We start from the raw sequence: 72,089 nt of genomic DNA, 5'->3' as shown, positions 1-72,089 counted from the left end.
ACTTAGGCATGAAAGGGGGTGAGCCTTTGAGAGGCACGACCAGGGGGTCAAGCAAAAAAGGTGGTTACCTTCAAAAGACAAAAACAGCTCCCAGTTCAAAGTGACTAGACGCTGATTCTATGAAACCAGAAAGAATGTTCTGCCCACATGTGCAGTTGTCAGCAGTGGAACCACAAGAAAGGAAATCTTGGAGGTAAACACTGGGAATGCTCATCAAGGTCTGCCTGGGAAAGAGAGAAATCTGGGCGGTGGGCTCCCAGTCTGGTTCTCCTGTCAGTGGCCTGTCCCTGAGAGGACAGAGGCCATGAGCGCCCCTTTCTCCTGTCTCAATTCTGCTCTGTGTTCACGGATCTCACTTCCTTCCAAGGAGGATTTTGCTCCCACGCCAGGGGGCCCCATCGGGAGATAATGTGCATGCAGGGTTGGAAGCTGGTTTAGTCCTCAGAGCAGAGCAGCAAACCCAGATGCTGGGAGGAGAGATCGGGAAACCGCTGGGTGGGAACAGCCTCAGAGGGACGCCCCAGGTCACAGAAAACAGCATGCCATGCCTGTTCCTCTGCACCCTGGGCCTCCCTGAGCAACTAAGCAAACACCTCTGATTCATCAGGCAATGCCTTAGGAGGTCACAAGCAGTTTTAGAGAATTACTATTTCCAACCATAAGGAACATTTGCATGGTCAGACATTCTCAAAAACAAGAGCCCATAAATTCAGCAGAGTCCTCAAGAATGGCCATCTGAGGGCTGCAAAAGACTGAGTCCCCATGGTAACCTCAGCCTGGAAACCAAGCTGTTTTCAAAGAAGTGGTGCTCGGGGCACCGTTAGGCAAATTAAAATTGTGGTAGCCATTCTTCTTGGTGTTTTAACACCTCTGATATTTAGATCAAGTACAAGGTCATGCAAAATGGCAAAATTCACCAGGGCGTCTTTGGTCATTATCATTTAGTGTGGCCATGCTTCCCAAAATTATTTCCCCATAATTGTCTGTCTCTACAGGAACAGAACAGTGCTTAGCAGTATGTCAAGTGTAGTTTCTGAGAAACCTGAAATTTCCCAAAGCCTGTTTTCTTTTTTGGAGGACAAGCTATGAAAGATTTGTCTTCTAATATTCCATCTTGAACCTGCAGGCTTCCACATGAGTGTGAATACCAAAGTAATGCAATGAATTATTTTCTGTTTCTAATACCAAAAAAAAAAAAAAAAAAAAAAGTTCCTCTCAAAATAGTTGCTACACTAGAGACAACTCCCACTAGGGAGGAGTGTGATAGGAGTTTGATACGAGAGCATTTGCAGAAGACAAGAATATGAATTCTCCCTATGAAGAAATCCCAAGACATTTTGGACTGGATTTGTTCTATCCACTTAGCTTTGTGAGTACTGACTTCTGTTCAGATCTGTGTAAAGGGTCATTGAAACCTACCTTTGCTATAAAGGTTAGTTAATGTAACAGTGGATTTTAAACTAACTGTGTGATCTCCATGGATTTGGAGAGAAGGAAGGCTTCAAAGAGATCACAAGACAAAAGTCAAGGGAACCAGGCAGATGATGGCCCAGGAGGAGAAGGAATAAGCCAACAAGAAGTAGAAAATCTAGGGAAGGGGAACAGGATTGCATTTGAGGTAGACTGAGGAAGGCAGTGACACGCCCTGTGGCTGCTCTTTATTTCCCAAATGAGTAGATGGCCTTGAAGATTTAGTCTCCTGGTTTTATGGGCATTCCCAGAATCAAGAATTATTATGCAAAGCTCTTTACAGGCATGGGTTCCTGCTTCTCTTCTTAATACGCTATAACCCGAGGACTTAAGAGAAATGCAGCTATTCAGAAGTTCACTTGTATAGATTTCTATTTTTGTTTAATTAAAATATTTAAAATATGGAGCTGGCACACCAATTGGCAGGTACGTTAAACTGTCAAGCATGGCAAAACGGTTGTGCAATGTTCTGTCTTTTTATGTGGCACAAACACCACCTGACAAATGGAGTGATAAAGAAACATGGAGTGCCTGTTTATTTAATAGGCTGGAAAGATGAAAAAGAACTCTCCTCAGTGTGCCAAGTGCAACATAATTGCTAACAGAATAGTAGCCACAGGAACAATAAGGTAGAAAAGTCAGGTCTTATGAAAAAGTGACTGAAAGCTTGCCTATTGGTAACCCAGCAGTCTTTTATTTGTTTTTATTCCACAAAGAGAACATAAATGGAGATCATGCTGGCTTTTTAAATAGTTCAGATCCCTCCCTACCTCCCTCATTTATTCCTTCCTTCCTCCCTCCCTCCCCCAGCCCTCAGTCCCTCCTTTCTTCCTCTCCCCTCCCTTCCCCTTCCCCTCCCCCTCCTTCCCTCCTTCCTTCCCAAACCACACTCAGTACTCTGTGTTAACCTAGCCTTGTAAACAAGTGCACACATTCACAAACAACATTATGACATACTTTTGTCATCGTTTATTAGTATTATTTACAGAAATGCAGTGTTAATACATTTCTGCAGTTAGATTTTCTCAATGATACTTCATAGAAATCCTAACGGAGTCAACTGATTTTGCTATAATTCATTCTTTTTAATGGCTGCATAATGTTTTATGATATTTAAAAATTTTTATTTTAAAGATTGATTCAACCATTCCTCTCTTTATGGGAATTCATCTTGTTTCAGAATTTTAACTGTATGAATAATGCTGTCATAAACATGATACACCATTCTTGTGAAATTATATTATTACGGTATGTATTTTTATTTCTTCAGAATAGCTGCCTAGGAATGAGATTGGTAGATCAAAGTGCATGTGAATTTTTATTTTTAGAAGATATTGCCAAACTTTAGTTTAAAAATGACTGTAACAGGGGGCGCCTGGGTGGCTCAGTTAAGCATCTGACTCTTGGTTGCTGCTCAGACCAAGATCTCACTATTTATGAGATCAAAGTCCTGCTGTGAGCCCAGAGCCTGCTTGGGATTTTCTGTCTCCTCTCTCCCCGCCCCTCCCCTGCTCATGGGCGTGTGCCCTCTCTCTCAAGATAAATAAATAAATAAACACTAAAAAAATAAAAAGGACTGTAACAATTCACATTTCAGTTTGCAAAGTGCAACAGTACCTTTTCCTCTGCATCCTTACCTCCAAAGAGAGTAACAGTGTTACCATTCTATTGTCTTTGTTAATTACGTGGCTGTAAAGGGTTATTGTGTTGTTACTTTAATTTGCATTTCTTTGATTACAGATGATTTTATTTTCTTAATGTTTATTTATTTATTTTGAGAGAGAGAGAGAGCGTGAGCGAGGGAAAGGCACAAAAAGAGAGGAGATAGAATCCCAAGCAGGCTCCAAGCTGACAGCACAGAGCCTGATGCAGGGCTCCATCCCATGAACCATAAGATCATGACCTGAGCCAAAATCAAGAGTCTGACGCTTTACTAACTGAGCTACCCAGGTGCTCCGATTACAGATGATTTTAAATATCCATACCTCATGGCCACTATGCCCACTTTGGGCTAAATTATCCATTCATATTTATTTTTATTTTCTGTTGCCTATTAGTGAAACTCTCGGCATTTTAAAGATACTAACTTTTTATCTGTCATCTGTGATGCAAATATATGTTGACCTCTACAATTCCTCACTGACCTTGTTTAAATCTTTTCTAGCTGTTGGTTTCTTGTCTTGGGTGAGAACATTCTCCACAAATCCTAAACTGTATATGGAGGCTCCTACATGTTCTTTTATAATTTAGATAATTCGTTTATCTCCTCGATTTTTTTTATCTAGTTCTTTACACTGAAGTCTTCAATTATCTGGGATTTATTTATTTAAATGCTGAGAGAAAATAGAAAATACATTTCTATTTTCTTCCAGATGAATAGCCAGTTGAATGTGTACCTTTCTTCTCACACTGAAATGAAATGTAAACTTCATGATAGATTAAAATAGTGTGTATTTTGGAATCTAGATTTTCCATTCAATTATTCTACCATATGTATTTCAAAACCCAATGCCCTATTTATTTGATTATAGTGGCTGTATGGTATGTTTTAATATCTGCACTCACTACGGCTTTCTTTATACATCTTATTATTGGACTTTTAATTTTTTTCAAATAAGCTTTAAGAACATTTTATATTATTTTTAAGTGTTGTGATTCTAACTGGAATTGTAGTATATATCATAATTAATGTATTATAAATATTATATATACATGTGTATAGTGAATTTGGGGAGATCTAACATTTTAATTACATTCAGTCTATAAATCTAAGAATTTAGGATATATCTAAGAACATAGAACGATTTTCCATTAGGTTGAATCTTGTTGTTAGGATTTTATACTTTTCTTCACACAGTATTGCCTTACATTTTATTGCAACCACAAATTAATTTTTCCCATGTTCACATTTAGGTGATTTCTGCTATTCATTGTTGTATGTCATTTTTCTATCTCTGTCTCTTACCATCTCAAGTGCTTTTTTCTTACGTCTCTTGTATTTTCCAAGAATATAATATTACCAACAAAAAATGGAAGTTTTATCCTTTCCTTTCCAATGTTTTTAAATGATTTTAAATGTGTTTAAAATGATTTTACTATCTTTTCTTACTATCTTTGCTAGAACCTCTAAGACAATGCTGAATAATAATGACAAGAGCCAGCAATCTTATCTAGTTCCTGATTACAATTAAAATGATTCGGGTGTTTTTCTAGTTAGGATAATGTTTACTGGTGTTTTGTAGTCTATATCATATTTACAAGGGTTCCTCATGTACATATATTCTTAAAGTTATTATTAAGAATAACTCCTAAGGCTCCTGGATGACTCATTTGGTTAAATGCCAGCTCCTGGTTTTGGCTCAGGTCATGATCTCACGGCTTCCTGGGTCCGAGCCCTATGTCAGGCTCTGTGCTGACAGCATGGAGCCTGCTTGGGATTCTTCCTCTCTCCCTCTCTCTCTGCCCCTTCCCCACCTCTGCTGTCTCTGTCTCTCTCAAAATAAATAAACTTAAAAATAAAAAAAGGAAAGAACTCCTGAATGTTTCTCAAAATGGCTTTGCAGCATCTTTTGGCATGTTCATTTATTTTTTGGCTTTAATGTGTTGATTTAATGAATTACATTGCTTGATTTCCTGATACCTACATTGCATTCCTGCAAGTAACTCTACTGGCCATAGTTTCTTAGTCTGTTTACATATTTCTGGATTATTGTAGCTAATATCACATTTAAAATATTTTGCATCTAATTAGAATGACATCAACCTTTTTGCAGTATTTTTATTAGGTTGTAGTAACAGGATTGCTTTCACAAAGACAATGAGAATTGTCTTCTTCTAGGGTCTTAAATGGTTCAGAATGGCTTGCCTGTTGAGCTTAGTGATCAGCTATGAAATCATCAAATCCTGTTAACTTTTTTCAGCAATGCATTTTTAATCACCTTTATCATTTCTTCTATGGTGCTTGGTCTAATTCAAGGTTTGTACTTCTACTTCAATTTTAATAATTTATGTTTTCCTAGGAGATCATCAGTGTTTTTTAGGTTTCTGAATCACCTTTTTGAGATAAAGGTTTTCTGTGTGGTCAAGTACATGGCCAACTATTTTTGTAAGTAATGCATGGATGTTAAAAAAAAAAAACAAAAAACCCTGCATGTTCTTCAGGAGTCAGTAAATAAATAGATTCATATTTAATAAATAAAAAAATTGTGACTGCACCTTAAAGTAGACACTAGCTATAGGCTTAGGATAAATAGGTCCACTTTCCACCTCTCTCCCTCTGCCCACCTCCAAACTTTTCCGCAGTAGTGTTCACCACACCTGTCCCCAGTGCCTAGGGAACTCCTATCTACACTTAGGTCTCACCTTCAGTCACTTCCTCCAGGAAGTCCTCCCTCATACCCTAAACTAAGTTGGGGAAACAGTCTCACAGTCCTTTTGTCCTTTGCACTTTTCTTATTTGTAATTACATAGTTGTTTGCATAAATAGCACAGTAATGTCTTTCTCTCCCACTAAGCTAAAAACCAAACCAGATTCTCTTAGTTTTTTTTATCAAATGTCTGTTCTCTGTCCAGGATACCACATTTCATGTAATTGTCATGTTCCTCAGGCTTCTCCTGCTGTGAGTGTTTCTCAGACTTCTCTCTTTTTCCTTTTTTGACCTCATGGTGCTTTTTGTGCTTTATTTTATCCCTTCCATTTTATGCTTACTTTGTATTCAGCTTGCTTTACTTTGCTGTCTCCTTTTCCTTTTGCTATTTTTTGCTGGTTTTCATAAACTTCCTTTCATTGTCTTTTTCATTGTGTTAATACTGTTGTTCTGCTGGAAGTTTCTATTCCATAAATGTTTGCTTCCTCTCTCTCGGGGCTCATAACAAAACACACATTTCTGTAATTTTCTTTAAAAAAACACAAAAGATATAATTTATTCCTTCGCCAAGACAGCCTGTACTAATGAGATCAGTCTCCTAAGAATATTTTCATTCCTATTCTCAACTCTGCCCTTATCCAGACCACGATTAAATCTTCATAATGCTTTGCTTCATTGCTTTTCTCCTCCTTCACCCCTAGCTCTTAGATTTCCCTTAAATAGTTCAGCACTTTTAGTTCCAGATTATTCTTAGAATTACCCTTGCATAGTTCCTTTCTATTTTAAGAATTCTTATCTGGGGTTGCTAGTATTCAATCCTGGTCTCTTGCTGTCCATCTGGGCACACATTGCTCACCACTGCTTCTCTTCCTCCCGTGCTCTGGTACCTTCGGTGGTGGTACAGGCAGTGGGTGGAGGTCTGCCTGCTCTATCCTCCCCTAGTAGTTTCTTCCAGAGTCCCAGGTGCACAACTGATACGCTGTCTGGATCACAGCACACTTGCTTTTACCTCCATCCTGAAAGGTGACTGACACGCTCAGAGAAGAAAGGGTCTTTGTGGCAATTCATTTCTCTCAGTGGTCAGATACCCGCCATCTTATGCTTAAGGTGTTGCATTTGAGAGGTGCCTGGGTGGCTCAGTCGGTTAAGTGTCCGACTTCGGCTCAGGTCATGATCTTGTGGTTCGTGGGTTCAAGCCCCGTGTTGGGCTCTGTGCTGACATCTCGGAGCCTGGAGCCTGCTTTGGATTCTGTGTCTCCCTGTCTCTCTGCCCCTCCCCTGTTCACACTGTCTCTCTCTCTCTCTCTGAAAAGTAAATGAACATTAAAAAAAAAATTAAGGTGTTGCATATGAAACATTGAATGGCATTGATTCTTTAAGCAATCAGTTATTTCTGTCTAGAAGTTGGTAATGGTTTCTCTCCATTCTTGGAGTTTAAGAATTTTCCAGACTAGCTTTGGGGACATTTTTGTCTCATTCCTTCTGCTTGGAACTCTGTGAATAGTTTCAGTTTGCACATTCAGGTCTTTCTTAATCTTGAGGACATTTTCTTCTTCCATTAGTTTAATTATTGCCTCTTCTCCATCTGTTCCTTTTCTCTTCTCTAAATCTTCTTTTACTCACATGTTAATTCTTCCAGATACAGCTGCCAACAATCCAGTTTTTTTCTCCTGATTATCTTGTCCTCGTTCGTTTGCTCTGTTTTAAGATATTACTTCCAGGTGAATTTCCAGGTCACTAACAGTCTCAGTAGTGACCACTGCTGCCCTCCAATTCATTTGCTAGCAGTTTTAGTTCAAAAAGCATGCAGAAAGTCTTTACGAAGCATAATTGACTACGTTGACATACTTCGTTTTGGTTCAAACTTTAATCTTTCACGTAGGGACTTGTCCTGTGTGTTCTGCTGGGTTTTCCTCTCTCGGGCTCCTGGGTCTCCTCTGAACACTGGGGCTTCTGTCATCTTCAAACGATGCCACAGAACAGTGGTTCTCGAAGTGTGGTCCACAGAACCCTGCAGGTCCCCAAGACCCGTTCGGGGCACGTACATGACCAAGCACTGTTGTAATAATCCTATACCGTGTTTTTGCCTTTCTCCCGCTGTTGACATTTGCTCTGATGACACAAAAGCAACGAGTCAAAGCAGTGTCACTAATATGCATCAGCTGTCACTGCATCCTTCACCAATGAAGAAGTAAAGACTTGAGTAGCTTCTAAAGGTCTCAGCAAAGGGCAAAGCCAGGCCCACATCCAGCTCTCCAGCCCAGCACAACAGACACCAGACTGCTCGGCCATCTCCCTCTCCCCTTGGAAGCAGCGCTAATTCTGGGGAGAAGGAAAAGAAGATGAGAATAAAAATACACATAAAACATACAGTGCTTTGTACTAGAGGAGTGACTAAGGAAAGACACAATCCCTTCTTCTCGGATTGTCTCTGCCTGGAATGCCGTCCAGCACCTAATGTGCTACTCTGGCAACCAGAGAAAGCACGCTGCCTCCAAAGCGAGACTCGCCCTGGCCAGACGCCAGAAGGTAGCACCTGGCTCAGCACTCACTCAACCCCAGCCCTGAGCTGACCACTCCCTCTGCTTGGAGCTATATATCTCATCAGGGTAAAAATGAAACTTGGACGCTTGGTAAGGAACCTCATCCTCTTTGTCTCTTCTATAGTATCATCTCCTTCTGCTGGGAGCAGGGCCAGATACCTAACGTAAAGGACCCCATGCAAAATGAAAATGAAAGCTCCGGTTGAAAGAGCAGGGAAAAGTGCTACTGAAGATACTAAAATATAAAAAGTTCTCCTTCAAAAGTTTTGTGTTACCTACAAAAGAGTAACAGGAGTAATAGCGATGCACGAGGAACAACACAAACTTGCAAATTTGCAGAATGGTATTTTGGTGTCATCATTTTATATAATGTCATAATGATTATGCTTTGTTAAAGTGGTATCTCCATCGATCGTATGATTTTTCTGACTTTTTGGCTAATTAATTGGAACATCAAAATCCATACTTCTAGCAACTTTTTTGTTGTTGTTTTTTTAATGTTTATTTATTTTTCAAGGAGAGAGACAGAGCATGAGCAGGGGAGGAACAGAGAGAGAGGGAGACAGAACAAAGCAGGCTCCAGGCTCCAAACTATCAGCACAGACACGGGGCTGGAACCCACGAACCAGGAGATCATAACCTGAACAGAAGTCGGATGCTCAACCGACTGAGCCCCCGAGGAGCCCCGCAACTTTATTTTTAATAGCTATTGATTTAAAACAATATTAGTCCCGGGGCGCCTGGGTGGCTCAGTCGGTTAAGCGTCTGACTTCAGCTCAGGTCATGATCTCGCTGAGTTTGTGGGTTTGAGCCCTGCATCAGGCTCTGTGCTAACAGCTCAGAGCCTGGAGCCTCCTTCAGATTCTGTGTCTTCTCCTCTCTCTGCCCCTCCCATGCTCATGCTCTGTCTCTCTCTCTCAATAATAAATAAACGTTAAAAAATTTTTAAAAATATATAAAACAATATTAGTCCCTCTTGCAAGATTACAAAAATATTTTCTATCATTTCTAATTTTGAGAAGACTCTTTCTGCATATGCATCTGTTACTGGAGCTATTTTACATGCTGTGACAACATTGTTGGGATTATTGGAGATATATGCAGATACATTTCTGATAAATTATATCAAATATACATTTTATTACATCTGGAACTGAGGATTATAACAGAATAACTTCTTCTAAAAGATTTATCTGTCTGTACAAATGGGTTTCATGTAAGTGGAACATTACATGAGAATTTATACGATGTTATTTCAACATTTCCTCTGACATTTCCTTGAACTTGCACATCTGTGGTTGCCACTCCTGCTGCCACCGTTCCCACCACCGATGGACCCAGATTCTGTCCTGGCCACACCGGGAAGGCTGAACTGCCCTGAGGCGTGCACGGAAGGTCTGGGCCAACCGCTGTGTGCCCGTGGACTGTGCTGGACCACTGCCATCCACACGCGGGCTGCCACCTGGTGCATCATCCATGTGCATATTGCATTGGATCATCACAAAACAGCATCATCACAAAACAGCATCATCACAAAACACAAATTCAAAGATAGGCGTGGATGAAGAATTTCCAGACAGTCATAGAAGAACATTAACCCAAGCACAGAGTCCTTCTCAACCTGGGCCCTTTGTAACTGTGGGCTCTGCCTCATAGCAACCATAATTTCTGGTTTTCCACCCACTAGTGGTTTGGACTGGAGTGGTTAATGCACTTTTTATTGCCAATCTCGTAATTTGTCTTATAAATCTGCCATTTACAGTCTCTCCTTCTAGAGGCCTTGTGGAGCTCTCTTAGCCAGCGATTGTCTCTCTTCTCCTTGTAAATCAGTTGGCTACCTTTCCTAGGAAAGCAATGTGAACCTAACCTTAAATAGTCACTAATGACTTAAATTAGTTGCTGGGTCTTTCTGAGCCTCTAATTTTCCCAAGACTGATTAGCTCAGGCTTAGAGAAGCTTTGCATTCATCCAGCCATTTAAAACGTGATGGACATAAATTCAGAGTACAAGGTCTGGAGCGGTCCTGACTGCTTGGATCCCACTCTTACCTCCACTCCCCTGCTCTGTAAGCCTCAAATTCAGCATGGTATTAACCTCTGTAAGCCTCAGTTGTCTCATCTGTAAAATGGTGATAGTAGCACACCTTTTAAGATGGGGCTTAACAAATGTTTATTAATATTCACTTCTAGGTAAACGGGGTTCAATCTCTCTGCTTATAGCAGTGCTGTTCCTAAGAAAACAAAAACGCTGGCTTTGACTGACAATTTTTTTGTGTAAAATGTAGTTGCTCACAACCGCTTTCTGAAGGAGTCTACAAAGGAACAGAAAAAGAGTCCCGTTCAGTAAGACCATTTCAGAAAGTACAGTTGGACGAAGGCTGCTGTAAGGTTAGCTGGAGGTGTGGCAGTTATGTGTGAGTGTGTGTGTGTGTGTGTGTGTGTGTATGCATGTGTGAAGAAAAGGCTATGGGTCTGCATGTGATCAGCCTTGAACTTCCTTCTGATTACTGGGATTGCTTCCTCCTGTTTACACAGCAGCCGGCAACAGAACTCCAAAGGACTACACAGGTAATACAGAACAGAGCACTCCTGCTTGCACAAGACAAAGAACAGGCAGTTGTTGAGGTTGATTTTTTTTTTTTAACTGGGATGAGACTTTCCAAACCTACCTTATGGTTGGTCATGAATTTGAAGCATAAGCCAAAAGCAGGGTTTGGTAAAAAGGAATTGCAAACGTAAAAAGAAACTCACATTTACGTTTCTTCCACCACACTAATATGGACTAAAACATTACAAGCAGTCAACCCTACATACCAGGAGATAGGCATCACGTAAAAAATTAATTTCTTCCCTATAGACTTTACAAAATAAAAGTGTGACCTATGACGAGGAAATTAAATCATCAGAAAATGATGAAATTAGAACATTTCATGACATTCTCCCATGAGACTTGTGTTATGGAATATCTGCAAAGTGTGCTGCTAAAAGAATGGTCTGGAAATGGTCACCAAATTTGTGTCCTTCCCACTCCCCCATCCCCTCTCGCCTGGGCTTCTTCTGCCCCCCAGGCAGGACTCAGGTTGGCTGTCCAAGGGTGTCTCATCTTGCGCTTACTTCGCGGTTTTCACTGTCTTCACTGCCAGCTGTCTCAGTCACGTTCCAAGTTCTGAGAACCAGAACAAGGAAAAGAGGAAGGCCTTTGAGATCTTACAAAAGGGAGAATGGACTCCACAGAGTTGGTTACAGATGTGATGGAAGGGCCGAGAAGCCAGCAGGGACAGAGAGGAAACGCAGGGAGGAGCAGCAGCAGGAAGCCACGGCCTCACCTGAGCTACTAGCTGAAGGAGAAGGTGCTCCTGGACCGCAGGGCCAGGGTCCCCTGGGGGAGGCTGCGAGCCCATCCAATGTGCACTAGAGCCAGGAAAGAGGCACACAGGGCCACATCCCACACCAGCCAAGTCAGAATCCCTGCAAATGGAACCAGGCATCAGGGGTTTTTAAAACTCCCTAGGTGATCCCAGTGTGCCACCAGGCTTGAGAACCACTGCTCAAAGCATCCAGTTAGAATCTGCTTACCTAGTGTTACACCTCTCCTGGGCGGTGCGGACGTGGGGAGAGGAGCTACTGACACCACCACAGAGACCGAAGTTACCAGTGCGATTAGATAGGCAGCCAACCTGCTCGAAGGTACCTTGAAGATACATCACAGAGCTGGATTTGATTTATAGAACGTTGCGTCATAGGCAACTTTTTAGTAATTGCTCTACAAAATACACTATTTTAAAGAGCCAGATTTTGCTAAACGTCTGTTGGCAAAACTTGATGAACTATCACAGTGTATGCCAATTACTGGCACAATCGACGCACAAGGCATTTCAGATATACATAAATATGACTGGAGTAGAACATTCCTGGGTAATAACTCTATTAACTTGCACATATTAAGTGTGTGCTAGTTATTTGTTGAATGGACTGATCGTCAAAGGAAAATTAATGTTCAGTGTGATATTATCATAATTTTTTATTGTATTTTAATTCTTTTAAAATGGATAATCCATGATGATACATGTAATGAACCAGTTAACTAGAAATAAACATCTTAATATGATCTTCTCTTAAATGACTGAGAAGGCAGTTCAAGATTTTGTCCAGCCCCAGGGCAATCACTATGAACACCAATTATCATCACAAATGTTGTTGACTCGAGAAGCCTGATTGGCAAAACTCCAGGTAATAAAGGTCAACTAAGCCTCGGTAACTGGAAAACAAACAAACAAACAGTTAACTCTTTTTAAAGAACCACCTGTAATAAGTTTCTAGCCCTTTTTCATCAAGCATTTATTCATACAAGAAATATTTATTAACTAATTAATATTCATTCCAGAGAATAACAAGACAAATAAGGTACCTGCCTTAGAGCACTTTATAGTCCGATGGCAGAGATTAGACAAACAAATCCTGGTAGTAGATGGTAGTAGGTGCTGATCCTAATGTTCAGCCAGGTTGTGGATGACCAGGTCAGAGGACACGCAGAGGGAGATTTAGAGCACATGCCAGGTGATGGTGAGGAACAAGGACACCCTCTGTACGCACTTGAAGAGAGAAATGAACTGAATCAAAATGGCGTTTGACGTGCAGAATGGACACAAGCCAGAAAACCATTGAGGGGGTCTGGGAGAAGCCTAAGCAAACAGTTCAAAGAGGACAACTTCAGCAGTCAAATGCCAGGTGGATGCTAGAAACATCAGAGTGAAAAGAATCCATAGAATTTCATGCTAAATGTCCCCCCAGGGAGGACTGGGGGAAATGAAGGAAACAGAAAGAAGAGCTAGTTTGAAGGGAAACAAAATGAATATTCTTCTTCAGACATGTCTGGTTGAAGGCTAGAGAGATACCCAACAAGAAACATCCACGGTGAGCGCACTGCAGCACTCACTGTTCGCCAAATTGTTTTCTTTTTTGTGAGATTGTTCTTGTGTAACTGTAACCAGAAATAAAACACTTGTCATTTGTAGTCCAAAATATTGTGAATAAAAATATAAATTCTTGTGTTAGCACAATATTCATAAAGGCTTTCAAAAATAGCCGTGCCATTCACACAAGCATCACACAGGTAGTGCCTTCACCTCCCTCTGACAAAGTCACAGTGGTGATGATGATGTCATCCAGACTTTTAGGATGAGGTTGGAGAATTCCAGATCCACCCGTTCACCCATGTCCGTTATATGACCAGTGATGATCCTTGGGGTTCTTTATGTATTTGTGCCTTCCTGACCAAGGCTGGAGAGACCATTGAGATGACAGAGACTGTATTTTGCAACCGCATCACAATCAGGTTGATGATAACCTCCCCCACCCTCGCCCCCAGTCTGCTTTATAAACATGGCAGCATTTCCTTTCCTTTTTTTCTCTATCTCTGTAGACGCGATGGGAGGGAAGTCACCTCTTCATCCTGACAACAAGCAAAAAGCTGAACAGACTGAAAAATCAGCAACTCTTCTTGGATCTGTCAGAGAGGAGAAGACACACAGCAAATCGCTGCCCCCAAAACGGAGAGACAGACAGACAAATATAGGGAGTTGTGGCGTACCCAAGCAGAGACTCATGGGTGGGAACCACCTCAAGAACCAGTGCTGGGGTAGGAATTCATGAATTGTCGAAGGCTCAGTGTGGACAACTCGAAGAATAAAAAACTCTGAGGAGACCCAGTCATGGCAGTGGGGGGAGGTGCACAGTTGGTTAGATATTCTCCAGAGCTCTACCAAGTTCTTATAGTATGTTGGAGATTGTTTCTGACAAGGGGAGAGAAGAAGGAACCATTTTGGAATATGCCAGAGCACTTTGTTTATTTGTTTGATGTAAATTCTACTATCAAACTGACAACCCCGGGGGGCTCCTGGGTGGCTCAGCTGGTTAAGTGTCTGACTTCGGCTCAGGTCCTGATTTCACAGTTTGTGGGTTTGAGCCCCACTTTGGGCTCTGTGCTGACAGCTCAGAGCCTGGAGCCTGCTTTGGATTCTGTGTCTCCCTCTGTCTCTCTGCCCCTTCCCCCACTTGCACTCTGTCTCTCTCAAAAATAAATAAACATTTTTTAAAAATTAAAACAAAACTCACGACCCAGAGAACAAGAGTGTCATGCTTTATGGACAGGCGCCTGAGAGCACTCTGTTGTTAACACGTCCTACCTTCATGAAAAACCAGCTAACCGGGGCCTAACCTTCTTGCGTGTTATTATCAATGCCCAGCTGACCTGGTAGAAGGGAAATATCCAACCTTAGCCCACTCTAATGTTCCGTAATGGAAAAATTCTGTCATTGTTTCCAATGTTTCTTTCATGGGCTCTCCCCAGTCCTGCAGGCCCTTCCCATGCTTTCTGGCTTCCTTTGTCTCCTTCCTTCCTCTCAAGGTGAATACTGCCAGAATCTCGCAGCTCTGGTATTGTCAGTCTGACGGACGAGTAATCCCCACTGTGTTGGTTTTGGTGGGTTATTAGGTCCAGGAGAAGGCACAGATAGAATCAGGATATTTTAGAGTGGTACAGTTTGAAATAAAATCATGTTCATGTCTCATCTGTTATCTTTTACTAATGGAATATTTTCACCTGACCCGTCAATCTTTTTCAAAGTGTATCTGTTTTGCTGCTCTGTGGCTTACGCTTACCACTCCTGCCCCTGTCTATTGATAATGCTACATTTTGAAGCCTTTGGGCTACTTACTGGAGACTCATAATACCCATAATTTAAAGCGGGGGGGGGGGGGGAGTGATAAAACCTTCATGTCTTAAATGACACGGCCTTGAAACGCTGTAAAACTTGTAGTCTGATAACCTGGAACTAAATTCGCCAAAGCTTTGATTCGCATGCAGCTGGAGATCAAAACAGGTTGAAATGTCTGAAGCAATGTTTACACTTAAGGTCGTCATTAGACAATAACTACTATAATAGTGAAAGGAACCCAAAATGTATAAGCTAATCAATCGAGATTTTAAACAGAAAAAAGGAAATCAGCATATTCTAGTAATTTATTGAGGAGCAATGTTTCCATTGCAAATAATTTATAAAAAATAAATAAGCTCATTAAAAGTTAATTCGTTTTTACCATAAAATAAGCATATGGAAAGATAATAAGCAAAATTAGAAACTCTACCAAGGATCTTTGAATCACATAAAAATTTAGTTAATGGGTCTTCAATTATTCAATAACAATATACAAATTTCCGTGTTTCGTCTGTGTCATTAGATTGTTTCCAAAGAGCAGATGGCGGAGCACACTGATATAGAAGCATCTTCTGCCAAATGATGTTCAGGATTCTATCAACTCAACATTCATAAAATTCACAGCCAAGAAAGTAATCTGGTATTATTAAGTAACTGTGGGGATTTGTATTTTTAGTCTGGTTTACCCATGGGCATCCTAGGACGATGTCTATTCAAAGTCACAAATGAAATAACGAAGGGACTTCAGGGTGAATTGTATTAACTGTAACAGTCCCTGGTCTTACTTAGGGTCTTACTGAGCTCTGAATATCTGATTAACAAAAAATCATATGCACATTAAAAATAAGTGGAATCAATCCAGAAAAACATGTCTGGTGGAGGTGCTTTATTTATTGAATAGTTATAGACATTCCCATTTCAAAGATGAAGAAAATGAGGCTCAGTGACATTTTGGAGGCAGGTCTACTGACTCTTTTCTGTCTGCCTTTCTGCATCGATTAATAGGTATGTTGAAATTTTTTCCTTCTCTAATCTGTTTTCTTCTCTAATCTATTTCTCAAACTGAGGCTGGAATATCAGTCACCAAGCCTTTTCTGGTACGTAGCAATTACATCACAAAATAAATTTCATTTGTAGGCGTCCTATCACAGGCAGTAGAGTATTTCCACCATTTACTCAAGGTTCCTTGTGGTTTTTCTTGACCTCTTTCTCCTTGATATTAAACAACGGGTATTTACCACAGATGTATGAAACAAAAATGTCCCAGGAAATGCACTGCCACAAACAAAACTCTAACAATACTTAATGGTTATAAAAATGGAAAAATATAACAGATCTGAGAAAAAAGCAACATATTCTTGGAAATTGTATTTCAAGATGACATAAAGGAGTTCCTGCTAGAAGAGGAGTACCCTGGTACTTATTTGCATATAAAGAACTTAACCTATAACAGTACTTGCAAATAGAATACTGATTGGCTAAGGGACAATGTGAATAAGAAAGAAAACAAGTTATAATCCTCTCACTCTGTGATTGGTCTAGGGGTGATGACTTAGGAAAGCCATGTTACTGCCTTGTTACCTAGAAAGGCTATCAAAGGTTATGACATGGAAACTTGTGTTCCTTCCTCTGGATACACAGAACTGATGCTGTGTGGCATCTAACACATGGCAATTTCGGATTCTTGACAGTCTTTATTAAATGTGTCTCTGGACAAAGGTGATGTCAGGGAGCTAATTCTGTTAATTCCTGTATTCCGTCATTCATTCATACATTTATTCAACTAAACAACATTTACTGAACAATATTTTATAGGAGGCTCCGGGCTAAATACTAAAAATCAAAACAAAACAAGAAGACATGGCCTCTGATTTCCCTCTAGAACCAAGACTCTCTGTCAAGGTTGGTCCATGTCATCTAAATTAACATTCTCCTTCCCAGACAGAAATTTTGAGCAGCATTGCTCAATATTAAATATTCAATGGCGATGCTACAAGACAATATAACTGCTCTATTCATTTGGAAAAAGGCAATTTGAATGAGAGAAAAAATGGAATTGTAGGTTTATGTAGAAACAAGAGCAGTTGAATTCCACCACCCGAAATACTGCAAGATTCAGAACTAGTTACGGAATTCTCCCTTCCCTGAAGATGTTTAAAAATATTTGTCTTAATCAATAGTTTAGCTTAATTGTAAACTTACTTGCCAATTTATTTCCATGGACTGTAGAGCTGGAAGACTCTTGAAGAGTTTATTCTTATAGTTCGTTAAATATTTGGGGTATCTTAATTATGCTAGTAATTGACTTGGCAGAGCAAGGCTTTCTTTACAGACCTGCACTGTCCAGTGGGGCGGCCATTAGGCCACACGTGGCTATTGAGCACTTACAGTCTGGCTAATCCAAATTGAGCACGGGATGTGCCATACCTGTAAAACACACACCAGATTTCTAAGACTTAGTAAAAAAAAACAGTATGTAAAAATCTTAATCATTTTTATATTGATTACCTATTGAAGTTAATATTTTGATGATGTTGGAAACATAATGTATACCATTAATCTTTATTTTTTCCACATTTTTAATTTTTTAATGTGACTACTAGAAAATTTAAAATATGCAGCTTGCATTATCTCTGTGTTGGACCGCATTTGGTATAAACAGTATAAAGGAAAAGCTTCCAAGGCATTAATAGATTCTAATTCTTGTCTGTGGAAGATGAAAATAAAATGAAAAGTGTCCGTATTGAATCTGAAAAACCGTCCATGCAAACCCAGGCAAAAGGAACTGGGCAGAAGTGCAAGGGGTACACCGGGGTCCAAGAAAGGAACTGCGAAGGCAGAGCAAATACAAGTGTGGCAGAAATTAGCCCAAAGGCCTCAGAAAACCACAGTACCACCTAATGCCCTTGCAGAGTTGGCTCCACAACCTAATGAGAGGTGTAGGAGTTCCAGGGGAAGAGTCTCTACCTTCAAGAAAATATGCAAAGTGGTGAAGTACCCAGCACTAGTGAGTAAAATACTAGATCTGATGCGGAAGGAGAGTGGTGGACAGGAAGTCCCGCCCCTGGCCCCGCTCCCTCCTCCCTACCCCTTCCCCCTCCTCCCTACCCCTTCCCCCTCCTCCCTACCCCTTCCGCCTCCTCCCTACCCCTTCCGCCTCCTCCCTACCCCTCCCCCCTCCCGCGGTCTGGGCGGACCTTTGCTCCTTTCCCGCTGCTGTAGGGAGCCACTGACCTCCTCCTAAGGTCAGTGAGGACTCAATGTTAATATGCTGCTCTCACTGTGGATGGTTTTGAGATGTCATTTCTCCTTGAGGCTTTGGCATGTCTGTTTGGTCTCTTTCGGCTCTTCTTCTATTTTGCTTTCTCAGTGTCTGAAAGTCTCCGCTCAACCACAGGGATGAGCACGAGGCACCCTCCACCCCCTTCCACCTTCCACCCTGGCTGTCCACCCGTTTCTTCACTGCTCATAGCCTATGTAATTCAGTCAACTCAAAAACCTGTTTTTTAAAGAAATTCATCCAGCAGCCAGTCAAATGATTATGAAAGCAGTAAAGTTGCAGGCAGATTTATTACAATACTTCATCAAGGGACAGAATTGCTTCTGTCTACACTCAAGGGAATGAAAATTAATATGGTAGCAAGAAAACTTTTAAACAACATTATTTAACAGTAATTTACAATAAGAAACTAGTTCAACTGATAGGAATGGTTAAATAACTTGTGATAAATTTGTATAGTGGAATTACTCTACGACTATTAGAAATCATGTTTTTGAAGACTAATGACAAAGGAAACACACAATAAAAATTAATAAAGATACACAACTATTTACAATATGATCTGACTCTAATTATGTAAAATAAAATACACAGGCTACGGTAATAGTGACTACCTGGGTGCGATGACAAGTAATTTTCTCTCTTTACGTATAGTTTCTGTGTTTTTAAAATTTTTTTACAATGAACATATATTACTCTTATAATCAGAAAAATATATATACATAAGAGAAACTATTGTTCTCTAGTTTCTAATTTTAATAATAATTCCCATTTTTAAAAGAATACCAACAAAAGCTTATCTTTCATGGAAAAAAATCATACCACCTCTAAAGATGATACATAATACAGTACAACATTTTATTATACACTATAACCCTGTGTCGGCAAGATTAGTTATGCCTGCTACGATAGTGGTTTACCTTGCCTGATACGATACTGGCTTATCTATAAAACAAACATTATGATCGTCCACAACTCCAGTGTCATAGAAAGACCCCTGTCTGAAAATCAGCAAAACTTGTTTAAGGGGCATTAAAAGATAAGACCTCATTAGCCCTTTCTAGAAATCAGTAGCATGTTTCAGTGTGAAAGTTCAAAGCAAAACTACTTCAAAGCTAGTTCCACAGAAGGTGCAGCAAAAATAGAAAATAAACCTCAGCGATCACAGAAATAAATCTTCCAGTGTTATCAGACCAAATGCGAACCTAGTAAGAATTTTTAAAAACTCGATTCAAAGAAATCAGGGCACTTTCTAAAGAACAGCAAGTGAAGTCACTCTTCATAGGATGAGTGATTATTTCGTTCTTGTTCACTCAGGAAAGGTCACATCATTCATGGAAAGGAGTGCTCTAAAATCAAAGGGTTTCTAATCAAATTAATCATACTGTTGCTCATAATATGCACTTTTTCCTCCTTTCCTCCTCGCCACGCAGTATAATGAATTGCACGATCAGTTTATGCTTCCTGAAGAGTCCGACATCTCATGATTCATATTTATTTTTCTGCACACATTTAAAGCCCTCTATGTACAGACCCTTGACAAGGCCCCAGTGACACAAAGCCCTCAAGGACCCCAGGGCCTGAAAAGCGCCTTGAAAGTCACATAAAATAAAATTCTACAATTTGCTCTGCTAAGTACATCATTAACCAGATATGTAAATTAATATTAGCAGCATTTGATAGAAACACTGCTTTTAAAAGGAACGTTCTAGCCTAGGGCCCTCTGTCATGTCTCTAATATTCTACCATTTCTTTTTCAAGGGAAACTGGGTCCAACAGAGACCATTAGGCATATCATGGAAGTTTAGAGATGGTTATTTGGGACTTAACTTTTTATTTCCACATTTGTTTTACTTCAAGATAATTTAGGAACGGGCACTGATCTTGCTATTCCATTTCTATAAAAATGTTCCAGAATGGGTCCCACTTCCCATACATTTGTTACAGAATGTGTTGCAGAGATGATGGCCCCTAACCGTTTTTGATCATCCTCCAAGAAAGAACAAATCCAGGCACTATTCACATTATTCAGTATTTTACAATCACCTATGCTCACTTCCATACCTCTGTCATACGCCACACATTTTTTTTCTAGAAGTCAGATAAGTGAAATCCAGTCTTACGACACTGAGAAGTGCAAATGGTGAACAGCTGATGTGTGTGCATAATCATTTCAAAGTAAATGAATAGGAAAAAGGTCAGGACTACTTGTAACTTCTTTTGCCTTTCTTAGAGTAGTAAAAAATCAGAGAAAGAGAAATAATAAAAGCAAAAAGTAGGAAAGCTATGAAAGCCAGTAAAGATTTGCGGGTATGAAAAAAGCCGCATTCGGTGCACAGGGTCAATTCTTCTGGACAAAATCTCCCCAGAGTTTCAGGACCCGAGAAGCCATTGTTGTCAATCATTTTCCGATAATGTTTCATGGACGGTTTGGGCTCAAACTGATTTGCAGCATAATGATAGAAGCCAAACTTTGGAGCTGTGCGATCATTGAATGAATAAGCAAAGTATCCACAAAGATTGACACCATCCAATATGTAGGCTAGAAAAACAAAAGGACAGAATAGTTATTAAAATTTTTTGCACGCAGCACTTCACTTTTACACAGCCTTGGTGCATCGGAGAAAATTTCAATACTATTTAATAAAACTAAATTAGGTTTGATCACAACAGGCTTCCTTCATGCGAGGACAAACACTGAGCTACAGTTAACGTAGAAGGTTTTACATAAGTAAACCTACTATGATGTACTTGGGTTAAATCTTCATGCACAATGAAGGAGGTAAGACTGCTGTGAAGCCGTCTGAAATGGGGGACAAGAAAGTCCATGCTTTTACAGGCCCCAGCAGGTGCTAGGCATCCCCCGCCCCCCCCCCCCCCCCCCCCCCCACCGCCCCCAGCCTAGGGTCTTCGACTTTTAGCTAAACTCCATTATCCTGAAGGGAAAATACTCTCTCTTGGACTTTTTCAGTGTGGCAAGGAATGGATAGCAGGCACTTTGCTTCCCAGGCGACAGTGGGTGTATTCGTTTGAGGGTGCCTATGGAGTACCACGCCCTCGCGTGACATACGCTTCGAGGGGCTGCTGTTTCCGGGGCTCCTTACCTTTCAGAGCTTCATTTACATAATTTTGCATGTAATACACCCTCAGCTTGTCTTGCGCTGCCTGCGGATCATCGTCTATGCCGTTGGATATTATATACATGGGGAGGTCTCCGTACTTCAACTTCAGCCAGTTGAGAATTTTGCGTAAGCCCCAGGGCACTACTGCCACCTGACTGGGGGAGTTGAGCCACGTGATGTCGGTCATTTCCTGCACCTCCAGGTAATCGTTGTATTTCATTGGATCTTCTTTTTCCCAGTCGACGAGGATGGTGGTGTAATGGCTTACAGCCAGAAAGTCGAAGGAACCCCGGATCAGCTTTTTTTCATCTTCAGTGAAATAAGGTAGAAGGAAATTGTTTCTCTGCGTGAGCCAGTCCCTCATCACACGCGGATAATCCCCAGAGCCGAAAATGGGCTCGGCCAGCCAGCCAATGTCAAATTCCAAAACTCTCTCTGCCACCTCTTTGTCCTTTTGGGAGAAAGGGCAGGCCGGCTCTATCCAGTCGGCCTGCAGGGCTATGGATATTTTCCCCTTCTGAGAGCCCCGAAAGTTTTCATCGTACACGCGCCAGGCCAACGCGTGAGCCTTCAGAAGATTGTGCCCCGCGCTGTAGGTCATGTTCCGTGTGTACGGCTCGCCCATCGTGATCCAGAACTTGACGTGGTGGCCGAGATCCTTGAAGCACAGCCGGGCGTACTCTGCAAAAGCCGAGGCGGTGTGGGGGTTCTCCCAGGCTCCGTGCTTGGCCAGGGGCCGCGGCAGCCCTTGGTGCGGGGCCGCGGGTCGCCAGAGCGCCACCACCGGGGTGATGTTGGCGCGCACGAGCTCGCTGACCACGCAGCGGTAGTAGTCGAGGACCGTGTGGTTCACCTGCGACTGGTTGCCCAGCGGCAGGATCAGGGCCCAGTCCAGGGAGAAGTGAAAATGGGAAACGTGCATCTCCTGGAGTAAGGCTATCTGGGGCCGGATGGCAGCAAAGTCCACGCAGTAGGACTTCCGCTTCTTGGTCACAACCCCGTCCACCTTAATTAGCCTCTTACTGTGGTGGACGTCCCACAGGTAAACGTTCGGGTCGGTAAACTGAGACAGAGTGGTGTCCACCTGCCAGCAGAGGAGTAAGCGTTAGCTTCACGAAATTCCACGCCACGCCTTCCGCAAAACTAACAAGCAAGAGGGGCAAAAATAGAGCCTCCCTACCCATTTCAACCATTCCTCCCAAGTCGTTAAGTTCCTGGAAAACAAAAACAAAAACAAAAAACATTCCACTCTTTGATGCATATTTGTTTTACCCCTAGCTCTAACTCTTGATCATTTCAGATGATGTTTCTCACACACCTCTGGTCTGTGTTAAGCAAGCATGTTTGAACGATTGCATTTTAATATAAAAAAAATTACTAATATTATGAGACTCCCAAATTAAAAAAAAAAAAAATGGATGAAAAGATAAAGCCTAAAACCTGAGTTAGCATCAGAAAATGCAGAATGGTATCTAAAAAATTAAATCGTGGGGGCGCCTGGGTGGCTCAGTCCGTTAAGCGTGGGACTCCTGGTTTCGGCTCAGGTCATGATCTCACGTTTCCTGAGTTCGAGCCCCGTGAGAGGCTCTGCGCTGACAGCTCAGAGCCTGCTTAGGATCCCCTGTCTCTTCCTCTCTCTCTCTGCCCATCCCCCCCTTCTCTCTCTCAAAATAAACGTTAAAAAGTATATTTTAAAACATTTAAAAAATTAAACTAAATTGTACTTCTTAAAATCATGTTCCAAACTAAAGTTTGCTGTAGGTAGAGACCATGCTAAAAACCAGTGACTTGCTTTTTATTGCCTTTAGTGTCAAAGACCGGATTTAACCAATTCAATCTGATGGTAAAAGTGATAGAGAATGTGGTAATGAGGAACGATGTTGTCATTTCCACATATCGGGCTATTTTAACATAGTTTTTAAGTTTTTCTACATTATTTTTCTGTGATGATCATGACAATAATGGTTGTCAATCATCTGATCCATAAGCCTCCAAAATGGAAATAAGTATTGAGGAAGAGCAGACGCGTTGTAAAACTAAAATCATAAAATCCTCCCTCCACGTGTAAACCATGGAGGAAAATGCAAACTGAAAGTTCATCCCAAGGAACCACTTGATGGACCAGTTTTCTCCTCAGAAACAATCCTGTTCAAACAGGCCCCTTGGTTTGACCCTCTGTATGCAAGCTGGGGTCTAACTCCGTTTAGGGACCTCTAGCAGAAGTTTTGTTGCATTTCGCGGGCCTGAGTTGCTGTTCCTCTGGAGGGGTCAGTGCTGTGTTTATAAAGGAAAAGTAATAAAAACCCAGCGTGTCAGAGGGAAATGGCTTCCTCTGGAGAACCGTCTCTTGCAGATCACCCACGCATGCGTGTCCCCTAGTAGGGTGGGAATGCTGTGAGAAGTATTTTTCCACTGTGATGCACCCGCAAATCTTGTTTCCTCAGCTTTGCAAGAGAAAATATTTGCATGCTCTTTTGAAGTGAAAGTGTTCATAGCTTGAAGGAGTTCTTTGGCTTATTTTTATAGAGCTCTGAGTTGACTAAACTTATACATTTTCTACCACAATTTTTCCAAAACAACAGGTTTTATTCAGTCCATCTGCAAATAAATATGAGAGACTAAGGTACAATTTCTAGGGGGAGGGGGGAGGCGGGGATCTGTTTCTTGAAACTACAGGACGCTTAGAAATAAGTACTTAGGCACAATTCTATCTAACCTCTATTAATTTGTCAACTTTTCTTAATAAAAAAATGAAAAAATAAAGGGCAGCCTTTCAGAAATGGATATAAAGTATATATTTCCTTTATCATGGAAGAAACCTTCTCCTATTAGTGGCCAATGTTAAACAGGCTTTATGTCCCCAGCATGTGGCAGGTTCTGTACCTATATTGACTATGAGCATTAGTGGTTGTCCAGGGACAGTGACCCTGGGAGTCACTGAAATACCAGCCAGGAGGGAAAAGATAACTTTCAATGGTTTAAAAATTACTTCTCAGGACTTTAATTCAATGTATGAAAAGTAGAGAGAACAGCTTGTAAATGAAAACATAGGCACACACTCCTCAGAACTGTCCTAATTTTACTTTGTCGGTTAGGAAGTTCCCTCAGGAAGGCCGCTGCCAAAATAATGCCAAGCTCAAGGTGAAAAGCAGGAAGAACAAAAGAGCAGTGGCAACCTTTTCCCACTAGAGAGCTTCTGGAGAAGTTCACCCACCGGGGGTCTGAGAGTGAGTTGTTTTGTGTTTGGCTGGTTCAGTGTGGGAGAGACTGGGGAGCTCCAGTGGGTGGAGGAACAGAGACCCCCCCCCCCCAACCACCACCACCACCACAACCCCGGAAGTGATGAGGTAAAATGGCAATGCAGCCTCAGGGGAGGGGTCCGGGGCTAATTGAAAACAACTGCCCCCGAGGGGTAGAAAAAGCAGTTCTCTCCCCCTCTGCCCTCCTCCTCCCTGCCATACTTGTTGCATCTGCCTAGAGTTTCTCTGCTTTCTTGAGGAAATAGGTGGTCCTCTTAAAACCTTCTCACTACTTACCGGTTCCCAAGGCAAACACAGTCCTGGGGTGGGGAGCAGAGCAGGAGGGAAGAAATTCCCTCCAATGTCCAGTCCCTCCCAAGTTCACGCTGCCTGCACAGAGGTGCTGGCGGAAAACTGAAGCGGGAACTACCTGCCCTGCTATTAGACATCAGGGCGGAGCATGAGCCCTCAGTGACCAAGGGCACAGAGCCTGGCAGGGAGCGGGGCCTGGCACAAGGTCATGAGAGAGAACAAAGACCAGGGACTAACCCGTCCAGAGCAGAAATACAGGGGAGGGAGGAAGGATGGGGAGCCCATCTCACCAGCCACTTCTGCACCTCCAGACCCTGTTTGAAGCCCACTGTGGTTCCCACTTGCAGGAGAGAAATTAGGAAAAGGAGGTAGGAGCAGAGGCTGAGGGAGGAGAGAGAAGGAGGGCGGAAAACCCCAAACCCAACAGGGCAGAGCTACACTCAGACATCCTGGCTAATACATGTCCCTCAGTCGCCTTTTAAATGTAAGAAGGGATTTAAGACTGAGACTTAAAACTATAAGTTTTTTCTTAAATGTTTATTTATTTTTGGGGGAAGGGGCATGCACAATCAGGGGAGGGGCAGAGAGAGAGAGGGAGACACAGAAACCGAAGCAGGTTCCAGACTCTGAGCTGTCAACACAGAGACTGACACGGGGCTCGAACCCATGAGATCATGACCTGAGCCGAAGTTGGAAACTTAACTGACTGGGCCACCCAGCTGCCTTAAAACTAAGTCTTTTAAACTGAGGTCTTCAAAAGACCTAAGAATAATACAACCCAGCAAAAAATGTATGAAGGAATGTGTTATTTATTTCCTTATAAAGGACTGCCATTTGATGTTTACAAGAAAACAGCAACCCAGCTCAACTGAAAGACCCTCCCTCAGATCCAACCATTCTTCCAAATACTTGTTTTGAACTGAAGGGTAACAGAATATGCCACCCCAAAATGTGACCGTAGTTCAGGGCCTGCCAGCCCAAAATATGCCCCTCTGGTATACTATTTTGAGCTGTAGGCACTCAAATAATAACATGCAGGGAAAAGCTTTCTCTGAACTCCCCTTACCTGCCTAAAGACAGATGCTCCGGAAGGAACTCTGTTCTCATCAATCCCTCCCAGGAGTTTCATCACCCAGGGAAGATCGAGTCACGTCACAGGAGACCAGAGGCCACCATAAGACCCAGACAGACTTTGTCAGAGACCCTTGTGGCTCCCATCTATCCTTCTAAGGGCCCATCCATCTTTCCTAAAAATTGCTTATTCTTCCCTAAGAGACATATATCCTACCTCTGCTTCCAGCTTTTTCTATTAAGCTGGTATTTAAGCCTGAATTCTAAGTCACCTCAAGGACTTAACTCATTTTTGTCTGAGTATCTCCCATGTATATATCAGGTATACATGTTAATATACTCCTGCTTGTGTTTCTCTTTTTAGTCTGTTTTTAATTTTCCCTATAATTAAAGAACTCAGAAGGGTAGAGGGAAAGTGATTTTCCTCTCCTACTGCACCAGTGAGTTGGCTAGAAGCATCCGACAGCATGCTAAGTGCCAAATGCCTTTGCTTGTCTATGGATACCACACTTTGTCTCTGTCTCTTATTTTAATATGTATTTATTTTGAGAGAGAAGGAGTGTGTGTGTGTGTGCAAGTGGTGGAAGGGCAGAGAGAGAGAGAGAGTTCCAAGCAGGCTCGTGCTGTCAGCATGGAGCCCAACACAGGCTTGAACTCACGAACTGTGAGATCATGACCTGAGTGATCACGACCTGAACCAAAATCAAGATTCGGATGCTTAACCAGCTGAGCGGCCCAGGCACCCATGTCTCTGTCTTGATTCCTATTTTCACACTCAGACTTTTCAACAACACCCCACCAGCACCTGCTCACTTAACACCATGCCCCATGCCCTCTATTATATTATTTGTACATCAATCATTTTCCCTCAGTAGACCTCTATGAGGTGTTTGTTTGTTTTTTTGTTTTTTTGTTTTTGTTTTGAGACAGGCTGCAAATAAGCGAGGGCAGAGAGAGAGGGAGAGAGAGAGAATCCCATGAGGTGCAGAGAGAGAGGAGAGGGGCTCACCTGAAGCAGGGCTTGTGTTCACCTGAAGTGGGCCTCAAGCTTACCCTATGCAGGACTCTAAATCACGAGCTGTGAGATCATGACCTGAAGCGAAGTCAGATGCTTAACCAACTGAGCCACCCAGGCGCCCAGCAGTAGACATCTTTGAAATCAGGGGTCAATCTTACCCATGTCAGTGTGCACTCCCCTCAACGGACCATCCCCGGCAATGAACACAGGGCTTTGTGCATGCTAAGCACCCAATAACTGCCTCCTAAAATAGTCCATCAAGCTCCAGAAAACAAATTCCTTTAAAATTGGGAAGTTAAAAATATACTGAGGATTAACTAAATAGTAAGTGCTCAATAAATATTGGTTGACCATTTTGAAGAACTTCCTTACCCTTTCGATAACTAGTTCTAGAAATGAAGCTTCAAGCAGTGAACCATTGGAGCAAGAGTTTTCACCGCTTGAGATGCTTCTGCAACAGGGTGCAGCCAAGCCCCGGCAGGGCTCTGCCTAATGTTCCTGCCTCAGACTCAGCAGCTCCACTGAGATCTCAGAAAATTTGAAGTTGTTTGTCCTATCCTGTTTATGGAAGAACTCAACTGCTTTAAAAAGCATCCAAAACCACTGTATTAAAAGGGAGTATTTTTATCATTTTACTATCTTTTCAGATATTAAATATTCATATATTTTAAATCTGTTCCTCCTTTGGGACTGATTTAAAGTGCAAGATGAAGCTAGGAAGATTTGTGGAGAGAAGGGTGCAATGTTCCAAATTGTGCCCTTAATGTTCTCATTAAGGAATCACGTCTGGCCCAAAGAATGGACAATGTGTCATGACAACCTAATAAGGAAGCACTACTTACTAGCAATAGGGCTTGGTGAGACTGCTGATTGGTTTTGTCAGCTGACTTACTTGAATGTAGTTGTCAACAATTCCCCAAGCAAAGTCACAGGGAAATGTCCCTTCTAGAGGTTGATTTTCAGGTAAAGGAGGGAAGCCATTTTTCTCTATCAGCTTTTGGTAGAACAAGGCTGAAGATTTCGGCAACAGTTTCTTATCCTGGCTTAGAAAGTCAACATAGAAGAGTCCACGCCTGATGCTGTAACCTCTGTGCCATTCGAAGCCATCCATAAGGGACCAGGCCGTGTACCCAATGACGTCCACCCCATCCAGCCTAATGGCTGCAAAGAGAAGAGAGGACAAGAACAATGTGACCCCTAGCCAGGCACTGGCCTCATGTGTCAAGAGCATTTGAGGGGTTTACTACTTACGGAAATAAGTTGCGTATAATGGTCACTGTTTGGTAAACCAATGACCTTTCTTACTAATAAAAGGCTGTCACACTTGGGTAATTCTACAAACAAATGTCTTCACCAACGTGCTTATCTCCAGTATGTTTTTACTTGGAATATTTTTATTTCCAGTAGGTGTTCTTTGGGCCTGAGATGATGGTCTTGCTCCATTTTCTATCCTAGCATTGTGCTTGCCACAATAAGTGAACACAATCTTTAAAAGAATAAACTACTTAATATTTCCTTCAGAAAGGGTTGATATTCTTTTTTCTTTAAAATTGTTTTATTCAGTGCAAATAATAAGAACCCAAAAACATGTACAGAGATCTAGATGTCCTGGGATTCACTTAATCCTTAATATAATCTAAAATTCTAGAGTACTAACTCTGAAAGTCAAGTGTTTTCACACATTATAACCCAGTTTCTCATTTTCAAAATGAGTTTAAAAATGAATTTAAGTTCCTCAAGTCCCCAAATGAGAAAGGTGTTACATAAGTGCATTTCTACTATTGCCAAAATGAATTTCTTCATTACAATTAAAATATATAAATTCACATAGTTTATTACAGATCATCTGAAAGATTTTCCTGTTGCTTTCGGCAAGAAATTAGAATTTTATCCCCAATCCTACCTTTTAAGGTTTCCATTACAAATTTTTTGAGGTAATACATATATTTGGCGTCGTCTCTCTTGGTGGTCCCTGAGACAAACCAGCCATTTTCCACAATAAATATTTGAGGGTGGTTATATTCAAGGTCAATCCAAGAAAGGAGTTGCCTCAGGCTGGGAGATTCTAACTGGCGGAACTTCATGTGGGGGTCCAATAGTTGAAAACTCAAGGTTGGTCCAAAAGAAAGAGCAAAAAAGTCAGCTGTTCCCTTAATGAACTTTTTCTCAGCTTCAGTAAAATCAGGCAGAAGACGTGAAAGATTATTCTTCATGCTCTCAGGATAGTCACCATCAATAAATATGGGTTTGGCAAACCAGCCTAGTACAAAGTCAAGAGACTTTTGACATTCTTTGATGCTGTGGTCGGTCATTCTTCGAGGATTGATCCAGTGGGAGCTTAGGGCGATGGAGACCTGGCCTCCCTGAGTTGGACGGAAGGAAGTATTGTAGAGATGCCAGATTTTGGCATGAGCCTATAAAAGAAAAGCCATGGTGAATTTCTCTCTGATTGCGAGAAGAAATATGTAATACATTTCTGAATCCTCAACTCTATTGGTGTCTGTTTCACATCAAGCCTAACTTAATGAATCACCCCACAATGTAAAAGTCACCTGGAAACAATAAATTATTTCAGGGGTAGGTCAGCCCACAGTGAGCTGCTACCACGACTGGAATTATTTCTATTGTTTTTCAGTAGCCAGTGGAAAATGTGAATTTCTTGTCTTGAAGTCATTATTCATACTTTGAGAAGTTAATGAAATAAGAATTTGTTATAATATCTTACTACTTAATTGACTTTGGATTATGTAATTTTTAATTAATAGGCTTCGTGAAAAGAACCAATCCTGCATTATGATCACACCAGGAATTTCTAAATAGGATTATATATTTTTTATCCTAAGAGACTGGGAGTTTTCGAGGTGACTCAAGTTGTTGGAGTCAATTTGATATTTTGTATTCATCTCTCACAGCTAAAATTCTAACACGTGTCCCTTTATTCTTAATTTTTATTCTTCCCTAAGAAGAATCAGCACAATAAAGTAAAGGGCCAACTCCAATATCTAGCCTCGGCCCACCCTCTGGAATTCTGGGACAGTGTTGGTTCGCACAGGACCCAGAAGTGCGAGGGTACGAGCCAAGAGCAAGAATCACCCAAACTTGGCTTTGAGGAGATCAGCTGTCCATAGTTAGTCAGCACTCAGCTGGGAGTTTCCTACAGCAATGAAATGGGCTTTGCTTAAGATTAACTTTATACTCCCATAAAATCTTACTGACTTCTGATATCTCATTTTTGCTTGTTTTCTTTGTATTTATGAAGACCAGTGAGGATTACAGGGTTTTTCCTCCCTTATTTGAATTTTCTCTTCACTTTGAATTCCTTGATTTACTCTCCATATTTTTCTACAAACACAAGGGCTGTTTATTGGCCTTTTACTCCCCTAATATATCCTCCTTGAAAACCTCATTCCAGTTCTCTGTTTGACTCATATTCTCCAAAATGATCATGCCAATTTCATCCCGCTCCCTGGGCCTGAAGAAGCTCTTTCACTCAGTATGCCAAATATGCTCTTCATTTTCCCTAAATATTCTTCTCGTGGTTCATTTCAGTGCAGGTGTCCAAGAATGATCTTATCACTGTTCTTATGAGTTCAGCCAAATATTTCAGTGGAATAAAATAGTTTATGTCTAACTTTCATTTTTAGTTTCTTAGTAAATATCTACTATGTTTCATTCCACTGAATATATTTTTTCATGACCTGAAGCATCTACCCATATGCTAAGAAGGAAAGGGAGAATAAAAGATTGATCAGAAGAATAGTAGCATTCACCCATGTGGTTCAAGGCGGGGGCTCAGTCATGCTACGCTGCTGGTCTTGTGGTGTCCCCCACCTTTATCTTCCTCCCCTCCACCACCCGATATCTCTCTTCCCCATTGTCAAGACGTCTCGTCATGTCGCTTAACAGTTAAATAGAAAAGAAAAGGAACATCTCAGGCTAATCCTCAGAATGTCAGATCAGGGTACTTTCCTAACTTGGCCCAACTGAGGCCCACAGGCACTCGTGTTCTAAGTCTAACAGACACACTTCGACAGACCAGCTGCTGTGATAGAAATAAGAGGCCAGGCAAGAGTGAGAACAACCCAAGAATTTCCTAATCTGGGTCAGTTTTGCAGGTAGCAGAAGTAGGAGTCCTACCATAGAATAGCCTACACTAATGGACCACTCCTCTAACCTTGGATACTTTGACACGGTGCAGAGGAAGTCTGGCTAGGAAACCAATGCCCTGGGCCACACAGAAATGTACACGTGGTCTCTAATGTCAGATAAACTTCCTGCCCTGTCACATTTTCGGGTGCCTTTAACCACACTACCTAACCTGGCAGGTGAGACTAACTTCCTTGTGTCTTTCACAGAGATGTTATGACAATTAAATAATTTACATAAAACACCTAACACAGAGTCTGCATTCAATAAGGTCTCCATGAATGCTTACTCCTTCTCTCCTTAAAGGATGAACAGAAAAAAAAAAAAAAAAAAAAAAAAGGAAAGCATAGCAGGTCCAGGGAATATCACCTGCTAAGGAATTCAGCCCAAGAGCACCCAAGTGAGGTACTGATACCACCTGGGGTTTGGATTAGAAGAGGCTTAGGGCTTAGGTTGGGATCCCATCTCCCCCATCCATTACCAGTGTGAGCCTCAGGTACTTCTCAGTATCAATGGGGACAGCATCTATTCTCCTGCAAGGACACGATGGGGATCATGTGATATGATGCAAGTAAAAATGTCTACTAAGTAGTTTATTATTTTAGAGAAGTATATATTTGCAGCATTGGAAAGTTGATGGTTAATTTTATGTGTCAATTTGACTGGCCTTAGGGCCCCCCAGATAGCTGGTAAAATGCTTGTCAAGGGTTTAGCTAAACTATGCCATGGTAATGCTGCTTCAGCAGCCATTTTGTTTGGCCATGCAGCCTTGAGGGACCTTGACCTGACATCAGCCCCTCCTGCAAGTGCATGCCCTAGACAGCAGCCTGCAGGGTCACAATCAAATTTAAGGTCCTGACATGACCTCCCTAACCGCCCTTGTGATCCAGAATCTCCCCTTGCTCCCAGCCCCTGTATGCCTTATGGGCCCTTTAGATAGACCACCATGGAGCTTACTAAAATCCTCTTTCTGGTTTGAATTGACCAATCTGGCCCTTGCCTAAGAACCCTAATCAAGCCATGTATTTGGGTTCTGCCTCTCTCTTTGTCTGTACTCTGCCTTGACCTCCCCATGTGGCCCCTTAAGGCCGAGTACTTCCTCCAGGACCTGTGAGTAACAGACTTCTCTATTTCAAGTTCTCTTGTGCTCTGTTGTTGAACTGGGGCTCACCATACAGCACTATGCTCCACTTAACAAATGTTAATTTAACAAAACCATAACAACATTATTTCTGGGTGTGTCTATGAGGATATTTCTGGAAGAGATTAGCATTTGAATCGGAAGGCTGAGTAAAGGAGACCACCCTCACCAATGTGGACTGGCATCAACCCATGCATTGAGGGGCTGAAGAGAACCAAAAAGGGAAGGAAGGGTGAACTATTCTTCTGGAGATTGCAAACAAATATAGAAAGCATCTTGGATGTCACTTGTCTTAACCACTCACCCTACTCCCCAAACCCCTACTTGATCTGTTATCTGACTGCTCTCCACCACAGCCCAACTTGGTGGTCATCCCACTCATGGAGGCCTCCCACCCTCACCCCAACCCAACCTGCCACACTGGGCTGCATGTCCCTCCTCTGGGTGCTCTCTGAGTCTCAGGCATACCTCTCTTGCATCTACTGCAGGTAATGATGCCTTCCTCCCCAGACTGAGCTCCCTGGCTTCCCTCATCCCCTTCCATTGCCTGTTAAACTGAACTGAACCCTGCTTCATTCACCTTCATTCCATTTTCTGATGGTAGATTTGAGTAGTCGACTACTATAAAGCAAGATGTGGGACGGTCCCTACTTAAGGTGTGGCAACAACTAAGGACGATTAAGAGGGACACATGGTTATGTTTGGTTTTGCATTGCTTCCTAATTATTCCAGGTACGTTAATCTTACAAACTTGTTATTTTAAGATTGACATTTAATAAAGCTATTGACATAGACTCAGGGAAGTAATTAAGGGTGTATGTAAGAATGTTTATCTATGAACTATTTCCAATAGCGAAATATTGAAACAATTGAAATGTCCAATATTCAAATACATTCACACCCATACGTGCATTTTTTAACACATTATGGTATGACTAAAGATATACTACTATTCAGACATTATAAACAATACGGAAGAACGTCCATTTACATGTTAAAACTGTTTCTAAAATACTAACTGAACAGAAAAGCAGGCTACAAACTAGTAAGTAGAGTTTAACAGAATTTTTTATTAAAGGAAAACACATACAAATCTGAAATGATTTGTAAGTTGTTAAAAGAGCTTTTGTAGCAGGATTGTGGGTGGTATAATTCTCTTCAATTTGCTTATCTATATTTTTTCATTTCCTACCATACACATGTATTGCTTTAGAGTTTTGTTTTTTTTTTTTTTACTTAAAATTTAAAAATGAAAAATAGCTCATAGGAGCTGGATGGCTGGCCCTGCTGAACTGTCCATGATAGTAATTTGAAAGCCGTGATCTAAATAACCCCTGCCTAATTTTTCTTTGTTGTGCCTTATGGTCTCTGCCTCAAGTCCTGAATCCCGGGTGCATGGAACCCTCCACGAAGGTCTGAAATCGCTAGGCTCCCATGCCTTCATGGGTGCATCTCTCTCAAGTTTTCCTATCCCCAGTCCCTCCAGTTCCACCCCGCTTCAAAACTCAGCTCAGACATCACCCTTCTGGGAAGTCTTCCCTGACATCTTCCCTCTCTCTGCCCTGAAGTGTCCACTCCATGTGTCTCCACAGCTGCCCTCTATTAAAAGACCTTCACCATATTGGGTTGCATTCATTCAAGTGTCTAGATTGTAGGTGTTTCCAAGTCTTTGACTAGGTCTTTTATGTGTCTATTCCCAGATTCTAGCAAAGTGTCTGGGGCAGAATAACAAACAGATATGGAGGAATGAAGTCTGGCAGTGAAAAACAGACCAAAGAGTGTCGACACAAGCAAACATTTTTCTGAGCCAGAACAGGAAAACTCTCATCATATACCCTGGTTGTATTTTATTTCTGAGACCTTGAAAGACAGAAAACTTTCAGGTGCACACCATCACAAAAATAAATTAAAATGGATTTGGCATAGTAGGCTCTTAAGAATAATACTGCATAGTCCCAAGATGTGCTAATGATCTAATGTGGGGCATATGACACGGTGTATAATGTCCTCTCCACTTCCTTCCTAGCCTCATTGTTGATTTTGCAATCTACGTTCTGAAAAATCTAAGAAAAAAAATTAATCTTATATTTCTTTCTGCCAATCAGCTAGTATCACCACATTTTAGAAGTCAACTGAAATATTCTGAATTCCATAAACACATATAAACATTTTCTCTCTGGTTAAATGACTCCTTGTCATTTACCTATTTGTACCCTTCACAGAGCTCAATGAAAACTTTCACACAAACTGGGTATTTAAAAATAGTGAGGGACGGGAAACATGGGAGATGAACCCCACGTCCACTCCAGCATTCTACCGTGGTTCGGTTTCCAGACTTGGAACACACAGCCGCACTACTGAGCTGAGAAGGCAGAGCTCAGTGATATGGGCTGCTGAAAATCCACATGTCGAAGAGAAGGGCACAGAGGGAGGGCCCAGATTTCTGCATGAGGATTTTCCGGCAGTCCTTGGCTAACTATGAAGAAGACGAGATTCTGCAGGGCTTCACAAAGAGCAGACACCACAGGTCTGAGAGCTGAATACAAAAGGCTGTACCTAGAGAGCCACAATAGAGAAACATGGCTGAATATTTCAGACATTCAACCGAAATCCATAAAGGTCATACGTGAGGAATAAGGACAAAACTAAGACACACAAGCTCTAACAAAGACTACATCCAAGCCTAGTGGGTTCAAGAGAATCCTTGGTAAAGTAATTGCCTGGCAGAGCAAAATACCACACCCTTTAAAGGAAGTGGCATAAGCCAGACTTCCTATCATGTGTTATTTATATTGTCCAGGCTTAATAAAAAAAATTACTAGACATTGAAAAAGCAAGAAATAAAAATCTTAATTAAAAAAAAATCAAAAGGACAGAAACCAAAGCCAAGATGACCCAAAAGAATTTTAAGATAGCTATTACAAGTATGTTCGAAGATTTCAAGAAAAAGATAGATATAGAAAGTGAATGATGTGGAATAACCGCATATAACAACAGAGAAACGGAAACTCAAAGAAAGCATGACAATTCTAGAACTGAAAAGTAAAATATATAAAGTGAAAATTTTATCAAAGGGGATTAATAATATTAATTCTACATAGACTATATAATTAGGGTGAATAATCTCTATTTTAAAATTTTTTCATGTTTCTTTATTTTTGAGAGAGAGAGAGAGACAGAGCGTGAGCAGAGAGAGAAGGAGACACAGAATCCGAAGCAGGCTCCAGGCTCTGAGTTGTCAGCACAAAGCCCAAAGCAGGGCTGGAACTCATGAACTGTGAGATCATGACCTGAGCCAAAGTCAGATGCTTAACCGACTAAGCCACCCAGGTGCCCCAGGATGAATAATCTTTAAAGAAACTACAAAAATATATTAAATGTTTACCTTAAAAGCCAGTAGGATAACAAAAATGAAATACTAAAAACTATTTGATTCACCTAGAAGAATGCTTAAAGAAAGATACAAACAAAAACCAATGAAATAAATAGAAAGCAAACAGCAAAATGGTAAACACAAACCCAATCGTATCAATAATTACTCAAATGAAAATAGACTAAATGCTCCAAGTAAAAGACAGTGTCTGCTGCTGACAGCACAGAGCCTGCTTAGGATTCTCTCTCTCTCTCTCTCCCTCCCTCTCTCTATCTGCCCCTCCCCACTCAAGCTCATGTGCATGTGCCCTCTCTCTTTCTCTCTCTCAAAATAAATAAATAAACATAAAAAAAAAAAAAAAAAACCAAACTCTAACCCCAGGTAATTTCACTAGTGAGTTCTATCAAAGACTTAAGGGAAAAATATACCAATTCCACAAAAATTCATTTAGAAAATAGAAGAGAGGTCGTTCTCAATTCAACTTGTGAAGTTAGCATAACAGTGATGTAAAAATCTGCCAAAAAATTTAAGAAACGAAACTTAGAAACCAAACATCCCTGGAATAGATATGCAAAAAGTAACTGAAGGTCAAACACAACAATATTTTTTAAAATGTACCAAAAGAGGGGTGCCTGGGTGGCTCAGTTAGTTGAACACCCAATGTTGGCTCAGGTCATGATCTCACAGCTCATGAGTTCAAGCCGCATGTGGGACTCTGTGCTGACAGCACAGCCTGATTCAGATTCTGTGTCTCCCTCTCTCTGCCCCTCCCCTGCTCATACTCTGTCTCTCTGTCCCTCTCTCAAATAAATAAACATTAAACATTAATAAACATTAAAAAAAAGGTTTTTTTTAATGTACCAAAAGAGAAATGGCATGGCATTACTAATATGAGACAAAATATAGTTTAAGTCAAAAATTGTTACAAGAGACTTGGGGCGCCTGGGTTGCTCAGTTGGTTAAGCGTCTGACTTCAGCTCAGGTCATGATCTTGCAGTTTGTGGGTTCGAGCCCCACATCAGGCTCTGTGCTGACAGCTCAGAGCCTGGAGGCTGCTCCGGATTCTGTCTCCCTTTCTCTCTGCCCCTCCCCTGCTCACACACCCTCTCTCTCTCAAAAATAAATAAGCATTAAAAAAAATTTAAATAAATAAATAAATAAATAAATAAATAAATAAATTGTTACAAGAGACAAAGAAGAACATTACATATGGGTAAGAGGGTCAATCCTTCAAGAATATATAACAGTTACAAACATTTGCACACGAAGAAGAAAAGAAAATTAATGAAACAAAAATTGATAGAATTGAAGAGAGAAATATATCATTTGGTAATAACTGTTGCAGACTTCAATACTCCACTTTCAATAATGGACAGAAACTCTAGACAGAAGGTTAACAAGTAAACAGAGGTCTTGGACATTACTAGAAGTCAATCCGAGCTAAGAGACACACAGAACACCCCACCCAACGAGAACAGATACACATTTTTCTCAAGTGCACATGAGACATTCCCAAGAATTGACCCTATGTGAGGACTCAAAGCAATCCTTAATAAATTTTAAAAGATTGAGATCATACAAAGTATCTTCTCTGACCACAGTGAAGTGAAACAAGAAATCAATAACATTCATAAATATGTGGAAATTAAAGAACACACTCCTAAAAAATCAACAGGTCAAAGAAGAAATCACAAGGAACATTAGGAAACACTTATGAATAAAAACAAAAGCTGAATAAAAACAAAACCACAATGCACCAAGACTTAGAAGACACAGCAAAAGCAGTACTCAGAGATAATTTTATACCTGTAAATACTATATTAAAAAAGAAAGACCTCAAAGCAAGAACTTAACCTTCCACCTTAAGGAAAAAGAAAAAGAAGAGCAAACTAAACCCACAGCTGGCAGAATAAAAGGAATAATGAAGATTAGAGTAGATAGAAACAAGATAGAGAAGAGTGTCTAGACAATTATCTGATAAATTATCTAGACTAAGAAAAACAGAGAGAAGACTCAAATTACTAAAATCAGAAACAAAAGTGGGGACGCTATTACTGATCATTTCTGTATATCTATTTCCATAATAAAAGGATTATAAGGAAAGATGGTAAAAATTGTATGCCAACAAATGAGATAACCTAGATGAAATGAACAAATTCCTAGAAATACACAAAGTACTAAAAATGGCTCAAGAAGATATAGAAAAAGGAGAAGGATATCACTTTCTTTAAATTTTATTTTATTTTTTTAGTTCTGTCTTTCGGTGTATGATTTCCTTATTGTTTAGGCTCAGATCTCTGGTACAAGGTTGGATGGGGGAGACACCATGTTTACTCACTGGAAGATTCAACACTGAAACTTATCCATCCTCCCCAAACTGATCTCTAGATTCTGCACAATCCCATACAAAATTCCAATACATTTTTTTTGTAGACATTAATGAGTTGTTTCTAAAATGTATGTGATTATTCAAAGGACATAGATAAATTAAAATAAATTGCAAGAGGAAGAACAAAGTTGAAACATTCACAGGACCTGATTTCAAGACTTACTATAAAGCTATAATATTCAATATGGTGTGATATTGGCATAAGAATAGACAAATAGATCAAAGGAGAAGAATAAAGAATTCAAAAATAGACCTAATGCAAATTGATTTTGAACAAATCCTTAGATGGCAAAAAAAAAAAAAAAAAAAAAAAAAAAGCCTTTTCAACAAACTCTCTTGCAACAATTGGGAAACCATTATGGGGAAAAGTGAACCCAACCTTACACCTTGCATAAAAATTCATCTGAGATAGACCACAGGCCCAAATGTAAAATATAAAACTATAAACTCACAGAATAAAACATAGCCTCTGGATCTCACAGTAAGGATTTTTTAGAATTCAGAAAGCACTAATCATAAAAGAAAAAACAGATGAAGTGGACTACATCAAAATTAAAATCTTCTCATCAAAAAAGTTAACAAAAAAGACAAAGCACTGAGGAGAAATATGTATATGTATAATATATATATATATATATATGTATATATATATCTGACAAAAGAGTTGTATTCAAAATAAATACAAGAATCCTATCAATTCATAACAAAAAAAGAAATCAACCATATCGCCACCATGAACAACAGATCTGAGCAGACATTTTCACAACAGCATCTACACCAATGTTCAATCAGCACATGGAAAGGTACTCAACACCAACATTATCAGGGAAATGCATATTAAAACCACAGTGAGCTATCATATGCACAGGAATGCCACAGCTGAAGACTGACAGCAAATTCTGACAAGGATGAAAAGCAGCTGGAACTTTCATACATTGCTGCTTGGAGTGTAATTAGTACCACCACTCTGGAAAATAATTTGGCAGTTTCTTATAAAGTTAAACATGGGCTTTCTCTATAACCCAGAAATTCCACATCTAGGTATTTACCCAAAAGAAATGACAAAATAGGTCCACAAAAAGACACAATGTGAGGATAAAAACAAGAGTGAACGGTTCAAGGATGCTTACAATAGCATTATTCACAATAGCAAAAAACTGAAAATAACACAGATGTCCATCAACAGGAGTATGTATAAATCCTGTCTGTTTTTACAATGCAATACTACTCAGCAATAAAAAGAATGAACTGCTGTTAAATGCAACAATAGGGATTGGCCTCAAAAATATTATATTTAGCAAAAGAACCAAGACACAAAGAATACATGCCTATGGTTGCGTGATTCCATTCACATAAAATTCAAAAATTAGCCTGCTGTGATAGAAATCAGAACAGTGGCTGCCTATGGTGGGTGAAAATTGATTAGAAAGAGTCACAAAGGGGGCTCCCGGGTGGCTCAGTAGGGTAAGCGTCTGACTTCAGCTCAGGTCATGATCTCACAGTTCATGGGTTCAAGCCCTGCGTCGGGCTCTGTGCTAACAGCTCAGAGCCTGGAGCCTGCTTTGGACTTTGTGTCTCCTTCTCTCTCTGCCCCTCCCTTGCTCACACTCCGTCTGTCTCTCTCTCTCTCTCAAAAATAAATAAACATTAACAAAAGAAAAAAGAAAAAAAGAGTCACAAGGAAACTCTGGGGTGATGGGAATGTTCTGATCTTCATTGGAATGTTGGTTACACAAGTGTATGCAGTTGCCAAAATTTATCAAAGTATACATTAAAATATGTGCATCAATTTTAAAGATCTATAGAGAAAGAAAGAAAACCTTAGTCACAGGCGAAGCTATTTCGGGGACAGAAATAGAGTTATCTAAGATTTACATGGCAAGAGAAAACTGATTTTCTCTGAAACACTAATTTATTTCTGAAACTACAGTAGTAATTTGTTGCTTAAAAAAATTTTGCAGCTGGGGTGCCTGGGTGGCTCAGTTGGTTAAGCATCCGACTTCAGCTCAGGTCATGATCTCATGGCTTGTGAGTTCGAGTCCTGTGTCAGGCTCTGTGCTGGCAGTTCAGAGCCTGGAGCCCGTTTCAGATTCTGTGTCTCCCTCTCTCTCTGTCCCTCCCCTGCTCATGCTCTGTCTCTCAAAAATAAACATTAAAAAAAAATTTTTTTTAATTTGTAGTTATTTAGCTTTTAATTAAGGGGATCAATACTCATTTATTCACTCACTCATTTATTCATTCAACAAATGTCCTAGGCACTTGTCTAAGTTTCTAGAAATCAATAGGATTCAAAATAAGATTCTGATATCATGCAGCTTACATTCTAGGGAGGAAGAGAGGTCCTTGAAATAAAGCTGAGTAAGAGAATCGGAGGTGGCAGGGGTCAGGACGGGGGAGTACAGTATGAAAGCCTTCTTTGAGCAGGGATGTTTGAGGAGAGGTCTATCAATAACATGACAAATGAAGGCTGCTAAAGGAGCCCAGGAGGGGAAAAGCATTCTGGGTAGAGGATGGGGCCAGTGTAGAGATCTGTGGGTCCCGTGGGCATGTGGCAGGTTGGAGGTAAACCGTACAGAAGGCAAAGGGAGAATCTCCTCAAAGAGAAGATCAGACAAGACACTGAGCCCCCACTCCTCCCACCTCCAAGCCGAGTGGGCTGTTGGCAATGACAGACAGGTGTGGGAGTTCAAAAGTCCACCTGAAAGGCAACTGTGGGATACAACTTACAGTCCAGAGGTCCCGCAAGGGATCAAGCTGAAATGGCAGCATAGCTTGTCTTTTCCCTTTCCCTGTTCTGCTCTCATGCCCTCACTGACTTCTCTTGCAAGCACTTCTTGACTCAAGATCTGCTTCTTGGGGAGCCAGACCTGCGTCAGGCTGGGACGCGGTTGTCTCAGCCTCATACGGCGCAGTGAAGAGTTTGATTTTATTCCATTTTTTTTTCTTTTCAAGTTTTTATTTAAATTCTAGCTAGGTAACATATATGGTAAAATTGGTTTCAGGTGTAGAATTTAGTGATTCATCCTTTAAATAAAACACCCAGTGCTCATCACAAATGTCCATTGCCCATGTAGTCCCTCTCCCACCCACCTCCCCTCCAGAAACCCTCAGTTTGTTCTCTATAGTTAAGAGTCTCTTATAGTTTACTTCCCTCTCTTTTTTTTTCCTTCCCCTATGTTCATCTGTTTTGTTTCTTAAATTCCACATATGAGTGAAATCATATGGTATTTGTCTTTCTCTGACAGGCTTATTTTACTTAGCATAATACACTTGAGCTCCATCCATGTCATTGCAAATGGCAAGATTTCCTTTTTTTTTTTTTTTTTTTGATGGCTGAGTTGTATTCCATTACACACACACACACACACACATACACACACACACTCACACCACATCTTCTTTATCCATCCATCAGTTGATGGACATTTGGGCTGTTTCCATTGTTTGGCTATTGTTGATAACATGCTGCTATAAACATCAGGATGCATGTGCCCCTTTAAATCTATATTTTTGTATCCTTTGGGTAAATACCTATTAGTACAGTGCAATTGCTGTGTCATAGGGTAGATTTCATTCTAAGTTAGGTGAAATTCACTAGATAGTTAAGCTGAGTGATTAAGAACATGGGCTAGGTCAGACTGTTCTAAATCTGTACCCTTATTAGCTGTGTGACCTTAGACATATAATCTAACTCTCTGTGCCTCTGTTTCCTCATCTGTAAAATAAGAACAAGTATAGCACCTTATATTCATATCCTTACGGGGATTAAATAAGTCAATATATGAAAAAACTTATGATTGTGACCCATCGGGTAAGTTTATGAGTCAGTGTGGTAGTAATGGAATTTAATTTATGATTTTTAAGAGATCACTGACTGCTACGTGGCAAACAGACTCCAGGAGGGCAACATAGGAACAAGGAAAGCAGTTAGGCAGCTATTGCTGTGGTCCCAGTAAAAGATGATGTTGGTTTGGACCAAAGGAGGTAGATAGAAGCAGCCAGATTTCAGCTATCACTGAAGGTGGAATCAATCAGTAGAACTAGCCGATGAATTACACGTGACTTGTGAGGCAGGGAAAGAATCAAGGACAACAGAGAAAGCAACAAGTAAGGGACTTGGGAAGGAAAGTGATCAAGTTCTGTTTGGACCGTGGGTCTGATATTTGGGTGAAGATGCCTGGTTGATGGCTGGGTGTATGTGTCAAAAGTTGGAGAAGACATGGATGGTATTAACAATCATTCAAATACATTTCGGAGGTAACACTGACAGGGTCACTTTTGGCTATCATTCCTCAGATATATTTTTTAAAAAATGAAATGGAATAATTCTTAACAGATTAACTTAATCCTACAAATAATCATAATTAAATTGACTGAGACCAGTGGCTAAAGAACTGAAATGCAGCCCATAAGCAAAAAATAATTCAAGCAGCTAATATCTGTCTACTTTCCACCCAAGAACAGACCTCGAAGTGTTGTGTAGTTCTAAATTAGAGGTACATTCTTTTAAGAAAGGTCAAAGGACTAGACAAATTTTGGAGAGCCCCAGAGATTTGCTATTTTCTCCTTTTGGCATCCTTTTACTACAAGAACAGTATCACGATCACTTGTCTAAGGACTTTCCTAAAAGTCACTGCCACCCTGTGCTGTTACACAAGTATGCCAGCTATCCAGTGTTCGTGTTTGTAGACCAAATTAATCCTTTTGTTTCTATGAGCACAGTTCTGTGGATTATAAACTGTTGTTACTACAGATGGAATTTCAAGCAGCCTCCACAAAACAACAATTTAAGAGAGCACAAAAATAATTTCCAAACATAACCCGCTAAAATGTTTAGCCACAAAAATACCGGGACCAGTAGTCTCTGTGTGTGGTTCCGCAAATGTTGCTCAGGACCTGACTCTACCATCCGAGTCCCGACCTGTGCCCAGGGCCTCAGCTCCACCTTCCCTGACACCCAGTGAGATACATGTATGGTAATAAGCAGCCGCTGGCCTTTCTCGCCTTCACTTCGGACTTCCGAGGAAGTAGAATTTCTAGCCTGAGCACCAAGCCTCATGGCCTCTCACAAGTTAAGAAGTAGGACTAGTACAGTTTCGTATCCATATGAGGTTCATATCTCATCCCTTCCCGACCAGCTCTTTTACCACAGACAAGTCAATTTCTCGATACCCCTCACCCGGGGCTCTACCTTGGATGACAGCCTGTCAATCCTGAAATGGCATTCTACTTTTCCTCTGTTATCTGTGGCCCTCCCTGCCTCCTGTTTTGAATTTGTTTCTTCTAAGAGGAGTTCATAATTAACCCTGCTTACTCTTAGTGATATTTTCCCGAGTTACTCTCTGTAAAAGTCCACTCCTTCCAAATTCAGCTCAATTCTCCTCTCCTCTGCGAAGACTTGTTTGGCGTCCTGGATGCATTTAGACGTTCCTTTCCCACCACACCCTGAACATATGTAGCTGGAGTACAACCATGCTTCTTCATAGTTCTTCATAAATTAGTGTCTCTTCAGCAAGGCTCTACACTCCTCATCAACAAGAGTTGAATTGAACCAGCCTGAACATCTAACAATATGAGATTATTTATTTATCCTTTTAGTCAAACATTTATTGAGTAGCTACTATGTGTCAGACATAGTTCTTAGATTAGGTGAAACAATCTAAAGGGAAAACAATAAGGATTAGTTGAAATAATCCAGGACTGAGGGATTAAATGGAACAAATTATTTGTTAGCAAATAATCAAATGATCATCAAAAAACAAATGATCATCAATAATTTTCATAAATTATAGTTAGCTACAGATAAAGCCTGTGTAGTATTACCTAGTTTATGGACTCATCTGTACTTATATGAAATAAATAGACATAAAAGAGGATTCAGTTTCAACTTCAAGGTGAATGACCCAAGGCAGACCAATGAGAGATTCTCCCTGAGATTTTTCTGCTGTAGTAGAGGCAAGGCTCTCCCCTCCTTCTGGAGTAAATCTGGGGTTGTTGGTATAGGAAGAGACCCTCTGCAGTGAGATGTAAAGAAGCCAAGCAAACCCAAGTGCAAGACAGAGAGAGAGAGGGAGGGAGAGAGAGATTGCCACCCTCAGCACCCCCCCCAACATGGTAATAATTACCTGAAAGTCCAATTCCTAAAGTCCCTGGAGCTTTTCTCCAATTCTGTGAATTATCCCAGTGTCTTTCTATTAAAATCTCTTTTCTTCCTTAATCTAGTTTTAGCTGGGGTTGGTCATTTGCAAATATAGAATCCCTAAATACACATATAACCAAATTTGAGATTCTATAAGACCTCACTCAGGTAAAGGTATGCTTTTAAACTAGTCAAGACAAAAGCCAAGGTAGATTTTTTAAATCATGGCATGATTTTGGAGTTTTGTTACCTATAAGCATTTTGTCTGGATTTTTCCAAAGCAGGTTACATAAAAGGCCTTATTCATTTGTTTTTAAGCATAAACTTCCTTCAAATGAAGTAAAAGGCATTTCATAACTCATTTTGAGTAAATACATCAATAAATCAGAGATCAAGTTTCTTGCCTCATTTATCTGTACAGAACTAATCAACATCAGTTAATTCATTCTACTTAATACTAAATCATGCTGCTCTAAAAATCCTTCCAAACCACTGATGCCAGGTTGTTAACAAAATATCTGGCTTGTGACCAAAACCCACCTAGTCCACTAATCACCATGTTATCGGAGACATAGAGGAGTTCCAATCCCTGGATTTTGTATCTCTGTTTTTCTAATAGCAACAAAATGAGAATGGTGAAGGAACAGGTAGGGAGGCATAAGGCTAGATGAGAAAAAGGGACAAGAAGATAAAGAACTCATATAAGGGATGTTTATCACACAGTCAGCAAAAGCATCCTGTGGTTCATCCATCAGCTAGAATCTTTTCAGTAAACATCCATTACTAAAATCACCAACGTAAATCTATAATACCCTCATGACACAGCTGCTCTCCAATTTCCACACAACCGAGTAAAGTACTTTCCTCGTAATAGTCAGCTTTACTTTCTAAATGTTTTACCTCTGCCTCTTCTCCTAATTCTCCTGCTCTGAATTATCAACAGCAGATGCCAACTGAGTGACTCTCTCTGAGACTTTAAGATCATTTATCAGTTCACAGACTCATTTACGGCTCTTTGCTTTCAAAATAACTCAATTCCCCTCGCAGGTAGAGAACACTTTCCACCCAAAGAAAAAGTGACATGTAAGCGTGCGAGGGTTTCTGTGTTGTCAGATGGGGTAAGATTATGGAAATATAAAATATGTTTTGTGGAGTAGCCAGTAGAAGGTTACTACCCCTCCATTTCCGCCCTCTTTCCCATTTACCTCATGTGGTGGCAATTTCTACCACAGTTCCTTGTCGTTTTTTCATGGCAGAGTCCAGTCGTGGCATCCAGTTATGAGGAGCTACAACAATTTGGAAAATCTAGACTAGGACTCATTAGAAATTATCAGAGTGTGCCGTGTATAGTAAGGGTAGGTAAGTGCTGCTTCGTGAAAGTTCCGTTTCAGTTACGACTATGTCAATTTTTTACCGTGGGTCAAGTTCCAAGCACCTGAAAATCACTGGTCTAAGTTAAGGGATGTTCTCATTCTGCAAGTAATTTTGAGCTGCCTGTATATTTATTTATTATATAATATGTATTATATACTAAGCATTTATTTACCTGCCTGGCTCAGTTCTAGCATTTGGGGAGGCAACAGCAAACAAATTGGGCAAAAATTTCTGCCCTTATGGAGCTTCTATTTTAGCAGAAGAGATAATAAAGGGCAAACATAATAAACGTGACTATAAAGAATGTTAGAAGGTGGTAAGTGGTACAGAAAATTCAGAACAAAATAAGGGTGGTCTGGGCGCCAAGGAGAGGAGATGCATTTTCTTGGTGGTGTGTGCAACAATCTTTCATTTTTTCCCCCATTAAATATGTTGTGGTGTTAGTCTCCTTTGACATCTCTATAGGGCAAAATCCATATGTGTTCTTATTGGGTAAGAATCATCTCCATTAACATCTACCCTCACAGAACTTAAAGTACCCCTAATCCATAGTGAATAACAAATCAAGCAAAGGCACACCGGGAAATAAGGATCAGAGAATGGGATTGACCCGGGTAGGCCAGCTCCAGGCCTCAGCTCAGGAAGATACCCAGTCATTCAGCCCCATTCCCATATCTAGGAAAATTGTTCTGTGATCTTAAATAATCCTCAAAGATTATTCTTTAAAACAATTTTTAATGTGTTTTATTTATTTTTGAGAGGTAGTGGGGGGGGGGGGCAGAGAGAGAGGGAGACACAGAATCCAAAGCAGGCTCCAGGCTCCGAGCCGTCAGCACAGAGCCCGACGCGAGGCTCGAACTTGTGAACCATGAGATCATGACCTGAGCCAAAGTCAGATGTTTCACCGACTGAGCCACAGGCGCACCCCTCAAAAAGTATTCTTTATCCGCCACTGCCCCTCCCCAAACTGCTCTCCTTGGGCTTTGGTAGGATTCATTTATGATCTAGAGACCTTCCAATAATCCTCAAGGGGTATTAATTAGTATGTATATGACACTCAAACAACTACTAGGCCTGGAGCTTCTGAGGATTGCATAAGAAATGGAAGATTGCATTTTTAATAGCCACTATTATGCCAGAGGGATTTTGTTGGTTTGCTTGCTTTGTTTGTTAATAGCTCTTATAGGGTCTTCCATTCTGAAGCTAAAAGCCAAGCCCCCCAAATTCTTCTTCACACATTTCATTTGCAGTACCTACACATTTGGCGAACGGCCCTCTACACAAGCCTCCCGGGATGTACTTCTTGAGCCAGGAAGTAGGTCTCTCTACTTCCTTCACAGGCCAGGTCTCTCTGGGAGAAGCAGTTTTGGACGGCGTGGTCAGGCTGTGCCTCACTCGAGAAAGTGGCTTCTGAGCATAGGCTTAAAACAGGTGAGGAAGCTGTTTCTGTGGATTTGGGGGTCAGGTGGGATGGGAGAAACATTCCCAAGGCATAATAGCAAGACCTTCAGCAGGACTGGAGGACAGTGAGTGAGGGGCAGGAGTTAGAGTTGAGGCCAAATGTGTTAGTGCCTGCAAGAGTGTTTCCAGAATGGGGAAATGCCTGATCTAGCCCCCCTCTGTGACGAAAGGGAAAATTTAAAGGGGATTAAACATGAAACGAAAAGAAGCTTTTTAATCAAATTGTAAATGGCATGGTTTTTACCCCCACCCCCCTCCCCACCCCTTGTTTCTCACAGATTAGCAATAAACACAGGGAGGCAGCCTTAGGCAGTTTCTGCTGTAACTCCTGAGAGATTGCTTCCTTCCAATGTTTCTGAAATTAGAATTGCAAAGGAAAATCAAACAAGACCTCTGAATTGAAACACACTTTTTTCACAACTATTATATGTGTTATCGTGTAATCATTATTTCACCAAGCAAACATTTAAGCAACAGGCAATTTGTGCAGGGCAGATAGTGTGGGATCAAAGCCCACGTACACAAAATGATTGTGACATAAGAGGGAAAATTAAAGGGCCCGGGTGCCTGGGTGGCTCAGTCAGTTAGGTTAAACATCCGACTCTTGATTTCGGCTCAGGTCATGATCTCACAGTCGTGGGATCGAGCCCCAGGTGGGGCTCCACACTGGGTATGGAGTCTGCTTAAGATTCTCTTTCTCCCTCTCCCTCTGTACTGCCCCCACTTGCGCTCGCTCTCTCGCGCGCTCTCTCTCTCAAATAAATAAGGTCTTCAAAAAAAAAAGAGAATGAAAGGGCCATAAGAAGGATTTAAAAAAAAAAAATACAATGGAGCTTCAGAGAAAAGGAAGACTCCTTCCTGTGGAGAGGTCTTCAGGTAGGAGGTAATTTCCAAACCATATATTGAAAGATGTGTAGGTCCCGGGGAGATGGAAAAAGACGTTTCAGACAGATCACTGGGAGCTGGAAAGCCTGTGATGTGTGGCAACTCATATTTTTCAAAGACAGAACATCCCCCACGATCCAGTACACCGTGACCTTGCCACTCCTCCCCCTGAGGGGTCTGTGTTCCCCCTCCCCCTGACTCCGGGGGTTGTGACTGATCTGACAGAAGTGAAGCTACACGACACCACTTCCTTCTAGTTGGTTCTCTTGGGGTGCTTGCTAAGCTGAAGCTAGCTTCCACATAAGAAATGTGACCGACTTGAGGCTCACAAACTGTGCACTAACTGCCCATCGTGCGAGAGCCCAGCCCGGTCGAAGTGACATGACTGCAGAGAAAAGTTCCCTAATCCCAACCCACCATGTGGAATCGAGTAAGTCCTGGGGAATGACGTAGCGATAATTAGTGGAGCTGATGTATATGGTTTAGAGTTTTTTTAAATATTAGTAATGGTGAGTCTCTAGATATTTAATGAAGTTAAAAAACACTGGTGACAAGTTAGGGCTCACATTCTCCTCCATTTCAGAGTGCTAATATGTGGACAAGAAGGGAACTTTCTCTCAGTCTAGACATTCACTAGCACACCCCCAAATGAAACTGTGCTCAGGCAGCCTGGATTAATGGAATGCGTGCTGGGAACCGGTTCAGGAAAGCTGGGTTCTGATCCCAGTTGGCAGCCACGGGAAAGTCAGCTAGACTCCGAGCGTCTCAACTAATTTACCTGCCCCCCCCAATATACACAAGAGCACTTCAAGTTCCATAAAGCATTATTCAGTGGTACAGGTTTTTAAAAATTATTCTAATTACATAAATCCATTCATGTAGCTTGAAATCAAATAGTACCAAAGGCCAACCGTGAAAAACAGTGTTTTCCACACCCCCTCAAACTCCCTCTCCTGCTCCCTGCAGGCAGCCACATTTAACTTTTAGCTGGTTTCCTCCAGCAATTACCATCATGGTCCTAAATGACCTGCTTATTCCAAAATTTAATACAGCACCATGATAAGGAAGAGAAGGCACTTTTACATTCCCCAACTTTCTTCCTTTATTCTCCCAAATGTCTGTTGTTATTTAAATCATTAATCAGTTCAAGGTTTTTATATAAATATTGGTCGTTGCAAAGCCAAATAGGACACTAACAATATCCCCCTGCCCCCCACCGCCTTTTTTGGACAGTTTTTTATTTTCCTCTGAAAAAACAATCACCTCATTATTAAACCTGCAAAATATTCCGTGCGCTTAAACGCTTTCATGATTCTCCATCCTATTCACTGCCATACCACCTGTTCCACTGAGTACATTTCCACCTGCTCTGCTAGACCTTTCCATCTTCCTGGTTTTACCTGGACTAGATGCTGCCTAGCGCTGTGCTTGTCCTAGGATTTTTCTCTGTTTCTCATGGATGGGAGCCATACTCTTCTGGATCCAGTTTCTTCTTCTTATTTGCTCTGTAATTTTGCTGGTGCATACCTTCCATTAGAGTCTTAGAACAGATTACATTGAAGATAAGCTTTCGAAATCCCTCTACAACTGTGCATTCATTGTTCTAGGATCTCAGTTTAAAGCAGAAGGCTCACATTCAGTTTTGGGGCATTTTCTTATGTTATTTCTCTAGTAATTTCCTGCCCTCTATTCCATATTCTCTTTTTTGAAACTCCTGTTAGTCTGATGTTGGACTTTTGTACTTGACCTTTTCAATCTTTTCCCCTTGTCTCTAACATTTCCGTTTCGTTGTCATTTTGCACTACTTTGGGGACATTTCTTTTACTTTACTCTCCAAACTTTTTACTAAACAATCACGTTGTGGAGGTCCAAGAATTTTTTTTAATATTCTCTGTTCTTTTTTCAGTTTGTGTGTATTTAATTTCCTGCACAATTTGCTTCTCTTGGTTTGCTTTTCTGTTTATTTATTTTATTCTGTTTCATGTTGAGCACTTTCTTCAAATACTTTTTGATGCTTGGCTGTCCATTCATATTTGAGAGAAAAGTAATTAAAAACTAGTCAGAAATGAATTTATATGATAGTATTGTTGCTTCTTGAATAATTGATGCTTGAAAGCTATATTTTAAGAGTATCCATTGATGAAGCAAAAATTTACTGGTTGCTTCCTGTCTAACACTGACAGGTGTTTGCAACACTAATTAATAGGAGCTGTCCCACTGAGGCAAGGTCACTAACAAGTAAACAGGGTTTACTCACAGTCCTATTTCTTTTCAACATTTTTATCATCAAAAGGATGAAAATTCACAAAGTATTAATCTGGAAATTTGGGAAATCTGCCAAGCTCAATTCAAAAAGTGTTCTACAGACCAAAATGTTACAAATAAGCACTATAACTAACAAAATTAAGGTTTTTAAAAATTTATTTTTTAGAGAGAGTGGGGAAGACAGGTGGGGAGAGAGAGAGAGAGAGAGAGAATCTTAAACAGGCTCTGCTTAAGAGTCTGAGCACGGAGCCCAGTGCAAGGCTTGACCTGGGGCTCAATGTGGGGCTCAATCTCACAACCATGAGATCATGACCTCAGCCAAACTCAAGAGTTGGACCCTAAACTGAGTGAGCCACCCAGGCACCCCACAAAATTAAGTTTTAAAGTGATGATAAAAATTTCGGGGCGCCTGGGTGGCCCAGTTGGTTAAGCGACCGACTTCGGCTCAGGTCATGATTTCACGGTTTGTGGGCTCGAGCCTTGTGTCAGGCTCTGTGCTGACAGCTCAGAGCTTGGAGCCTATTTCAGATTCTGTGTCTCCCTCTCTCTCTGTCCCTCTCCTGCTCACAATCTGACTGCCTCTCAAAAACAAACATTTAAAAAAAATTTTTTTAAGCGATGATAAATTTTTTTTTAATTTTTATGCAACTTGTAACAATAATTGCAGTTCTGCCTACTCTCCAACCCCCTACAATCTCCCCAGGTCCCCTTGGCAGAAGTTAATACCTTTGACTCATAACTTTTGACATTTACACACTTCCATACTTCCACACTTTAGGCAGTATCCACTGACTTCCTGTTATGGTAGGTGAGGACTTAGCTATACAGCAGAGTTTGGTTTAAAAGACTAATGTTCCATAACTGACATTACTCTGCTAATGTGACTACTACTCACAGCTGGGCTTTATAACATGGTAATTAAGACTGTTTTCTTTCTTATTTTTGTTTTTCTTAAAGTTACTAATTGCATTGCTTTTTCATTTCCTTGGTTTTCTTTGTGCTTGTGTCTAATTCTTCCCACACTTTCCAACAGCCTGTCAGCATAAATTTCTACAAGTTCACATCAGCCTCCAATATTTTGCTTGGAGACACACTTCTAGAGTCTTCTCCCCTTCTGGACTGGTTGCTCTTAGTTCTGCTGCACAGTTGACTTCCTGGGTCTACAATTCACCGTCACATTCCTGGATTAGATTTACCGTTCTGTCTTCTTCCTTCTTCCTTCTTGTCTCCATCATGCTCCTGATGGAGGGTGCATGGAAGATTTAGCTTTTGAGACTTTGAATAGTTTGAAATCTCATTATTTTACCTTCATAAATGATTGATAGTTTAAATAAATATCAAAATCTGGTTGGAAATATATATTAGAAAAATTCTGGTTGGAAATTCCCCTCTTGGGAGTGGCATTCCTCACTGGTGTTTGGAGTGTTTGTAGTAGCCATGAAAATGCACTGCTCAGTTTCCTGTTCTGAGAAGCATAACTGACCCATAGCACCAGTTGCTACCCCTTTGGACCCACTGCTTCATTGGCCCTGAGGTCATGCTTCTCACAGGCTACTCCCTTATGACTGAACATAGCAGGGGTACTAATGTAGACCCATTCCTGCAGGATGGGGACCCCTCTAATAGGCAATGTTGACTGGCCTGGCTGTATCTTTCTTAGATCTGTATTGCCATCTGAGACTCTTCCCACCTAAACCTACTTCTTGCCCACTCTCTTTCACAGATGTCAGACAAGTCATGGTCTAAAGGCTCTGCCTTCTGTGCTCCTTCCTCTTTATCCTTCACAGTCGTTTCCTTCAATAAATGTTTTACATATCTAATCCTGTTCTGACATTTGCATCTCAGAAGACCTAAACAAACACAAGTCAGGTTTCACTTCCTAGAAGGGAAAGAAAATGCCATTCTGGGTAATATTAAGGGGGCAGATAGTTTCCTGGCACAAGACGGTGTTCCAATTGCCAAATATTTCACCAGTGGAACCTGGGGAAATGTCATGGTGAAGGGGAATGCATCGTAGGTGCAATGATCCAGGCATTCCAATGCCCACAAGGAGGGGCGAACTGACTGGTTCCTATCATACTGTACTGAGTCTCCGCAGAGAGATCACGAGGAACAAAGGGCCTTTAAGAAGCAAAGACTCAAGATGAGAGCCAGAGGGTTTCACTAGTAGCTTATCTCCTGAAGTGGAAGTATACACACAGCTTAGCCTCAGTCCTAGGACCTGGTAGAGATGCAGAGCTGCAGAGATGTTTAAATGCTTGGTTAAGGTGGGTCTGTCATGCCAAGGTCAGAGCCCTGGTTGGGAAAACCTAGGACTCTGGAACATGGGCCATAGTTGCTGGGATCTTCAGAACCCTTGGAACCCTGGGGGATTACAGAGGTGGCCGGCCCTTGCCTAATTAGAGATAGCACTTCCCTATGCTGAAGAGGCCTCACCCTTAAAAGACAGCAGGTGCCTCCCTCAGAAGTTGACAGGCCACTAAGTAGGGTTAAATCCCAGGTTTAAAACCTGGAGGCAGCTGGGCCTACAGAGGAGGCAAGACATTATATGCCAAAGTAGCTTCAAGATTTAGAATGTAGTGGGGCACCTAGCTGGCTCAGTCCGTTAAGCGTACGACTTCAGCTCAGGTCATGATCTCACGGTTCAGGAGTTCAAGCCCCGCGTCAGGGCTCCGTGCTGACAGAGCAGAGCCTGCTTGGGGTTCTCTCTCTCCGCCCCCCTCTCTGCCCACTCCTCCACTTGTGCTTTCTCTGTCAAATAAATAAACTTAAAAAAAAAAAAAAAAAGATTTAGAATGTAGTGGCAAGAACCCAAGGAGTACTACCGGGATTGAATTTGGAGGGCCCTGGATTCCAGAACTGGAATGTAAGACAAGACAAGACAGAATTTGTTGACTAGGGAGCACTCTCTCCAGAAATGTGTGTTAATGCTCTGGCCAGGGCAAACTTGCTGCTCGAATGGCTCTGAGAAGCCTAGAAAAAGTGATGGCCAATGCTGAGTGGGCAGAAATGCTTGAGTTTCCCTGACAGCTGAGAAAGGAAGGAATACAAGAAGCTGAGAGATGTAGGCGTACTGGAATGAGGATATTATGTAAGGCCAAACAACCCACTAGAGTTTGGCGTTTCATTTGAGCGCCAGAGGGAGAGACACCATGCACCAAGTCTATTGGGAATATGCCAGTGAGGGCGCACAAGCATCACTGGTGTGGTGGCAGTTCTCTGCAGGTCAAGGCTGATGGTTGGAGAGGCCATCACAGAGCTGGGCTTGTTATCATCCATGGAGGCCATGACACCCTGAAGTAACAGAGACCAGGCAGTGGGTGGTGCTTAAAGCCAGAAGCCAGGAGGCCACAACTGCCATAACATGGTATTGGCATGGCTGGGCAGACTGCCACGCTTCACATGGAGCTGTGAAGATGTTTAATAGAACGTGGCAAAATAAAAAGCCATGATCCCTTGCTCATGGACCCATTGGCCCTGCTGTACCACAGCAGCTTTGTTCTATAATGACTCCCCAAGTACCTCATGTTCAGTATGGGAATTCACACCTTCCAGTTCTAGGAAATATCTTGGAATTACTTCATCATTTGCCTTCTCTATCAGTTATCTATTGCTATAAAACAAACCACCCCGGTCAGGGGATTGAAATAACAAGGATTTATGATTTCTCTGGTCTCTGTGGGTTAACTGGGCTTACCTGGACAGTTCTTGTGCTCCATGTGATGTAGCAGAGGTCACGCATATAGCTGCACTCAGCTGGGATCTCACCGGTGGCGAGAACATCCAGGGTGATCTTTGATCTTCCAAAGTCTGTCTTTACCTTTCAGTAAACCAGCCCACGTGCTGACACCGGTTCTCATGACGGAGCAATCCAGAAAGACTCTAATGTGAATGCACTTTAATTAAACTTTTGGTTGCTTCACATTCACTATGTTCCATGGAACAAAAGACATCTGCTGTCAAGCCCACAGTCCGGGAAGGGGGAGGCACAGATCATGGATACTGGCCAGCATGGTTCATTGAGGGCCACAGCCTAACACCCTACTGCACCCCTGCTTTCTCCTTCTGGAACTCTCATTATTTGAATGTTACACCTTTATCTCCCACCTCTTTGACTTTTTTTCCATTCATCTCTCTGTCGTCTTGCTACATTATTAGGTTTCATGCCTCACCTTTATGTTCCAACTTTTCTATTAAATTTTTCATTTCTGTTATAATGTATTTCATTTCCAAGTGTTCCCCCCCGCCATCTTGTTATATTATCCTTTTCTTATATCCTGTATTCAGTATCTTCTCTTATCTCAGACTCCCATTGGGGGTTTTAACATTTGTTTTTCTTTATTGAGCTATAACCGACATATAACATTATGTTAGTTTCAGGTATACAACACAGTGACTTAATATGTGTGTATACTATAAGTGATCACCACAATAAGTCTCATTAACATCCGTCACCACACAGAGTTGCAATTCTTTTTCTTCAGTTAAGAACTTTTAAGATCTGTTCTCTTAGCAATTTTCAAATATACAATACAATGTTATGAGCTATAGTCACCATGCTGTATATTACATTCCATGACTTATTTGATAACTGGAAGTTTGTATGTTTTGACTGAGGGTTTGGTAGGGGGGTTTGAGCATTTTCTCCCTGCATATTCTTGGTTTCTCCAAGTTTCCTTCAAAATTAGTTGATCGTTCTGTTGTTGTTTCTTTATTTGTGTGGGTCTCAATCTTTCATGTTAGAGGCTTTCCTCAGATGTCTGTTGATCTTTGACTGTCTATTCATATTTAAGAAGGACAAACAAAAAACCTGACTGGAAGGTCTGAGCTACAGTGTAGGTGGGGTTTGCTGACTTTGAGTTTCACTGTAGAGGGATCTGTCTCATTTAATTGTTGTGGAAAACATTAGGATCAGTATCTGAGGTCTTTCCACATGAACTCATCAGATTCCCTGGAGAAGATTCTTCCAGTCTCTACCTGGAGAGTAGGCCACACTGTCAGCCTTCTGAGACCCTGGTAGGGAAGATGGAGGGCGGGATGGGGGGGAGGCCGGGGGTGTCTCAGCTGTCAGCTGCATATGTTCACTTACTCCTTATTTTCAGTATAGGACTCATGCCCTCAAATGTGCCTGATGTCCCTAAGCCCAGACACTTCCCATTTTTTACTCTCTAGAAAATTAACCTCTAGTTTTCTCCTGAGTGGAGAAGGGGCAGATGCCCAGCAGTGAGGAGAAGGGGGTGATCTAGGAATCTAGTTCTTTCTTAAATAACTTTCAGCCGGTTCTCCTTATGTGAGCACTTAACTCCCTTCTCCTCCAGATCCAGAATATTTGGTCTTGCTACTCTCGGAGCCTCTTGGAGATTCTGCAATCCTAGGATTTGTTCTTGGCCTCTCCTACTGCCGACAGTCTACCTTCTTAGGCCTGCTCAGTCAATAACACTCATACATCTGCTTTTCAGCTTCCAAAGCTTTGCTGCTGCTCTGCTGTCTCCACTGTGTGGGTCTTTGTCTCCACCCCCTTCCCTCCTTCTCTCCTGCCCTCACTCCTCCCCCACCTTCATTCTTTAGCAGTTTCCTTACTACAGTTTCATGGGGTTTCAAGGAAGAGAAAAAAATTTTAGTGGGTAAATTCAATCTGCCATCTTTTTCCAGAAATACTACTTACTATTTCTCTATCACAAAAGTAATACATTTTGCTTATAGAAAAATTAGAAAATCCAGATAACCAGAAAGAAAAAAAAATCATCTGGGGGTGCCTGGGTGGCTCAGGTGGTTAAGCATCCGACTTGGGCTCATGATCTCTCAGTTCGTGGGTTCATGGGTTCGAACCCCACGTGGGGCTCTGTGCTGACAGCTGGAGCCTGCCTCAGATTCTGTGTCTCCCTCTCTCTCTGCCCCTCCCCGCTCACGCTCTATCTCTCTCAAAAATACAAATTTTTAAAAGTCTTCTGTAATCCCACCATCCAGAAATAACCCACTGTTAACTTTTTTCCTTTCCCCGTTCTTGGAGGGGGTGTATTCTCTCATTCCTGCAACAAACATCTGCATGCTCCCTTGCATGCCTCCCTTGTGAGGCTCCAGGTATAAAACAGCAAGATAAACATGGTCCCTGGCACCTCAAAGCTGAGGTCTGTCGAGGGAAGACAAGCAAACAAATCACTTCAGTAAAATGGGTCAAGTGTGGCTAGAGAAGTAATACAGGATTTTATGGAAGCACCAAGCAGGAATGCCAAATCTAGTTTTGGTTATGTCAGGAAGGGGCTAGAGAGAGCCCCGCACAGCCCAAGAACTGTAAAGTGCTCACTACGTAGTCACATGTCGTTATCAGCAGAGCTATGTAAGAAGCATAATACAACTGGCATTTTTCTCTTAACAACATACCATGTGCAACTTTTTAATCACCATATATCAACTTTTTAATACCCAAATACTATTCCACTGTATGCACGTCCCGCTATTCCTTTAACTGAATCATCCATCGGTGGTAACTGCCTTTGTTGCACAGTGAAGATGAGATTTACTAAGATTAAAAGGTCAAAAATAAACAACAAAAGATTTCAGGAGAGGTCTGGCTTAACGGCAACTTACACAGGGAAACATTAAAAAGCCCGAGAGGCTTTAACTGACTACAAACTAAGCCAGCCCACGGGGAAGTGACAGCCAAAACGGTTAATGCAGCCTTGGACGGCATTATCCTCAGTCAGCGTCCAGGAAAAGAAATGCGCCCTAAACATCTGGGGCAGCTACAATTGGTTCTGTACCTCAAATTCTAAGAGAGGACTTGAAATATTCTAGGTTTGCTTTTCCAGCTTCTTTCCCTCCTTTCCCCCCAATGCTTCAGCCCTTCCAACGACTGATCCTGTGGGGCGAATTGCCACCTACCCCAACCGCATGCCGCTCTCCCGGACCATCACAAGCCCTTCTTATGCTGGGTGCCTGCACACCAGCCCCAGCAATAGGAGCCCACAGCTATTTTTGTAAACGAACCGTGCCCATTCATTTACACGTTGCTTATGGCCACCCTCTAACTGCACGGACACAAGCGAGTGCTTGTGACAGACACTGCATGACCCACAAAGCCTAAAACCTGGCCCTCTGCAGAAGTGCTTGCCAGCCCCTGATCTCACCAGCATAGTTCTCCCCGACTACCCCCAAAACTCTTACCCATCCCTCCTTTCTTGGCACCCGCGCTGTCCCTGGTACTTACTTCTATGAAGGCACTTACACATTTCAATGTAATTATTTGACAACCATATCTCCCCTACTAATCTGTAAGGGACATGAGGGCAGGGGTCTTACCTTATCCTTCTTTTTGTGGAAATGTGAGAGCCTTTCCCTTAAACCCTTAAACCGCCATCACTCCCCCCAGCCACAGCCTCTCGTATATCTGGAGCAGACCTGCAGACTCAGAGAGAAATTTTTGTCCTTTGTGGGTCCAGGGAGGCTGTGACATGTCACCCTGACCAGGAAGGGTGGAAAGGGCCAAGCAATTGGTTCAGGGTAAACACAGCCCACGTTAGGTAAACAAGAGGAAGCTGAATCTCTCACGCAGCCCAAAGAGTGTACTTTGAAAATATCTGTGCTATGACTTCCGTTTGGCTTCAGATCACTTCAGGGAAGATGTACCTGATCCCAGAACGTAAGAGCCTGCCACCCTTCCTTCCCCCTGCCTCTGCCAAGCCCCAGCAGAAAGGCCTGACATTGAGTAAAGAGAGGCCAGCACCAGGAGAGAAGTAATGTCACTGATAGGGGAAGGGGCTGGAGGGAAAAGACCAAATGATGAGGAATCCAGAGAGAAGGGGGTGTCAGACAGGAAGGAGGAGGAGCACCCCCCCCCCAAAGATTTGCAGGCGCCTGGAGATGACATATATTCCCTACCACCCCTCACCCCCCTGTGGCTTTGGAGCCATCCCCTGGTCCCTCACAAAAAGAACGTGTAAATACAGCCAGAGGTCCCTATTCTCGGCAGGATCCGGAGTCTGGAAACCTCCGGCCCCTTACATCTACACCCATCTCCAGCCCCTTGTTGAGGATGGTGGGACACACGCAGGTCTGACAACCAACCCTGGAGGGCTCTGCTCCTTGAAGACCATGCCTTTCTTCCCACCCTTGGAGAAACAGGAGGGTCAACTTTTCCACCTCCCACTCGACCTTATCCTCAAGTGTGAGAAGATACAGAGGCCTCTCTAGGGTCATATTTGCATTCTCAGAATTCAACAACATGCCTGCCTGCCACATGGCAGGCTCCCAAGAAGGGGGCCTTGGCTAAATGTCCGGCTTCCTCTAATTCTCCTTGAGGCAGACTTCAGCATGAAGAGAAAATACTTAGGAAGAACAAAGTGGCCTTTTCAGATATTTGAAAGGCTGTCTCATCAAAAAGCAGTTCATTTTATTCTTTGAGATTTGGAAAGGCCAAGAGCCAACCAGGAGTAAGTCCTGTACTGAAGTCCTAAAATGAAGAGACAGGCTTCCCACTCAATATAAAAGATGAGAATGAGTGGATTACTTGGGAGGAACTGAGTTCCTCTTCCTGCAAATAGTCGAGCAGAAGCTAGAGGACCCCAGGAGAGTCACTGTGAGTGGTTTGTCCTGAGAAGAAATGTGACCTGGGATTTCCCCAGCCCCTTGTATTTCTTTCCTTTTTTCTAATTTTTTTAATGTTTATTTATGTTTGAGAGAGAGAGAGAGAGAGAGAGAGAGAGAGAGAGCACAAGCAGGGGAGGGGCAGAGAGAGAGGAGACACAGAATCCAAAGCAGGCTTGAGGCTCCCAGCTGTCAACCCAGAGCCCGACGCAGGGCTCAAACTTGAGAATGGCGAGATCATGACCTGAGCCAAAGCCACCCGGGTGCCCCTATATTTCTAACCTTCTAACCATCAAATAAAGATGCACTACAGGCATGGAAATAGTATTTGCTTAACCACTGTATTTCACTTAACGTACGTCACAACTTTTAGTTTATTTTGAGTATTTCATCAAACCACAAAGATAATGGTTCATGGATGATGTTCTGACATCTATACTGTAAACAATAATGTTATCAATAAAAAATCTACTCAGACTGAGACCACAAAATTTCACGAAATAGCTATCTTTAGTTTGGTCAACATATCAAATTATAGCAGTTGTAAACTTGAGTATATTTCTTTCAAACACCAAACTGGGTCCAAACAAAGGTAGTTGGTAATGTGTTTTGGGTAAAATAGATTATTCCAAAAATGATTTGAATAATCTTTGGTCAAACGCTATTGCAATAACTGTGAAAATTTTGTTCCACTGAGTGCTATAAGTTGCATGTGAAGAAGTTAAGTAGGGCAACAATTTCTAAAGTATTTGTCTAATTCCTCTCTCCTAAATAGCTCGTGGTTTTGCTTTTTTTATTATTGTGATTGACAATAAATTCATACCTCACCTCTGTAGAGTTCTTTCCATTTTTCAAAACATGTTGACATTTATGATTTTGTTTTCCTTCTCACAATATACCTGGGAGATAGGCGGTGTGGCAGAGACCCCTGGTTGCCTGAAAGATCTGGTTCCACCTGGTTTCAACACAACTAGAATTATCTGCTGAGCTCCTGGCTATGCAGCGGGACAGTAAGTCCCAGCCTCCTTACACCACGTGACTGAATTCTGCCAACGATGTGAGTAGAAAGGACGTACAGCCTCCAGGTGGGGCACTTACACAGCCACATTCTTCCCCTTCCCCTCTTTCTTTGTCACTGGATGAAATGCGGGTATTATTTGCCCTGGAAATGCACAAAGGTCATACACCTATCTGGGCAGGAATCGTTTCCCTGTTCTTCCTCACGGTTTTAAACTCCTCCCCAGACACTGTGTGAGAAAACAGACTTTAAGTATTCAATTTAGAAGAGAGAAAAAAAGGACACACGTACTGAAATAAGCAGAGATGATTTTACATCTACATCTATTCCTTCATTAAAAATCCTATCGATCGTATTCTTCTGTGAGGTAAGCACTAAAAATTGAAAAATAAATATGATCTTACAGTCTGGGACCTCAAGGAGTCACAAATGAGTAAAACAATCCACTGTTTCTGTTGTTAGCATGTAACGGAAATATCAGCGTGGAGTCTTTGAAGGCTAAGTAACAGTTTGTCCCAAGATGGAGCGGCAAAGAAGTAGAGTGATCCTTCAGATTGACTTTGTACCAAGTGGAGCATACAAAAGGTAGACGGTGCTTCTCTGTGTAAGTACGAGTGACAAGTGTAATTTAGGAGTTTCTGAGGAGGTTGTGGACCCTGGAGGACTCACTAACACCGTGTATTTTTACTCATCCACTCTTTGTTTCTTGTCCTCCCATTAAGCATGTATTCTATTCTCCTCCTACACCTAAACTTTCCCTGGTGCCTTGAAAAGATGACATTCGTGGAAAGAAAGGCACATTTTGTACGAGTTAATTATAATAAAATTCTGGCTTAGAGCAACCATATTGTCTGAACACTTAATAGAACTCATAAGACTTCTATATGCCAAAGTCATGACTAACTACACAGCCAGGTACACAGATGAACATTCATTCACTTTGTACTTAAGAAGTACACGTGGACATTATTTGAAGGTTGAGTAGTTTGTACTTTTCCTCTTTTTTATTAACACTGTTAAACATTGCTACCATTTTGAAATTATTTGAAATTATAGTCCTTTTTCTATTCTTAAAATTCTTCTTGGACTTGACTGTAACCTTTAAAAAAAAAACACCGTGTTCAGTCAGCTATTCAAAGAAGAGTGAGTCAAGCTCTTTGGGAGATATTTTTAACTATTTATGATTAAACACACTAAGGAATTCAGCAGTATTCTATAAAATACTTTAACGTTCAACCCAGTTGATTATTCCATCTATGCAGCAAATATATTTCAGCGAGAGGAAAATTGGTAAAGTGCCTCCCAAAAGTACGTGGCATATATAATTTGAGCATGTATCTGCCAGATAAATTGCCTCCACTATTACTTGGGAAATGAAAACTCAACTAGATAACAAAGCTACTTCAACACACTACTAAAGCCAGCCAGGAGATTTCCCCCACCTCCAATTCTGGAAACTTCTTCATAATATTGCATAGGGACTATAGTTTTTAATTGTTTGGTAATCTTTACAATGGAATCATAAATCTGATGAACCTTAAATTTTTACTGAAAATGTCACGTTCTGCCCCATTATGCTTGCTGATCTTCTACACAGTTAGGATTTGGCACTCCTCGTCCCATTGGAGAGTGGCTAGAAAGACTGACAAAGAAAGAAAACCCTAGCAGCATCAGATTATAAAGGCAAAGTCAGGCTATTAAATGGCCAGGAGCACTCACTGAGCACCTACCAAGGACAAGATGGCACTTTAGGGGAGATCAAGTGAATATGACTTCCTTACTTAAGGAATTGCCCAGCCAGTGGGGCAGTGAAAGGAGGAAATGGTCACATGAAGGAGGCGTGTGGTAGAAGGCATCAGAAATGAGGCACAGTGGGGTTCCAGGGAAGGAAGATACGGCATTTGGGTGTGGAACCAAAGGGAAGACCAGTTCAAATGTGAACTGGTTCTTCAAGGAAAGGTGGGATTTTAATAAATGAGGGACTTTGTCTTGCTCACACAGGACGATATCCTTGAGAATGTCCATCATGAAACACCACAGGGCACAAGGGCATAAGCAAGGGCATCAGCTACGAGTCTATTCCAATTATCCAGGCAGAATCTGACAGGGACTTGGATCTGTAGCTCCAGATAGAAGGAGAAGTGGTTGGATTCTGGGTACGTTTTGAAGGTAGGTAGGGCAGTAGGATTTGTTGATAGATTGCAAGTAAGATGTGAGAGAAAGGGAAGAGTTAAGGCTTGGGGCCCGGCCAACTGAAAGTTCAGAGTTGCCATAATGGGTATGGGAAGCACAGGACCGTCTGGAGCTCAGAGCACAAGTTCTGGCTGGAGACTCCAAACTTGGAGTCATTAGGATCTAGAGCATTCAAAGAGTTCACCTGGAGTGAATCTAGAGAAAAGGTGCCATGATGGAGCCCTGGGCCCTCCAATATCTAGAGGCAAGGTGAGGAGGACACGGAAATCTCCAGTGAGCTGAGAGGGGAAGCAAGAGAGTCAAGTTGAGGAAGTGTGTCAAGAAAGAGAACAGTGTCTAGACAAATGCTGCAGACAGATCGGCTAAGATGTGAGCTTTGATGTTAACGGATAGCCTGCTCGATGCCAATCGTGTCTGTACCACCCATTAGCATCCCAAGTATTCTCGCCTAGTCCCACGTCCTAAGTGAAAGAAAGTGTCTTTTTCCACAGGTTCCCTGTACAAACATTTGCAAGACTCCCACATGGGAGGCCCACGCGTACCTTCAGCTCGGTCCTGGCCCTCTCAGAAACCCATGGGCAGAATAAAAACTCAGAGGCACTGCTGGGGCCAGAACCCCAACTACAGGCCTCAATGCTAGTTTTTCAGGGGACATCAGGAGCTGTGAAGGTATAGCGGTCTCTCTATAAGTCACAGAGAAAAGGTGTGTCCTCTTTCTGGGTTACACTCAGATGAGCAAAACAACCCGGGGTCCTAGAGCTCTCTGGGGAAAACCTTTTAGTTCCGTTTCTCCCAGTCTCTGACTCTGGCTCTCTTTTAAACACACACACACACACACAATTTTTTCAAGGTTTATCTCAGTACCAGGAACCCAAAAGAATATGGAGACTTCCATTTTGAGCAGAACCCTCCATTATTCAACCTGCTGTTTGTTTGACCTGCCTCCTGTCCTCCAGGCCATCAGACAACGATTCTTGGATTCTTGAACTCGGGGTTAGCGCAGGGGTGAGGGTGGGTGGCTAGGAGAGAAGGTTGGTTCAAATCCCCAGTCTCCCTGGGGGGTGGGGGTCTCTTTAGTCTGCAAATTAGTGGAAGCACACAATGGGGCAGGGAAGGGGTGCTGGCCACTTTGCTCCTTCACCAGCATCAGATCCCCAAATGCAAAAGAATATGCTAGGGGCTTAGTGACCTTAACAGCAATATCTAAGCCCTCGCTGAAATGTTCTATTATCCATATATGCACAATATGTCTTACCTTTTCAAATAAGGTCCAAACTTCCCTACCTTCCTCTCCCTAACACAGCCACCAAGAAAGAACATTGAAAACACAATGAAAATATCTCACATGATAAAATTAAGCTATTGTTTTTGATAACGACAAGTTACCTCTTCATAGTATGTAAGAATGGCTACATTCCAAACCAAAGAAATTTGAAAGCAAAATTAATATTTTACAGCTACTAGCATTTTGTTTGCAGCCTCAGCAAAACCAAATGTCCACCTGCTAACTAATTTCTTATGAATACAAAGTCCACTGTGTTTCTGGGAAGGATGGTTAGTGTTTGTCAAGTTTTTTGTGTGTAAAGACACAAAAATATAACTGAAAAGTTAATCAGAGGGCCAAGAGTGGGAACAAGGATCAAAAAAAAGCATGTTTACCATTTCAAATACCAGTCTACTAGAAAGCTCCTTCAGTCCCCAGTCCTGATTTTATACGTGAAAGGATCACGTAAGTCACTGCAATAAAAACTGATGACTTTTTGTATACATACAGAGTTTAATACATGCACTCTAAAAATAGAACTTGTATGATTTAAATCTAAAGTAGTGATTTTGCAGGAATGGTCGATCGGAGCCTCCAACTGGTCTACAAATTTCTTGTTTGTTTCTGGTATGAACTAAAATTTGCTTCTGTTCTCTTCAAAAGAGGGACCATTTCTTCCCATACCTTTTCCATCACCAACAATGAACAGGTGGTGTTTAAGGTATTTTGGTTCCTTAAAGAATTGACAGACTGATAAAGTTTCTTACTATTGCCCTAAAGTATCTTAACGAGAAGAATATGTATCAATCTGAAATCACAATTTTGTTGTCAAACAAATCCAACATTCTTCTGTGCCCCGTGGTAGCACACAGGAGCTGACATCCAATCTTATTTAGCCATTATTACAACATTACCAGGAGCTCAGAGTGCTTAGTCACCTCAAGAACCCAGTCCTGTTCTGCCTCAGTGGCTTCCATGAAAAGTGTGTAGAAGTGGTTTTCATCTTGAATTTGTTCAAAATCTGTGGCTTAATTCTCAATTTAAAATAGGTCTTCCGTAAGCCCACTAGTCACCAAAATAGAGTACGAGAAGTCAGACATGTAAACACTTTTATTAAAATGTTTGCACATATACAGAAAAAAACCTCTTTCTCTCATGGTATAAAACTCTGTACAAAATGTGCCAACGACTGACATTATCATAAAGGAACCCTCAAATCAGTGGGACCTAATCTTGAGCACTGAGTGAAGAACTAGGAAGAAGAACTGAGAGACAACCTGATCATGGCATATCAAGAACTCCTGCTGTCAGGATGTACTAAGCCTTCTGCACAGGGGTGTCAAAATCAATTTCGTCAGGCTGGTGATCATCTCATCACCAAGGAGTCCTCTGAATCGGAGAAAGGATCTTGGGAATACTGTTGTTGTAGGGCACAATCTAGATCATCCTGTAGTTGCTTCTGTATTTTTACGGCTACAGCCCTGTTTAAGATTGTCCAAGGGGTCTTCACTGCCCTGATGATTAGTATGGTTGATGGGCGCAGTTCTGCCTGCCATAGAAAGAACTTCCAAAGACAGTTTAAGCTCAGTTCTCCAGGAGATGCCATTTTGAGACCTTTGCATCTGCTGCACTGTGAACATGGGTCTCTCTCTCTCTCTGTCTCTCTCTCTGTCACACACACACACACACACACACACACACACACCAGATCTTACTGGAGTAACACTGAACCCATGACATCTCCACAAACTAGCAGAGACTAATGCCACCTGCACTTCTTCCTAACAAACCTGTTTCTTTCATCCACCCTCCTCACTCTCCCCTTAGCTACTATTGGGAAATCGTCCCCTCCTTACCTCTAGGGATTCCCATACACCCAGAGAAAGGAACTTTCCTTTTTCTCTCCCCGTTCCCAAATGCCTGGCTTCCCAGGAAAGCCCCAGCTGCTCAGCTCCCCCCCACCAAGATGCCAACCCTAGGTGACTTCAGGAATGTGTTCAAATGGAACTTCCTCTAGGCTGAAGGCTCGGCCCCCCACTCGCCCCTGGCATCTCCAGAGGCCCTCTCCCCCCGTGGCCCTCTGCCCGGCCCCTCGAACTCACCAGGAGGAGGTTGTGCGCCACCAGGTACCCGAGCCGCGCGCTGCCCCGGACGCCAGGGGCCAGGCGCCCGGTGGCATAGCCGTGCCAGGCCACCACGTAGGGGTTGTCGATGGTGATCCAGTACTTGACCTGGCCGCCGAAGTGGCGGAAGCAGAGCTCGGCGTAATCCCTGAAGTGGTCGGCCAGGGCGCGGTTGGCCCAGCCGCCGTAGGCGTCCTGCAGGCGCTGGGGCAGGTCCCAGTGGTACAGGGTGACCACGGGCTGCACGCCCAGCTCCCGCAGCCGCTCCAGCAGGCGCCGGTAGTAGCGCAGCCCCTCGCGGTTGGGGGCGCCCGCGCTGCCATTGGGGAGCACCCGCGCCCACGAGATGGAGAAGCGGTAGTGGGTGACCCCGAGCTCGCGCAGCCCCTCCGTGTCGCGGAAGACGTTGTTGTAGCCGTCGCTGGCCACGTCCCCGGTAGCGGGCGGGGACGGCGACGGGGCGCCCGACGGCGGGCGGGCTACCGGGGGGGCGCCGGGGGGCGCCGGGGGGTGGTGGGTGAACGTGTCCCAGATGGACGCGCCCTTGCCGTGCTGCCGCCAGCCGCCCTCCGTCTGGTAGGCGGCGCTGCCCACGGCCCAGAGGAAGCCGTCGGGGAAGGTGTCGTGGAGGAGGCCGGCGGCCTCGGGGGCCGGAGGCTGCGCGAAGCGGGCCCAGGTCTGCGCCCCGTCGCCGGGCTCGGCGCGCAGGCGGCGGCCGCCCAGGCCCAGCAGCAGCAGCAGCAGCAGCAGCGAAAGCGGCAGAGGCCGCGGGCGGCGCGGCGGGGCGCGGGCGGGCATGCTTCGCGGGAGCCGGGCGCTGGGGCGCCGCACCGCGCCGCGCCCCTTTATGCCCGCGCCCCGCCGCGCCGCCCGCCCCTGCCGCCGCGCCCACCCCCGCTTCCCCGCCGGGCCCCGCTGGCAATAATTACCTGCGAGCCGGAGCCTCCCCGCTCCCGGGAATGGGGAGGGCGCGGGGCGCAGAGGGCGAGCGCGTGCCGCGGAGGGGGCGCGGCAGCGAGCGAGGTGCAGCGGGCGCCTCTCGGGGACGTCGGAGAAAAGGCACCTGTCCTTCGCTGCTCCCAGGAGCGCGGGGGGATGTTTGGCGACGCAAGCGGCCTCCCGGCCACCTTCTCTTTCCCCTGGGAGAAGCCACGGAGCGGGTGTTCGTCGAGGAGGGAAGGCGGCCCACCAACTTTCCCCGAGCTCAGCGCGGGCTCTTTGCCTGCCCTCCCGGAGCCCGGCGGTGGGGGAGCACCTGCTTTCTCGTGGCCTCCACTCGAAGGCCGAGAACAGCTTTAGGCCGACATTGTTAGAGCCGTTTGCCTGAAACCGATTGGGAGGGTAAGGTGGGGAAAGCCAGGTGGGAACTCGGAATGCCTTGAGACAGCGACTGGTGGCGGACTTTCTTAGAGTCTTTAGGGAGAGCAGGGACGTGCAGGGACGGAGGGTCGGTCCCCAGGGACCCGAGTAGAAAGCCTTCAAGGAAGACAAAGGAGACGCGTGGGTTGCATTGACACTTTGCTTTACTCTCCCTCATACGGTTATCTTGTAACCATTTCAAACCAGCACCGGTCGTTGAGTTAGACGTTGCAGAATTATTTGCCCACGGCCCAAAGGAAGGGAAAGGTGGCGAGTTCCTGTCACGACAGTTTTGATTGTTCTTATTACACATTTTTGTTTTTTAAGAAAAAACGAAGTACCAAGGTTTCAACTTTGAGTAACTGTTATTTACCTATTTAAAAAAAAAATCCTTTTATGAATAATCACGGTTTAGCTTTCAGCTCTGACTTAGCAAGTCACTTATCTGTGTAAAGTTTTGCACGCAGCTCTGCTGGAGCCCAGGGTCCCAGGGTCCCACCAATGCCTCTTGAACGGAGAAGGGAAAGGGGAGGCGGGATTTAGCCCAAGCAACCACTCCCACCCACTACAACAAAAGAGATTGGTGACTTCAACCCAGTTGAGAGAGAGCCCTTTTGACAGGTTGTGGGGACACAGTATCCATTTGAAGATGTGTATACATGACCTACAAATAACTGATGTCCATCTGGTGGCGAGTGGAGCGACCTGGGCTCCACCTCTGTGATCTTGGAACCATCTCTTCTCCAAGGCTTAAGATTCTCGTATGTAAAATGCAGATGTCTGTGTCTGCTCTGCCACCTTTGAGGCCTGTGAAATGCAAACGTAAAAATGTGCACACAGATGACTCCATCACAGAAAACGCAGACAAATGTAAGATCCTGCAAATATCTCCCTCCCCCTCCAGTACCGTGGGACTCACTCCCAGCACACCTGTGCCTGTGCTGAATGACTAAGATCTCCGCCGAGGTATGAGTACGTCTGCTCTTGTGGGATGATCATCCCTGTGCTGTTTCTTACACATTTAAAATTGGTGAAGTTTTGAACATTGCAAATGCAGGTGCTTTTATTAATTTCCTTTAAATGTTAGCACAATAAATTTATTCCAATATTTTATTAAATATTCCCAACTCCAGCTAGCATATATTATCGTGATTAGTAAGATTAAGCCACCGGACTGGAACAAGACATACTGCTATTCTTTTACATGTGGCATTTACATTTTTCAATAAATGTGAAATAACAAACAGTGACACTTAAGCAGTTAAAAAAATTATACCACACAACTGTGCAGGCACACTCGCTCCCCGCTAAATCAAAAAGCATTTATGTCTGCATGCAGGACCACATTTCCCTTCTAGAGCTGACGACTAGAACATTTGCTGGATCGTAGCTTGTTAAGTTTCAATTAGAAATGCATCATGGGTCTCATGGAAAAGTAGCTTAGGCTAAGTGTTCACTTATTGATGTATGGTCTGTTCAGGGCAGATTGTATTTATTGCTACTTTTATTTAACCAACAGTTTAAAAAGAGAGAGAGAAGTGGTTTTTTGTTGTTGTTGTTGTTTTGTTTTGGTTTTTTGTTGTTGTTTTTTTTTTTGGAGCCGTGGCTAAAAAGAATGACCAAGTTGATTAATGCTCACATTTGAAGTTCATCTCTCCTAAGTTGGACATCAAAGGCTCCCGCATTTGCAGAGATATTCCCAGGTGATAGTTAATTTAACTCGACGATGAACATTCATGATAATTAAGGTTTATTTCCAGAACTTGCTGTTTATCAAGTTTCTGTTTGTGGTTATTGACCGGCGGGTCCCTGAAGTGTGAGTTAACTGCTCGCATTGCCCCTCATTTGTTCAGTTTTATTTTGGTTCTCGTCTTTCATAGCCACCTTCGAATTCTAAAATGTGGGTTTCATTTAGTGCTTTGTTCTCTGGCAAACAAGAGATTAATTACTTGCTGTGCTTTGAATATGAAGGTGAAGTTATTGATGCATCCAAGGAAGGGAAATTTTAACATTTACTTACTGAGATCTGTCACGGTGATGATTTTCAACAACCACAAGGTGGTTCTCAAGCCACCCATCATCCACATTCCTTCACCCTTCAGTCCCTTCTTATAAGTCCTTCTCTGTGTGCTCTGTCAGCCCATGCCAGGCAAGAGAGCAGAAGGAAGTCCACTGACCTCCGTGGGCCCAAACACAACCCCAACCTCACAAGCTCTCAGCTCCTCAGCCACAACATTCAGCCTCTATGGGGAGGAATGGATATCGTCACCAACAATCTCTCTGAGTAGCAACCATGGGCAAAGCAACCGTGAGGAGCTGAAGACTTCAAATCGTAGCTGACCCCTCACCCTGCCTTCAAAGACAATACTGCATTGGAGAAACAGGATAAAGAATGTTGATAATATGTTGTTGAGTGTTCACAAATGACACACATGATACCCGTTCCAGGAATTCAGAGGAAAGAGAAATTATCCTATTTTGAATTGGATGGAAAAGTTTCATAAGAGGGGCACCTGGGTGGCTCAGTCAGTTAAGTGCCAGAATTCAGCTCAGGTCATCATCTCACAGTTTGTGAACTCGAGCCCCACGTCGGGCTCTGTGTTGACAGCTCAGAGCCTGGAGCCTTCTTCGGATTTTGTGTCTCCCTCTCTCTCTCTGCCCCTCCCCCACTCACAGTCTGTCTCTCTCTCTCTCTCAAAAATAAACATTAAAAAAATTTTTTTTTAATTTCATAAGAAATGTGACAATATTTGGGGTTTACAGAATAAAATTTACGAGGAGATCTGGAGGCAAGGATAGTAGAAAAGCAAAACATGAAGAAAAGAGGGCTCACAGTGTATTTGTGGTAAAAACACCTATTTGTGCAGGGAAATAGACTAAAAGGGCAGATGCAGCCTGGAGATTTGGACCAGACATTCTGATGCTGGGATGGCAGATAAGATAAGGGTGTTCCAGAAGAAACAACCAAAAGCCAAGGGCTGACTGTTGGTAAGGGTATCCATCTATGAGGAGAGGTGGTGGCATAAGAAAGGAGAAGAAAAGAAAAAAAACCCACAGGGGAGGTCCCAGGATAATGTGTGTTTCAAGCTAAGGAGAGGAGCACTTCAAAAAGGAGAGATGATCAAATTTGTTGAGAAAAGACAACTAAAGAGGGCTCAAGCTGGACTGCGGTGTGAAGCATCAGAGAGTGTGGGAGGCGAGGAGATAAAGGCCGTCTGTACCTCCTCGTCTGAGGAGTTGGCCAGTGGAAGGAGTGCAAGAAGATGGTCACTTGGGGGGTTCACAGAGTACAGAGAAACTTTTTCAAGGTGAGGAGGTCTGCACCTGTTTGTGCATAGAGGAGGAAAGGTCAAGGAGAAGGAGAATTGGGAGTCCGGGAGTTCATCTTTTCGATGAAGCAAAATACTGTGCAGCACCAGCTGTGATCTATAGTAGATGATTCTAGACTTTTAAGGTCCCAGAAAAATAAACAGGGAGACCATAAAAAGACCACAGAAACAAAAGCATGCAGCTGGAAAGCTCAAAAGATGGAGAAGGCAGCCTATGCAAGCGCCCCAGGGCAGTGGACCAAAAGCTACTACCAAGGTGACAAAGAGAACTCTATGAAGGCTTCAAGACGCCAGCAAATGGGTTCCTGGGAAGCTGAAGCCCTGCCAAACTCTCTAGAGCTGAAGTACCTCATGGAGACACTAGATTGGGCTCTGGCTGCTTCTGTAGCCTATGGAAACTGAGCATTTCTGGATGGTTCCATCTCTTCTGAGCAGAGGGAGCCTGAGGGCTTGAATCCTGCACCTCCTCCCCCTCCCCACCGTGTCCTTCTAAGTGACACTGCTGCCTCCATAGTCTGGAACTAATTTACACCCCAATTAAACATGTTCTGACACAAGGCTTATATCTAGAAGCAAGAAGCATGGCACCAGGGGCTGAGGGCACTGAGTTGCTGGAGTCAAGATGTCTTTATTCCCCGGGGGTCCCTGGGTGGCTCAGCTGGTAAAGCTCCAAACTCTTGTCTTCGGCTCAGGTCATGGTCTCACAGTTCGTGGGATGGAGCCCCATGTCGGGCTCTGTGCTGATAGTGGGGAGCCAGCTTGGGATTCTCTCTTCCTCTCTCTGCCCCTCCTGCACTCATGCTATCTCTCTCTCTCTCTCTCTCTCTCTCTCAAAATAAATAAACATTGAAAAAAAAAAAAGATACCTTGCTCCCTTTCTCTCAAAACCACCCTCAATATGAAGAGGATAAAAGGCATATCTGCTTTCACTGAAATTGAGCGAGGTATATGGAAAGGAAAGGAAAATGAAGGACTGGTCTGTGAAATTAGCTGAGGAGGATATGTATGAGAAACAAGATGATTCGCCTGGCATCGCTCCAGAAAGGCTCAAGGTCTGAGATACTATGAAAGGAACAGGCAGCTGGAGGCCTGAAAACGGGATCAATTATTCCAATTTTCCACTCTTAACACAGTCTGGCACCACCCATTCTCTAACCCTACAGGGAACTTATTCTCTCTGAAGAAATGGATCCAAGGAGGCAGCAGCTTTGGGGACAGCACATTTGGAGAAGAGCACGGGTGGGGCAATTAGGAAAGTAGATCAAATTCTGCATAGCAAGAGTGGGACCCGCAACCCTTTTCGCCAAGCTGGCTCCAGGACTCCATCAGAGCAGCTGGCAGTAAAGCTCTCTCTGCCACAAGCCCTGCCTCTGCACATAAAGCTTCCAGACAGCTTTATAGTGACTCATTCTTGAATATAAAAGAACAGCCAAGAAACACCAGATATATAAAGGAAAACTCATGCAAGAGTCAAAAGTGTCTTTAATATTTTCAAGTAAGATAAGATTTTGCATCTATGGTACAAGAACAGGATAAGAATAAATAGGAACAATAGAGATTCAAAACAGAACTCTTGGAAGTTAAAAATATGCCAAATAAAAATAAGACTTTAAATTTGGTACAAGTATTGGAAAATAAGAAAATACCTTTAAAACTAGTAAGAAAAATAAAGCATTAGAAAATAGGAGAAAGATCTTTTTTTTAATTAAAAAAAATTAAGTTTATTTATTTATTTTGAGAGAGAGAGAGAGAGAGAGGGAGGGAGGGAGGGAGGATAAGCAGGGGAGGGGCAGAGAGAAGGAGAGACAGAATCCCAGGCAAGCTCTGCACCATCAGCACAGAGACCAAAGCAGGACTTGAACTCACAAACTGTGAAATCATGACCTGAGCCGAGATCAAGAGCTGAGTGC

The 72,089-nt window shown here is 42.4% G+C and overlaps 1 protein-coding gene across 1 annotated transcript; it reads right to left on the bottom strand.

Annotated features, from left to right (window-relative positions):
• Positions 1 to 19,147: 19,147 nt before the first annotated feature.
• Positions 19,148 to 66,289, bottom strand: KL (klotho). Its single transcript, XM_007099063.3, has 5 exons — positions 65,471 to 66,289; positions 29,041 to 29,551; positions 28,030 to 28,298; positions 21,480 to 22,581; positions 19,148 to 20,917 (listed from the first exon to the last, which is right to left on the bottom strand). The coding sequence occupies exons 1-5, from the start codon at positions 66,287 to 66,289 to the stop codon at positions 20,580 to 20,582; spliced, it is 3,039 nt and encodes a 1,012-aa protein (XP_007099125.3). The 3' UTR covers positions 19,148 to 20,579.
• Between the last annotated feature and the right edge of the window lie 5,800 nt (positions 66,290 to 72,089).

This window comes from Panthera tigris, chromosome A1, assembly GCF_018350195.1.
Source record: "Panthera tigris isolate Pti1 chromosome A1, P.tigris_Pti1_mat1.1, whole genome shotgun sequence".
NCBI lineage: Eukaryota > Metazoa > Chordata > Mammalia > Carnivora > Felidae > Panthera > Panthera tigris.
The sequence above is the reverse complement of the archived record's forward strand: the minus strand, read 5'-3'. Positions and strand labels throughout refer to the sequence as shown.

What these genes read in the sequence shown, in the direction of transcription:
- KL (XM_007099063.3), bottom strand. Translation starts at nt 66,289, where the DNA reads ATGCCCGCCCGCGCCCCGCCGCGCCGCCCGCGGCCTCTGCCGCTTTCG. An exon ending in TGTAATGGAAACCTTAAAAG is followed by an intron (nt 28,299 to 29,040) that starts GTAGGATTGGGG and finishes TTCTCTTTGCAG; the next exon opens with CCATTAGGCTGGATGGGGTG. An exon ending in TGTAAATGAAGCTCTGAAAG is followed by an intron (nt 20,918 to 21,479) that starts GTAAGGAGCCCC and finishes TTGTTTTTCTAG; the next exon opens with CCTACATATTGGATGGTGTC.